Source organism: Phoca vitulina, unplaced genomic scaffold, assembly GCF_004348235.1.
Source record: "Phoca vitulina isolate PV1807 unplaced genomic scaffold, GSC_HSeal_1.0 scaffold56, whole genome shotgun sequence".
In the NCBI taxonomy this organism is placed as follows: domain Eukaryota; kingdom Metazoa; phylum Chordata; class Mammalia; order Carnivora; family Phocidae; genus Phoca; species Phoca vitulina.
This window is the reverse complement of record NW_022589759.1, coordinates 1,665,886-1,724,619: the sequence shown is the minus strand read 5'-3', so window position 1 is coordinate 1,724,619 and position 58,734 is coordinate 1,665,886. Positions and strand designations below refer to the sequence as shown.

General features: G+C 53.6%; 2 protein-coding genes across 8 annotated transcripts in view; one reads left to right on the top strand and one right to left on the bottom strand.

Annotated features, from left to right (window-relative positions):
• Positions 1-7,014: 7,014 nt before the first annotated feature.
• On the bottom strand, positions 7,015-38,499 carry CA5A (carbonic anhydrase 5A). Its single transcript, XM_032389801.1, has 9 exons — positions 38,271-38,499; positions 33,871-34,068; positions 21,175-21,293; positions 18,910-19,005; positions 18,723-18,785; positions 14,564-14,719; positions 12,030-12,173; positions 7,964-8,095; positions 7,015-7,092 (listed from the first exon to the last, which is right to left on the bottom strand). Exons 1-9 carry the CDS (start codon positions 38,425-38,427, stop codon positions 7,015-7,017), a joined length of 1,143 nt encoding a protein of 380 aa, XP_032245692.1. The 5' UTR covers positions 38,428-38,499.
• Positions 38,500-51,379: 12,880 nt separating this feature from the next.
• The window catches only part of BANP (BTG3 associated nuclear protein), a 110,400-nt gene continuing 103,045 nt past the window's right edge, over positions 51,380-58,734 (top strand). For 6 of the 7 annotated variants that reach the window (XM_032389788.1, XM_032389787.1, XM_032389785.1 and 3 more), the window contains exon 1: positions 51,386-51,453. The gene's annotated coding sequence lies outside the window, so the exon portion shown is untranslated. Of the gene's footprint in view, positions 51,454-58,734 lie in introns of all 7 variants that reach the window. The other variant, XM_032389784.1, reaches the window with a different exon arrangement.

The window sequence follows — 58,734 nt, the reverse complement described above, 5'->3', positions numbered from 1 at the left end:
TACGAACCACGAGTCCTTACGCGTGGTGCGCCTGAAACTAATACAATGTACTCATCGATCCTATCTCCGTAAACCTGGGGGGGACACGGCGGGGGGGATTTCACGCAGCAGTGTAATCCTCAGGCTTCGACTCAGGCTCCTGCGCCTGCCCCTGGCCCCACGTCCTTGGGGCCACCAGCTCAAGGACCTGGGCAAATCCAGCCCCTCTCTGGGCCTGGGTTTCCCGGGCTCCAAGTGGGGATCATCGCTCCCAGTACAAACGAGTACGGAGAACAGTGTCGTCCCGGAACCACTCCGTCAGTAGTGATCACCAGCAGGGGTGATGGTGTCTATAAAATGGCAAATTTGATGAATTGAACCCCGACGTGCTGAGAGCAGCCACCACCTTGTGTGCGTGCGAGCGTGTGTGCGTGTTACATGCGACGTTTTCTTCTTTCTATTTCCCTGTTGTTTCTAAACTTTCCACAGCGAGCATACACTTCTTCCTTGTTCTCAGTCTCTCTAAAGGTCCCATGTCCCAGAGCCCCAAGGTTGAAAGGAAACTCCCCAGGGCACACGCATGTGTGAGCGAGCTCTGAGTTCTGGCCCCCTTCCCACACGGAGCTGCCCTGAGTCTGGCTTGCGACTCCTCCCTAGGGAAGCCAGGAGTCTACGGGAAGTTGCCCTCCTGCTCCCCTGGCTTCGTGTCCGACTGCCGTTGGGGGCACACTCTGATGTTTTTGGTCTTGGGGAAGAAAAGTGTGGGCCCCTCGCCCGGGGAGAGTTGGATGGCCTGACAAACCCTCGATCACCAGAAGTGGGTTCGGTGTCTTTTACAAATATTCCAGCAAAGTCATCACCCGGCGAGCTTCACTTAAAGCAAGCCTCCTGTCCCTGAAGGTAAAGAGAACCTGCAAACCATGCACGCAGGCTGATTTTCTGCCTCGCTGACAGACCCTTGGCTCCCAAAGTGAGGAGGGGCTCACTTTGTCTCCAGGGTTTAAAAGGCTTCCTTCCCACCCCGGGGGGTATTCCTGGGCGCCCACGCTTTGAGCTGCCCCAGGCAACACCTGCCACAATGTTTGCAGCCCGGCCAGTGGCCTGCCTTGGAAAGGAACCTCCAACCGTGTGTCTGGGCGTCACCCTGGGCCTCAGCTTCCACATGGGTAAAAGAGGGGCAGTAATTTGGGGTAGAACGGAGATAAGGCAGCCGCCCGCCCCCACGGGGTAACCTGCATTACGGCAGAGCCCTGCAAGGGGTGGGAATGAGGTGACCCTTTGTTGGCTCGGCCGGTGAGTCTGTTTGCCGCTCCAGGGCTGTGCTTTGAATCGCCCCGCCAGCCGGCGAGGGCCTGTGCCTTTACAAAGCTATATCAGACCCTTGCTCTCCTTTTGAACTCCTTCTTTTTCCCAGGAAAGGGCAGACCCGAAAATCCCTCACTGATGTGGAAATTTGCCCCCTGTCTGCCTCTTCCCAGTCCCACGAGAAATATTTGTGTCCTTTTCACAAAGGAAGCTTCCTTTCTTTTCCTGGAAATTTGTTTGTAAAAGCCATGCTTTTGTTGCGCTCAGCTGCTTGTTTTTCCTGTCCGCACACTTGAAAAGGCAGGACGGCCCTCAGCAGTATCTGAAATGAAGTTCCGTTCAGGAGCAGACCGCACGTGGAGTGGTTCGCCCGGCCAGGACTTGGAGATGCTGTATGTTTTCTAAGTCCTACAGCAACATCGTGAGGCCCTGTTCGTGGCTGGAGAAATAAGGCCCAGCGCGTTCAGGAGGGGGCCGAGCCCAGCCTCAGCCGCAGGGTGGGCCTCCTACACGGGCAGCCGTGCCAGCCACCCTCTAGCGCCAGACAGACCAGGCTCACGGATCCTTCTAGTTCGTGGAGAGCGTCATTCCCGCTGCTCCTGGAGGCTCCCTGCAGGTCCGTTGCCCTTCGGCAGAATCCTTGCCCACTCTCGAGGAGGAAAGAGCTCCCGACTTCCCTTCACAGAATCCTTTTGGCTCCATTCACATGCTCAGCAAGCCCACCCAACTTTCTCAAGTTCGTAGGCACGGAGATGGTCACAGTCTTCGTGGCTCCGGGTGGGATCCACAGCCCCAGGGAATTTCTGAGTAACAGCAGGGAGGTTAGAGAGATCCTGGGGCTAGGTTTGCATTAAGGGCTCAGCCACGGGAAAAACAGAAAGCGGTCCTACCACCGGCCACTGGGCTCGGGCCTCCTTGCTCAGCGTGGTTCCCAAGCTTGGCCCTGTGGACGCGCTCAGGAAGAGTGCCCGCTCTTGAGGATTACGCAGGAGGCAAGAGCAGGGAACGGGGAGGGAGAGTTCAGGCCCGCCCATCAGCGGAGAGATGGGGAAGAAAAGCGGGGCAGAACCACACGCTGGAATATTAGTCAGCCGCCAACATGTGAACTGTGAGAGCATCACGCTCCGTGATAGAAGCCAGGCACGCGGGATTGCACGGTTCCCCGTACGCGGATGTCCAGGGAAGGCAGCATCTAGAGACAGAAGGTACACTCGCAGTTGCAGGGGGAGAGAGCCGGCGGGAGGGGGGAGGCAGTGACTGCTGATCGCGGGTTCTCTTTGGGGAGACGAAACGTCGTGGAACCAGATAGGGGTGCTGGTTGCACCACAGTGTGAACGTGCTAAACGGCACTGAACTGTCTACTTTGAAAGGGCTAACGGTCACTTTTATGTTACGTGAATTTTAACCTCAAGAAAAGAGAAAAGGGCGCCGGCCTGGACTTGGTGGCCCTAGGTTCAAGTGTGGTTTCTACCACTGTGGTTAATGGTGCTCCAGGCAGGGCCCCGCTCAGCTTTGGAGACTCAGTTTCTCTTTTATGAAGCAGGGCAGGTGGGAGGAGCCGAGGGTGAAGCACCTCACCAGAAAGGCGATCTTCCAGGGCCCACGGGGGACTGGCTCGCGGGGTGCGGGCCTCCAGCCCTGGCTTACTTTCCCAGCGTGGGCTGAGCTGGGATGTGCATCCGAGGAAACATGGGCAGAAGTGGTTCTAGCGCTACCCTCACTGCGTCTTCTGCTGTGGTCTCTCGTCCGGGCGTGGTCTCAGTGGCAGGAATGTCTGTGTCGGGCAGCTGATGAGCCTCTGAAAGTGCATCTGTCTTGCTGCCGCCATGTGTCTCCCCTCCTGCAATCACTGACCATTCCAGAAGACCCTTTGGACCGGCCAGCGACCGGAGAGCCTTGCAGCCAGGTGGTGTCAACGGCCCCACCCATCTCTGGCACAGTCGATCATCAAACCATTGACCATCCAAGCCAATCGGGTCTTCCCCCCAAGAGGTCTGGGTTTGGGACTCAGGGCTTCTCCTGGGGGTTTATGCCAAAGGCCTGAGGAACAAGTCAGAACACTGGTTGGACATTTTGGTCCTCGTCTGATTTCTTCACGTGGATAATATGCAACCAGTGCTGGGCTCTGTCCTGCACCTCCTTGCACAGGCTTGTTTGGGAGGTGGCCCCCACCTTATTTAACGGATATTAGTTGAATTGTGTCCCCCTAAAACAACAGATAGAAGTCCTACCCCCCAGGACCTCAGAATGTGGCCTCATTTGGAAATAGGTGATTGCAGAGGTAACTAGGGAGGATGAGGTCATCCTGCAGCCTGGTGTCCCCAGCCCAGTGTGACTGGTGTCCCTACAAGAAGATAGCACGTGAAGACCAGACACAGTGACAGTGGAGAATGGCCAAGGACCATGGGTGACACCAGAGGCAGGAAGAGGCAGAACAGGTCCTCTCCAACCGGCTTCGGAGGACACACGGCTCTGATTTTGGACTCCGGGCTCCAGAACGCTGCGAGAATAAACTTCTGGTGTGGAGAGCCCCCAGCGTGTTGTGCTTTGTTGTAATAAGCCCTGAGCCGGTCCTGAGACATTATAGAAAGGGTGGACACCCGTGCCCGGGCCCCTTCTCGGACCTGGCCAGTCGTGTCGGCCTGTCAAGGGCGCAGCTAGAGCTCGCTAACCTGTCTGCGTGACATTCCCCCAGAGTGCCCATCTCGCTGAGCACCCGCGGGCCCCTGTGCGCCCAGCTCCGTGGGGGGCCTGGCTCTCCCTGTGGGCACGTCTGAGCCGAGGGGGCCAAAGACTCCAGCAGCTGGGAGAGCATGTCCGTGCAGAATCATCTTCTGGTGGAAGGAGGGACAGATGGACAGAGACAGTGCTGTGCCAGGCAGCCTCCATGAGGGGGACCTGCACACACAGACGTGAGCTTGCAGGGTCTCCTCCCGCCTCAGACTGGCCACCTCCAGGCCATCTCACACCCTGAATTTGCCTCACCCGTGCAATACAGCGGGGAAGGAGGTAGTTCCCAGTGGCCAGCCTGCCTCCCGCGGCCAGCTCAGGCCCACAAGAAGGAAGTGCAGGGAGAGCCTGTTCCCATCGCTACTCCCATCCCGAGTGGACACGGGCAGTGGCAGGAGGGTCTGGGCTGCCTCTGGCCCCCACCCCGGGCAGCTAGGATGAGTGAGGCAGCCTCAGGATGAGGCCCTGCCCGCTGGGCCCCAACACCACCCCGGCTCCCCGAGGCCCCGGGGGTGGCACCTGCCTGCTGGGGGTCTGACCCCAGACATTTCCACCCTGTCCATGTAGCAGTGTGGCCCACACACGCATCTGTGTCACCGTACTTGGCCCTTTGGAGGTTCTAGAAGTGAGTGGGGCGTGGAAAAAGGAAAACGCCAATCGAAAGTGTAGCTTTCACACCTTGAGGCCACGGAGGAACAGTCGGAGCTGCAAGGGGTTGGGGGGGTCCCTCCACCTTCTCCCCCCAACCTCCGCCCCAGACTTCTAGGCCAGCAGAGCGAACCCTGTCCTCTGAGCCGTGCATCAATGCCTTGACCTTACCCTTGACCCCCCACGTTCTCTGGCTCCCACAGCCAGGGGGGCAGAAATCACAGTGCAAATGTCTCCAGCATCCAATGCTTCCAGCCCCTGCTGCCGGCGTGGTTCACCACTGGGTCTGCGCCTGGAACATGAGCGACACGGAGCCCTGGTCACCTCTAGCATAGTCCACACTTGCTTATTACATCCCGTCTCTGCACCGCCTTCCCCGCCGATGCACGTCCCGCCAGGGCCGGACCCCGTGTGCTTTGCTGTTTTGTTCACGGACATATCCCGACTGTCTTGCACACTAACTGGTACACACTGGCTGGAGGTGTTTGATAAATGGTTGTCGGACGTTAATTGCAGGGAAGCTGTGTGTTTCCTTATGGAATCGCGGATACGGATGTAAAGCCTGAGCTATACACCTGCTGTCTGATGTCTGTATCTTTGATTTGTGTTTGTATGTTCAGGGACCTGGAACACCTGGAGGGCGGCCCCCTCGGAATTTCCAGAATCTAGTAAAAGGATCAGAAGATTTCACTTTACTTTAAAATAGTTTCCCTATTTCAATGCTACTAAGAAAAAAAATTCCCAAACTGACACAGGAAATTCTGATACAGTATAATCTTGACATTGAAAAAATACACAGCCTTAATCTTCAGTGCAACAGTTGGGGAACGTATCTTAAGTATGGCGGAAACAGAAGAGCTTTTTTCCTGTTGACATCCATTCTAACATTTCCATGGACTTGGGGCCAGGCATCTCACTGCTTAGCGGCCGACGTGTGAGCCCAGCCTGCGTATTAGACAAAGCACGGACAAGCTGACTCTCACACTGAACTTGCTCCCACCTTGCCCTGGATTGTTGGGGGAACTCATCCTACATCCTATAACCTGGCACTAAGCAGTGTCAGAGCTGAGGTGTGCCCCTTTCGAGTAGTTCTTAAAACCCTGCAGAGTCTGGAGACACCTATGCTCTTGGCAGCCAGGGCTTTCAGAGCTGCTCACGCAGACCCCACGGGCGCAGTGGCCGCTGAGCCAAGGCCACACACACCAGGTCAGGTACAGGACTCAGAGCGGAAAGGTAGATTTGGGGAGGTGAGAATTTAGTTCCATACTTCAGAAATCTCCAGGAGGATACTGTTCACACCCTACACAACGCTTTCTATGGTGAGGGCCAAACACCTAGGCTACTTCATGCTGTCCATGCTGTTCCATGATGCTCCATGGTCCTCCTAGCTGCTCTGTGGTGCTCCATGCTGTTCCATGTCTGTTCCATGCTGTTCCATGCTGCTCCATGATGCTCCTAGCTGCTCTGTGGTGCTCCATGCTGTTTATGCTGTTCTACGCTGTTCCATGTCTATTCCATGCTGCTCCATGTCTGCTCCATGTCTGTTCCATGCTATTCCATGTCTGCTCCATGCTGTTCCGTGGTGCTTCTATCTGCTCCGAGGTGCTCCATGCTGTTTATGCTGTTCTGTACTGCCCCATGTCTATTCCATGCTGCTCCATGTCTGTTCCATGCTGCTCCATGTCTGCCCTATGCTGTTCCATGCTGCTCCGTGTCTATTCTATGCTGCTCCTAGCTGCTCCATGGTGCTCCATGCTGGTTATGCTGTTTCATGCTGCTCCGTATCTGTTCCATGCTACTCCATGCTGTTCCATGTCTGCTCCATGTCTATTCCATGCTGCTCCTAGCTGCTCCATGGTGCTCCATGCTGGTTATGCTGTTCCATGCTGTTTCACATCTTCTCCATGCTGTTCCATGCTGCTTCACGCTCTCCCTCACTTGCTTTCACACACATCAATAGGACATGCAGTAGCACAGAGAGGGTCAGTTCTCTGGGGAGGTGCCGAGGAAAGAATCACTGCGGAGGAGGCACTTGGGCTGAGCCTTGCATGGTAGAAGTTTATGAGCAGAACCAGAAGGGGAAGGGCATTCCCAGGAGAGGGAACAGCATGACCCGCGGCCCAAGGCAAGAGCACGCCTGGCTGACTTGGAGAGGGCAGGTAGTACCTGAGCGTTATGGGTCGGAGTACCTCACTCAGTTTCCACAGACGAGTGTTTATTCTGGGCTGCAAGTCAGGAGGTAGATGAGGACACCACCCTTGCAGGGAAGCAAGCCGTGGACCAGGGACAGGATGAGTGCCCTGTCCAAGCGCAGGGCTGGAGGGCTGCAGGGAGGAGGACGAAGAAGGGGACTCACTCAAACAGCTGTGGGGCAGCAATGCCGGCAGAGAGGACCCCGCACTCAGAGGCCAACACGGAAGGGAGCTTGACCTGCAGGCGTGGTAGGAGAAGAGTGGGTTAGGCGGGGACAGGGAGAGCTGGAAAGAAGGGGGGGCCTCAAGAGGCTAGCGGCGCAATCCAGCTGGGGTGCGGCACAGACCACGGAGGACAGTGAACAGATCTAGAGCACGTGACGGACTAGGGCTGCCACCAACAGGATCCGCGGCTGTCCGGGATGCGGGGGGCGAGGGCAGGGGCTCTGAGGGGCTCCTCGAGGCTGGCCTTAGCACTGGGGGTAGAGGTGCCGTTCACTGAGATGGAGTGGGTGGGTGCCTTCTGGCAGGAGGCCGAGCGCACAGGACGAGGAACCCCGGTGAAGGCCGAGGGCTCTGGGGGCCTCGTGTTCCCAGTGTTTCTGCGGAGAGGTGGGGGAGCAGAGGGCAGCGGGCGGGAGAGCGGGATGTCCAGGCCGAGGAGACACGGGGTGAGAGGGGCCCAGACTCCTGGCTGGTGCAGACTGGGTGGGGGGTGGGGAGGTGGGCAGGGGTGGTCCACGTAAGGATTCGCAGTGGGTCTTGTCCCCAGGGGCAGCGCGGAGGGGATTCAGTCAGCCCTGCGGCCCACCAGGAGAGAGCATCTCTGGTTCTCCGGTTAGGAAGGGAAGGGGAGGGAGGGAGGGACAGCAATTTGCCAGGAACCGGGCACTTCTTACACATTTGTATTTTTAAAAATGAGAAAATAACATAAAAGCACAGGGAGGAGTCTTTGAGCTTTCAAGTTTGGGCCAGAGTTTCCACAATAGGGCCCTCAGCCACGATTGCACCACACTGAGAGCCGGTCCCACAAACCTGCGGACCTTGACCTCCGCATCTGGCGGCCGCTCAGGACAGGGAGTGGGAGCGCCTGTGTTTGTTTTTTGTACCATTGCTTTGAGGGCTGAGAGCCACGTCTTTCCTCTTGGGGTGTTTGTGGTTTCAGTGCAATGCATCCAGGCTCGGTGTGGCTCCCGGGAGGGTCTCAGTGTCCCAGGGTTAACACCGGCTTTTAAAAATAACTGACAAAAGAAAACACCTACCAGGAGACTTTCAAAGGCGTCCGTGCCCTCAGAGGAAAGGCTTACATCAGCATGAAACACAAGGATGAAAGTTCTCCCACCTGCTCCTGGAATTCTGGTTGGGACGCGGTGTTACCGCGTGGCGGGTAGAACCAAGCCCAGGCTCTGCTCTTCCTCTTGCAAGGCCCCCTGCACCCTTGGGCCTTTCTCTGCTCCCAAAGTCCCCGTGGAAAGGGACGGCCCAGAGAGCCCGTTCTCCAAGTCCCCACATGCCTTCATAATCTGCAAGTGTGGTTCTCAGAAATTGCGGGACGTCTGAGTGGGCGCCTCTTTGGATGGAAGCGTCCATCCAAATGTGACTGCGGGGTCTGATAGCACGAGATTTTTCACTGAACGGTACAGTTCAGGACTTGATCTTTCCGATGTGAGGCGGCCCTTTTTCTTGTCTTTAACTGCACACATCAGAGGAGGCAAGAACCGAGCACTGCCCGGGCCCTGGCGGACCACCTCCCGTTAGAGAGCGGCTCTCTCTCCCATCTCCGCCTCTTCCTGGGCGAGTCGCCATCTCTCAAGTGAGCCTCAATTTCCCCATTAAAACCTGGAGGCTGTTTCCCAGAATGCCCATAGAGCTTGTTACAACAGCTAAGTGGGATGGCCGGGGTCTTGTCCCTAGCCACCCAAGCCAGTCACTTGGGGAGCTTTCTCAAACACCGTTCCCCAGAGCAAGGGAACCGCAAGCTTTGGGGGTCAGGGCTGGGCCCATGCAATCGGACATGTGCTCTGCTGTTCAGTAAACTCCTCTTAATTATGAATGAAGTGACCGGGGACATGAGCTTAGACGTGGAACAGAAACATGTCCATTTTGGTGAGTTCCTCCTTCGATATCTCTTCTGATGGCCTCAAGCCAATCCTCTCACCTAGCGTCACCACCGAACTCAGCCCTCTTAAGAGTCAAAACATGTTTATTTTAAGCCATTTCTGTTGCAAACGAATGACCTGTGTCCTGATCAGTACAGAGCCGCCTTCCCTTGGAGGCGCCAGTCACCTGCTGGTAGCAATTTTGTGATGCCCACAGACGTGATGGACTTGACATCCCAGGTGGCCTCACGTCCTGTCGGCAGGGCCTCAGAAACCTCAGCTCTCAAGTGGGCGGTCAAGTCATATACCTGCCCAGGTCCCATTAGAGAGCTGTGCTGTCCAGCATGGCAGCCACTGGCCGGTCATGAGAGGCATTTGAATTCAAGTAATTAAAATTACGTACAGTTACAGTTCCGTTCCTCAGTTGCACTTAACCCAGTTTAAGTGCTCAATGGCCATGTGTATCCAAGAGCTGCCATATCGGACAATGCTATTCTGGAACATCCCAGAAAGTGCTATCGGACAGCACAGTTCTGGAACATTCCATCATCCCAGAAAGTGCTATCGGACAGCACAGTTCTAGAACATTCCGCCATTACAGGAAAGGCTATTGGACAGCGCAGCTCTGGAGCATTTTTAACATCCCTCCCTCCCACCCCTGCATTTCCCTGGCACCTTTCCCAATCTATCCCCTCCCCCCCACCTCCAGAGGAGACCAGTCTCAGTGCAGTTTTGTGCATACAGCGTGGACGGCTAAATAATGGCCCAAGGCGTCCTCGTCCTAATCCCCGGACCTGTGGCTGTGTGACCTCATATGGCAAAGGGACTTTGCAGATGGGATTAAGGATCTGGAGGTGAGGAGATGAGCCTGGACGATGCGGGTGGGCCCCGTGGACTCACAAGGTCCTTGTAAGAGGGAGGTGGAGGGTCCAAGTCAGAGGGACGCTGTGGTGATGGAGGCAGAGGCCGGTGGCAGTGACATGCTTTGAAGGTGGTCTTAGGAGGGGCCCTGAGCCAAGGGACGGGGCACCTCTAGCTGTTGGGGAAGCCTGGAAACAACCAGAAGCCTTCAGCGGGAACCAGCCTGCCTGCACCTTGACTGTTGCTCCCTGAGACCCGTGTCTGCCCTCTGCCCTCCAGACTGTAAGGCAACAAATGCATATTGTTGGAAGCCACTGAGTTTGGGGCAACTTGTACGGCCACCACAGGACACTCTCCCTGTGCACGAAAGCCCACCTCACTCAAGACTCAGGCATCGTGACGTTTCCTCAGAAGACAAGAAGTCTTTTTGGTCTGAACCAGACTTTACACTATCCTCTTCTCCTCGACCGTCCTCCCCCAGCTCCGCACCCAGGCTAACAGCCAGGCCCCCCACCCATCACCGGCGCACCCATGCTTGCTGGGACGGAGGGGCCTCCGCGGGCTCTGTGGGCGCCTGGAGGGCCCGTGGGGCTGCATCTGGACGAGGCATTGTAACGGGACAGGCACCGTGAGGGTGAGCTTTCCCAGCGAAGATGGTGTGCAAGGAAGTCGGGCTGCTTTCTCTGCAGTGGAGGCCAGAGCCTCGAATCGCCCAAAGCCAGGCTGCAAATTGTGGAAACACCATGGGAGGCTCTGAGATTGGGGAAAAATAAAAATCTCTGCCAAGACAAGCCACATCCATATCATACGTTCTCTTTGATTCGAGATGCTATTTGTGGACTGTAAGGAGTCTATTTATTCTTTAGCTCCCTGAAATGAAATGGAGGTTTTTTTGCTGCATCTTGGTGGATTCTGTATTTTCTGCGCAGGGATGGGGCCGTGGTGTGTCTGTCCGGACCTGGACTCTGAATGCCCAACACAGGCAGGCCGTCTCCGCATTCTTGACATTTCCAGAGAAAAAGATACTCTAAGTTTTTAAAAATGTAAACAAGTAATACCTACTTACTTTAGGGGGGAAAAGACTATTTAGGAAAGGAAGAGGAAGAAAACATGCAATGCTTATGTGCATGTCTCACTGTGCACCGGGCAGAAAGGTAATGTTGGGAGACAACACGATGGGTTGTTCGTAGCTTTGCATCGCTACCAGAGAGGAATATTTGTGATGCTGTGAGAGTAAAGATGCCATTATCAATCAGGATGTTCCTCAGCCTCACAAAGGAAGAAAGCTCTAACACAAGCTTTAGGACGGGTGAACGTTGGGGATGTTTCACGCTAAGTGAAAGAGGCCAGTCACAAAAGCACAAATATTATAACGGTTCCACTTATGTTTTATTGTAGCGCAGTCAGAATCGCAGAGACAGACCCTCGAATCGGGGCTGCCGGGGGCTGGGGGCGGGCGTGGGCAGGGAGCGCGAACTGGGGGGTGGGGGGGGCAGAGTTCCAGTTCTGCAAGATGCAGAGAGCTCTGGGGCAGGGCGGTGGGGACGGCTGCACACCATTTTGAACGCAATAAACGCCACGGACCCGTTCACTTGGAAATGGGTAAGATGGTAATTTATGCGGTGTGTGTTTCAATACAATTAAAAAAAAAAAAAAGGCAGAATGACCACAACTAAACGGCACCGGGTCCTGAGCGGCCACATTGGAAACCCCCTCGGCCGTGAAGCCGGAGCGGGGGCTCGAGCCGGGGAACGCAGGCGGCCTCAGGGGCCGGGACGGGCCAGGAAGCCAAGGTTTCCCGCCAGTCCCCCGACACCTTCAAACTGGGCTTCTAGAACTGTGAAGGAACACGTCGCTGTTGGGTTAGCCCCTCCAGTCTGTGGTCATCTGTCACAACAGCCCCAGGACACTGAGATGCCCAGGAGTCTGGAGGCGGGGAAGACTCATGTGGGTCCCCGTCCCTCGGGAAGCACGCGGGGGCCATGAGTGTGGAGAGACAGAGGGCGCCTGTCTGAGACAAGGAAGCATGGGCGGGTGGCCCGGGTCAGCTGGGGCTCGTTCGGGCATTGCCATAGGCACCGAGATACCCCATGTCCCCACATTTCCGTTCCCTACCCTACTGAGGCTTCTTTGAGGTGGTTTCTTTTCCCCGCAACTGAAACGCACAGTGACTGAAACAATGATCTCTTTCTCTCTTTTTAGTGTCAGAGGTGACATCCGCTCGGATGCCCCCTTCCGCAGCCTGGAAGGATGAACGGACCTTCCGGTTCATCAGGGGTTGAAGCGGACGGTAGTTGTCCACCATTGAATGCTCTTCTTCACCGAGCGCAGAAGACAGGAGCGTGCGAAAGGCAGCCAGCTGCAATGGAGAGCAACCAGAGTGGGCCGGGTGCAGGTACGGAGTGAACCAGCTCCCAGACGGCCCTCCTGCCGTGCGCACTCGCGCTCCGTCCCACCCCGGCCCACACACTGAATCGGGGATGGCCGCGCACGGCCAGCACGAGGCGGCGGAGGGGACGCCCAAGCGTGGTCAGAAGAGGTGTCGAAGCTTCCGCCTTGGTTTCCTGCATCCTTGCTGGAGAAGCCAGCCATCGTGTAGTGAGGACGGCCAAGCAGCACCCGCGAGGGGAGCCAAGGCCCACGGCCAAGAGCCAGCACCGGCTTGCCGGCCACCAAGTGAGCCTCCAGCCCGGCTCAAGCTTCCAGAGCCCACAGGACATCTGACTGCAACACCGCGAGCGATCCCAAGCCGGAACCACCCCATACTCTGACCCCCACCAACTCCGGGGGATTCTAACGGTGATCGTTTCCTTAAGCCTCTAACGTTGGGAGTCGCCATGCGGAACAGTCAACGAACACCTATAACATAAAAACTAAGCGAGTACATACAACAGGAAGTAACATTTGACTCGCTTCTCACTGAAGGAGCTCAAAGTCCATTTTTTATCACCTCATTTGTTCTCCGAATATACTGAGGAGCTCTGCGAGGATCACTCGCATGTTCGATGACCTATGGAGCTGGGTTGTGTCTACACAGTGACCACGTGTGGAGCAAGCTGGCGGCTGCCCCCAGAGTCACGGAGGGCACGGAGGACCCAGGCTCCCAGGGCTCAGGCACAGGATGCCCTGCACCTGCTGTTGGCTCGCTCAGGAAGGCAGCTTCTCTCCCCCCCCACCCCCCCACCACCTCCCCAGTTCCTCTGCTTGGGGTAAGGGGCTTCTGCTCTGCATTGCTGTTTAATACTCACCCCCGTCTTAAAATAATTAGCTCGTGTTTCTATTTCCTCCCAAACAGCAGCGTGCAGAGACTGTTCTCGATGGACCTCATCACTGCATCTGCTGCTACCCATCTCCCACCCTCTTCAGCTGCAATACCCGGCATGCACGGGTGCTCATTACGTGTGTGCTGAGTGACAGAAGGGGTCTTGGTGACCAGGGGCCATTCGTCGACCAGGGTCCTCCTTGTGTCACTAATAGTTCTGGTTTGGGAGAAGAGTGGATCTCTCTGCCTTCCAAAGCAAACAGCGTCATTCCATGACTTTTGCACGAGAGGATGTTTGCAGAATCACGAGGCTGGAGCCTCAGAAAGAGACTGGCAGGGAAGGCCCACCCTGCGTGGGGACAGGGGCTGCGGCCACGAGCTTGCTGCGTGTCTGTCATCCCCAGACTCTGAATGCCTGACACGGACACGATGTCTCCGCATTCTTGAGATTTCCAGAGAAAAAGATACTCTACGTTTTTTAAGTGTTAACAAGTAATATCTACTTACTTTGGGTGGTGGTGGGGGGAGACTATTTAGAAAAGGAAGAGGAAGGAAATTAGAACCAGTGCAGAAATCCTGGGACATCCAGGATTAAATTTCTGGTGTAAGTCTGCGTGCCAGATTAGGGCATTACTCTGTGAGCGCTCGCTCACCTCCTCCCCGCCCCGGACCTCAGCCACTGGGACCTGCTGTGGCCAGCAACATGAGAGCACGTGGGGTCTGCTGGTCTTTTGCATTTCTGTCATGCACCATGGACCCAGCTCTGGGTAGCCACTGGTCCAAGGAGCACGAGACAACCTGGGCCTGACCCAAACCCCAGCCCCCTGCCATCCACAGACAACGCACAGACCCAAAGCAGGAAAAATAGATGCTTGTTAGGAGCCATTGAGTTTTGGGGTGGTTTGTTAACCAGCATTGTTGTAGCAATAGCTGACTGACCTAATCCTTCTGGAATTTTCTCTCAATGTGTCTAACTTAATACAGCCCGTGAGAGAAACCTCAGCAAACTCAATTATTTACTGTTCTATCATCCAAAGAAGGGGGAAAAAAACTCTAAAATCTCCTCCTCTCCTTCAATGATCCTACTTCTTTCACGGCTTTGCAAAATTCATCAATGATACTCCTTTCTTGGTTAATTTGCTCACCTACAAATACCTACAGAGGTCCCATCATGGGGACCCATGTCCCAATTCTAACGTCACTTCTGTTCTTGCTAAAGTAACTTTAGACCGACACACACGACAGAGCAAAGCCCTGACCTCGTTCAGCCATTTGTCATCAGGGAGACTTGCTGTGCCTGAATTCAAAACCGCTGAAGATTAAGACAGAGCCAGAGTGTAACTGTCCGCCTAGCTCCTGTTTAGCTGGAAAATCCAAACCACAGCGGACAATGAAACCCGTGACACACGCACACAGTGTCTCGGTGGCCCCAAACAGGACTTGAGCCCTCAGTCCCTTCCCCCCACGCCGGTTCCGGTGCAGCTCACCTGGCTCTGAGCCACTTCGACAGGCTGCTTCTGGATGATCCAGGTGACGGACTCGCTGAGCGGAGGCGTGGTGAGGGAGCCGGGGTAGGTCCAGTAGTCCCGACAGGCGGGCAGGAGACGGGAGGGCTGGAAGGGGCCCACGGCAGCCCGTGCACCCTGAGAGACCAAGACCGCAGGCGGCGTCGGGTCTCAGGCAGAGACGGTGGTGGCGGGGGGGGGGGGGGGCTGGCAGGAAGGGGATGGTGCCCCATCTTTATCCCAGCGACCAGGCCTTCACGGGACAGGTTTGCTCCCGGGATAAAGACTGTGAGGCCGCGGTCGTCACATTTGGAAGCAGTAAAGAAAATGTGACCCTCCTGTGCAGAGCAGGGATGCCCACCAAATGCTTACATGTTTCCTTTCTAAGTTATTCTTGTTTGCATACCTCCGCTGTGAAAACATGACATTTTTGAAAACAATGGTAAAATAACACACATAACATGAAATTGACCATCCTAACCATGTTTAAGCATACAGTTCTGTGGCCCTAAGTACGTTCAGGTGGTGTGACCACCGCCACCATCCATCTCCAGGACATTCCCATCTTCCTAAGCAAACTCTGTCCCCATAAGGCACCTCCCCGTCCCACCCCCCGTGCCAGCGCCGCCCCCCATCTACTTCCCGTCCCTGCGGATCTGAGTCCTCCAGGGGCCTCGTGTGAGCAGAACCGCACAGCATTGGTCCCGTTGTGACGGGCCGACCTCACTCCGCACAGTCCCCTCCAAGTCCATCCACACTGTGGCAGGTGTCAGAAAAGCCTTCCTAATAATTCCACTGCATGGATCGACTGCATTTTGCTAATGCATTCATCCCAAAACAGACGCTCGCACCTCTGGCCTATCGTGAGGGATGCTCTTGTGAACATGATGCACCCATGTCTCTTCAAGACCTTGCTTTCAGTTACTTGGGGGACGTATCCAGAAGGGCACATACTGGTTCCCACGGTAATTCTGTGTTTAAGTTTTGAGGAACCACCGGACTGTTTCCCACAAGGGCTGCCCCAGAAAATATTACTCTTTCTAGACAGTTGGTGTTCTCTTTGAAGCAGGCCGCCCTGACCATTATGCCAGGATTCTCCTTCTCTGGACGCTGTTCTTGACCACCAAGCACCAAGCTCCCCGTGCTGCAGCCGAGGGGGCTCAGGTCAGCGCCTCCCCCACGTGGGGGCCTCTGGTCAGAATCCGTGCCTACTGGCTTTCCAGCCTTCATCAAAGGATCGGGGACAGCTGCCTCTCTGCGTTCCGGGGGTCATGGAGGGGGCACCTCCCTCATTCATTCCCCCACGGCTACGTGGTGCGCACCTGACTCTATGTTGGGCAGGGGAGGGGGGGCAGGAGGGGACAGAGAGGACAAACTACCCACGTCCACGGGACTCACCTTTTACCAGAGAAAAGCAGAGCACACACAAAATAAGTAAGTGAAATATCAAGTCGCTCCCACCACAGTAAGCATGATGGAGGACACTTAAGTAGGGCAGTGGGATCAGAAATGCTGGGGGGGGGGTTAGCGATTGGCATGTTAAGAAGGGATGGTCCTCAAGGCCTCATAGAGAAGGACACGTTTGAGTGAAGACTTGGAAGGGGTGAAGGAAGAGGGCTGCAGGTTTCTGGAGGAAGAGCCTTCCAGAGAGTGGGCAGAGCCAGTGCAAAGGCCCTGAGGCAGGGTGTGGCCTGAAGGGCTTGAGGAATAGCACAGAGGCCACCTGGCTGGAAGGAGGGAGTGAGAAACCAAAGCAGTAAAGCGGTGGAGGGCAGGGAGCCTGCAGAAGGGGACCCCCTGCTTCTGCCCAGGACTAGGGAACCCCTGAAGAAATCCACCAGCAGGGGCAGGAGTCCCGGGCCTGCAATCTGGTTGCCACTCAGCACAGTGCGGGTGAGGGAAGGGTGCAGACAAAGGAGGACCTATTGGTTCTCCAGCCGGGGGCCCTCCAGCAGGCTTTTGCTCAGTGACAGAAGGATCTCTTGGGGTCCCTCGGGTTGGCGCTCAGGACCGTGGTCCCTGCTGCTCTGGAAAGCCAGGGAGACCAAGGCCGCGGGCGCAGGCCTGGGAGCAACGCCGCACTAGCCAGCGCCGAGGTACCGGAGCTGTAGGCCCCGGGCGGCACTGCGGGAGGGCGTCCAGGCACGGGGCGGACACGCTCGTCCCCAGGCCCTGCGTCTGAAGGCACGGTTCCTCCGTGGGGGGGCGTGTCGGAACTCCCAGGCCCTCTCGAGGCTGATGACATCACCCTGTGTGCTCTGGTGACGTCGTGAAGGAAGCAGGTCACAGGTGCACTTGGGACGAAATGCAAGAAGTGTGGGGGGCGGGGGGGAGCACCGTGGCAAATCCACGTGCCTCCCCCTCCCCCGAACAGGCTTCCGAGGCTGTGACTGCGAAGTTTCAGATCCACCCGCGAGAGGTGTTTCTACTTTATTAAAGAGGAACGTCGGGGTACGTAGACGTGACTTTCTCAAAGCCACGTAATCGGCGGCAGAGCCCAGACGCTGCGGGAGTCTGTCCCACCCCAAAGCTGGCTGTCCCTCGCTCCCTGGGGCTGCAGGGGTGGGGGTAAAGGCGGCGGCCTGTGTGGAGGGCCGGCTGGATGCCCCCACCACCGCTTTCCCGCCAATTAAAGTTTTGGGAGGATCCATGACGACACATTTGTCAGAACCACAGAACGGCAGGCCACAGAGATGGCATCTAACGTTGCCAATGTAAAGAATGGCTCCGGACGTTGGGGGCACCCAGCACGGGGCGCAGAGGGGGGCCACTGAGTCTAACGGGACCCCATCCCCCGACCCGGGAGGCACAGACGCCCACCCTGCAGGCTGGACCTTTTGTGTCCTAGGAGCTCACTCTTATTTCTCAGGTTAGGAAGCTGAGGCCAAAGACGAGCGTCAGGCCCAGGAGCGAGGCCCAGGCACCTTCCCTGTCACCCTCGCTGACACCCAGATGGCCCTGGGGAGCCAGACGCGCTCCAGAGCTTCCGTGGAAGGAAAGCAGCCCCCAGAGTAAACAGCCCATCGCGGCCAGGTCCTTCCCTTCCCACCAAGAGGTGGAGGCCACGCCGTGTGGGAGGTGGACACCCGGGGAAAACATCCTCGGTTTACTCTGGCTGCAGACCAGCGGGGAAGAGGATGCTCCCAGCACCTTGACCTTGGGAAGTTCCTGAGCCTGTGGACGGGGCAGCAGGGGGTGATCTGGTCTTGGTCCCACGGGGCCAGCCCCGAGGTCAACATCAAGGGGAACACACCGCCCACATCAAACAGACCCCGTGAAGCTGCTGAGGAAGGGCTGGCCCCCTGCTTTCATCTGGAGCCGCTCGGGCCATTGTTGCGACAGGTCCGGGCCCATCCGTCCTCGTCCAGGGACCACCAGGACTGCTTGCGTCCCGGAATTCTTTTGTCTGGTACTGAACAAATAAACTGCATTTCTTGGGAATTTCCATGTGTCCATCAAAGTCCTTTCTCAGCTGATGTTGGAGAAAAGCTGCACTGTTGTCCTTGTCTGTTTGAGCTGAGCTTAGTGCAGCGAGGTGCACCAGGGGGGCCGAGCGAAGACGCGCTCGCGGAGGGCGAGCGGCGGGCTGGACTTCCTCCCCTCCCCCGGCCTCCCTGCTCTCCCGGGACGGGGTGACCCTGAGATCCCGCACCGGGAGTGTGGCAGGTGGCATGCATGTGAGCACTCCTAAATGACACTTAGATATTTACTGCAGTCGGTTTTAAAACAAACATCATCCCCAGGAGATGTTGTTGCCTGGGAGAAGTCTGAAGAGTCTTTCAAGGCTGATCGGTGTAAGGAAAAATACGACGTAACGAACAGTACCAGTGACAGGTGGACATGGCAAACACCTTAAGATGCTGCCTGAGCGGCTGAATTTTGGGAAAGTCGGAGGGAGTCCAGCACCCCCGCTGTCCTGAGGAGGGAGGGGTCCTCGGGGAGCAGGGACCCGCGGACGTCCGGGAGTGAGCCCGCTGGGGACGCGCTGGAATCAGCCCCAGGGAGTCCCAGCCCTGGACCGGGGACTCAGACCCCCTCAGCCAGACCCTTCCACCCATTAGATCTTTTGTTGTGGCCCGTGAGTCATTAATCTAAGCAGACGTGCTTCTCGGCTGTGCTGAGCACAAACCACGCAGCTTACCTTATGCTTGATTTCGGGCAAGACTTCCACCAGCTTCTGCAGGGCCTCGTGCCGGGCCCCCAGCTGCACGGCACAGACGGGAAAGGCCGGGGTGTGAAGGCAGCAGGCGGGAGGCCGAGCCCACCCCACGCTCCACGGACGGTGGTTCACCCGCTTCGCTGGGGGAGCCGCGCCCCAGCAAGCTTACCTTTAGAAACACGCCTATCACGGCCACGCCGTTCTCCCCCGTTACGGCTTCTTTGTAATTTCGGTATCTCACCGAATTCCAGTGAACTAAATGCAGCTGAAAGAGAGAAGAAAGGAATCACGTTGATCACGGTGCGGCAAGACGTACGGCATCTGCTCCGGCTTCCGGGCCGGACCCAGCGCCCATTGCCCGGTTTTACCGGATTCAGGTGTGTCGCCTGCTTGGGGCTCCCAAACTCGGAGAGAAGCCCAGACGGTAAGGGCCTGGGCACTTCCGGTGGGAGGGAAAGGAGGCTCGGCTTCGTGGTGTGAAATAGGACTTGGCGGCGGGATGGTACGCTCTCGCTCAGCGATCCTTGAGCCAGCTTGCCAGATCGGCACCCGGACGCTCAGTTACATTTGAATTTCAGATAAACGACACACAGTTTTTAATGTGAGTATGCCGTCCAAATTGCATTTTCCCCCCACGTCTGTCATTCTCCTTTGAACCTCATCTATGTCCCTATTTCGCGTTCTTCCTTGGGTTTTCCCGAGCCCAAACTCGGCATCAGGATTGGCCAGCTGACAAGGATTTAACTAAGGGGCAGAGGACGAGCCGGGGAAACAGGGGAGGCCAGGTGCCGGGGTCTGGCTTGGGTTCTGTGTGATGGGGGCTCGTGGTCCTGATGAGGCTGAGCTTGGCCCAGACTCAGGAAGGGGCCTGGGTGTCCGCACATCGGTCCTTTTACAGGATGAGCTGTGCTACAGCCTTTCTGAGCGGTGACCCCAGCCTCAAGTCCACACCGACAGTCCAGAAAGCCCTCCAGCCTGTCGTGGTCAACGAGACCCTCCCCGTGCAGCTGCTGGGCTGCAGGGCTGGGGGGCCTCTGCCAAGGGTGCGGGGTCCAGGGGACACCTCACTCCCAACGAGCCCCAGTGCTCCCAGCCACGGGCACTGGGGCCAGCGAGGGTGGCCTGGCCTCTCCCAGCCCGTGCATGACTCACCTGGAACCCCCCCCCCCCCACCGTCCCAGTGCAGTCGTCCAGAAATCAAGACAGCTGGGCCCAATGCCCCAACTGCGGGCTGCTTCCTTCAGGGACCCCACCTTCAAACTGGATTTGCCTTCCAAACCCCCACAGGAAATGGAGGCTCCCGCATGGGCCAGAGGCACGGCCAGAATGGGCCCGGCAGCCCCTGCTCGGCTGACCCAAGGAGAGCCACTGCGGGGCCAAGCTCCAGTCTTGTTTCTATGCAGCCGCCTCTTCTGTTAAAGCATCTGCTCATGGAAGACCACGTGCAGACATACAGTTACCAAGACAGAAGGCATGTTGCCGGATGAGAAAGAGCATATCACAAGCCCCACTCCTTCGCTTTTGTGTTATTTGTAAACATGTCCGCACTTATAACAACAGGTGTAACTTCCTGTTTATACACTGTCCCCAGAGGTCACCTCTGGGTGTGAGATTGCAGGTGGTGTTCATGTTTTAGTTTGACTGGATCCCAGCTCTATTTTAACTGTAGCCCTGCTCCCTAACAATGGCAGCGAAAAGTTAAGACAAAAATCGTCCATAACTTGAAATGCATCAGGAGGTCAGGTGTTCGGGGGGTGGACGGAGGGACGGGTGGATGGACAGAGGAGGTGAATGTGGCAAACTGTTAACCATTGCATCTGGGTGGCAGCCTCACGGGGTCTCACGGAACAGTTCTTCCAGGGTTTTGGTTTTTTTTGTATGTTGGAAAAATTTCATAATAAAATATTGGGGGGAAGTCTATAAACACCACTTACTGCACCCCCCCACAGCTGCAAACACCATCTCCTAACATTTATCCCTACCGATTTCCTCTACAGAATCCCATTTTGGAATGATGCAAACGTCTCGTCGCTTCAAGAAGATGATCTCTGTTGTAAGGATTTTCAGATCTCCGTCGAAGGCCCCGAGTGCCTCGAAGGACCGGAAGCTTCTAAGTCCATAATCGACCAGCAGCGGGCACGTGGCTGAGGGAGCGGCTCTTGAATCCCAGCTGCGGACCTTGGCAAGTCCCAGAGCCACTTAGAACCTTGGTCTCTCCTTCTGTTGGACGGAAGCATGAACGGTACCCTGGTCTTAGGACAGCTGTGTGATTGGATGGGTAGGGCGGCCCACTGCTCCGGTTTGAGCCCCGAGAGTCCAGTGTCCCGGGAATGCTCCCTTCCTGGGTACCCAGGCTGGCCGGTCACCCTCCACGCCAGCCTGGGGCGTAGAAAGCCCCCACGACGTAGCTGCTGCGAGGATGGTGTCTACCAACCTCTGCCGGGTACACGTGGTCGTCCACCGTGTGCTCTGAGCCCCGCTCGTCCGCCGCCCCCCAGTGGAAATGGAACTGCTTTAGTCTGTAGAGGTTTTCCAAGGGGCCACCGCTGATCCCTGGAAAATGAAACCAGAGGAACCCGTGCGTTAGTTTGTCTGTCGGACTGCCCTTTGCTGGGACAGCGTCTACCTACACGGAGGTCACGCAAGTTCCCTCCTGAGAGATCGACGTCCTGCACAGAGGACAAAGTGAAAGGCCGGCTCTTGTCTGTTCACCTCTGTCCCCGTGGCCCTCTGGCCCCAGCTGACCCCAGCTGACCAGAGCGGGTGCAGAACTCAGCGCTGCCACCAGGTGGCGGCAGGGACCTCATCCCCTTTGGTGCCCCCGGAAGGCAGAGAAAACCTTTCTGAGATGCATGCCCGTCCTAGAAGGTTTCCAGGCTTTTCTTTAATTAAAAAAAAAAAAAAAAAAAAAAAGATGTCTTTTGAATGAAAAAGTGGCAGCTTAAATTCCACCACCAAAGAATTCCACAAACTAATATGTAACGAGCAAGATGTTCACGTAAAGAAATTCCGAGAAACAGCACGCTGCCTTCTCCGTCAGCGCCAACCTGAATGCAGTCCCTGTTCCAGGTAGTCTCACTATACGACCGGGCTTTATTGGTGGACTCTTTTCTAAGTCACCCTCAGTCCCCGGGGCGGCCTCCCCGAGAGCTGTTAGCAGACAGGAGCGTCCATGATGGGGCACTAAAGGGCCCCGTCCCGAGTCCAGGGCGAGGGCTGAGAATCCCATGCACAAGGCTGGCTGAGCTCCGGCTGCACTTTGCTAACAGATTTCCATCAGTGTTGCTACGGATAGAATGGTAACTGTGGTGCATCTTGCTTTTAACTGAAGTGAGCACATGGCTACTGGGCTGGGGGGCAGGTCAGGAGGCCCCCCTGCAGATGCCAGGGGTCGCCCAGCCCGCATCAGCTCCTCTGGGTGACCGATGCTATTGACAACGTCAGAGGCCCCTGGCTGGTGGTGTTCTCAGTTCTGCTTTCGCCATGAAAAGTACAAGGAGCAGGAGGAGCTGAACGGTAAAGTTGAAAACAGATTGAGTTCACGATTCTGCCCTCGACCAGCTCATAGAGCTCCTCGCTGCCTTTCTTCACTCGTAAATGAGGGTTGTTGGTCTAGAACCTCGTTAAGTTCTCGTCTAGTTGTGGAGTTCTATGGTTTTATGAGGTATTCGACTCTCCTGAGCACACACATGTGAATTATACTTCAATTTTTAAAAATACACAGAGAGAAGCATATAAAAACGTCCTAAGTCCCAAAGCCCGAATCTACCGGTGGCCACAGCACAGGACCGTGGAGGAGTCGCTCTGCAGATGGGAAAGCCTCCCGGTGGGTTCAAATCACAAGGTTTTAATGGACATTTTCTGTGGCTGAAATGACAAAGGGGGTTGGTTTTTTTCCCTGGGGGGGAGGTGAACTTGTAGGTGAACTACAACTGGCCTTTGTAGTTTTGGGTTGCCTTGAAGCTTACCAGCAGAGGGTGGGCAGTTTGCTGGTAATCCCAGCAACAGGAGCTAGGATTTGAGCCCAGGTCTGACACGAAAACCCACGCCTTTTCCACTTGATCCTTCCAAGCAGAAAACACAATTTCGGGACATTACAGAACCACGAACCCGGGCAGTGGAAATATCTGTGCTTGCTCCTGCCTGGCAGCCTCTATCCACGGGGCAGAGGGGCTTCGTGGCGCGGGCCAACCAGTGGCCTCGCGTGCCAAAACGCACCCGTTCGTGACCAAGAGGCAAGCCTGAGGGGGGCGTGTGGCACTTAGAGTCTGAGCAACTTCCCTGCAGGAGGCGGCCTGGGCACCGCGGCGGAGACAGTAGCATGCTCACCCACGCAGGCCGACGCCATCCTTTCTAGAAGCAGAGCGCCAGAAGGCAGGAACGGCGGGTAGGCCTGGACTTGCAGCTTACCTCTGCTTCACACTTGCTGCGTGACCCTGAGCGAGCCGCTCGGCCCCTCCGAGCCTCAGCCTCCCCACCCGCGCAGTGAGTGTTGGTGGGATAAACGGAGGTGGTGACGGGGAGAGTGCCTGGTGGAGGGTTGTCATGACGATAGTCATGCTGGTGACTCTACGGCATGTAAACTTTCAAGGACTTGACTCCATCTGTTGGAAAACAATTACCAGCTAGAAGGTTCTTGCGGTCCCTTCCCGCTCAGGCGGGAATTAGAATTAGAATTCTATGTAGGCACATACATAAGGTCTCCGAAAGAGCGATAGCAACGGTATGCAGCATAAATCCACCCCTAGCTGGATGTCTGCTAGAAGCCCGCCAAAAATGCCCTTGTAGAAAAATCTCCCATGGTGGCAGGGACGGGCAGCCGCGGGGACGGGAGGGGCTTGTGGGCGCAAGGTCAGAAGCCTTTTCCAAGGTCACCCTCCGCACAGGACTGGAGCCCACGGACGCGGCCCCACGCTCTCCCCGACGTGAAGCTGCCCCTGAAGCTGCCTCCCACCAGCCAGACTCCAGCCCGTCTGCTTCCGCAGGAGAAGGAAGCATGGAAGGCCATCCTTTGGAAGCCTGGGGCCCTGGCCCACCTCAGAAAAGAATGTTCCTGTTCAGCAGGGCCTCCAAGACATGTGTCTCTTTCAGGGTGACGTCTGGGCAGCTGTAAAGGAAGGACTCGATCCTGGGCAAGCTCCAGACACCGCCTCCCACCGCCCCGGGCCCCCAAGGCTGCAGCACCTCCCTAGCCTTATCACATGCAAACACAAACAAGGAGATAAGCAAAACCTGAGCTTTCTAGGAGGACAGGTGAGGAGGAGGGAGGCTGGTTTATAGCCTGGGCTGGGCTGGAACGGTGCCCTGGGGCGGGTCGGTGGAGACACCGCAAACCTGGACCTTTGGCAGATGCAGGCCTGTGCCCCTTTCAGCCTGAGTGCACCCAGGAAGAGGGAAAAGGCAGGTCAGAAAGCACAGCTTCTACGTTCAAGGATGCCCTCAGTCACCCGGCGGCCCCATCCCAGGCGGGCTTGAAGGTCCAGCCCCTCGGCCGGTGCAGCGGGGTTCCAGCCCATGAGCCTTTCCTGCTGGGAAACTTAGGAACTCAACTTAAGGCTGCAGCCCTGGATCAAATAACCTCAAGGTGACTTTTCATAACGACAGTGCAGTGCCAGGGTATTTCTCTTTCATAAAACTATTTAAAAAGGCAAGCCTGATTCGGGAGAAGGGGGCCTTCCGCTCGCCAGGCCCCAGCCCCCAGACTCGGGCGCCAGGAGGGTGGGTGTGTCACCCAGCAGTCTCCCTGAGCAGGTGCATTGAAACGTAATTGTGGAATTGCCGGAGCCACGGCCAGACCCTGCAAACACCCGGAGGAATCGGACTCCACGGGGAAGTTTGCTGTCCCCAGAAACTGTTGTGTCTGTGCTTGCAACAGTTGCGTTAATAGCCGTCCATTTGTCAGCTCAGAGCTTTCAGCAAGAGAAGCAGGCTTTGGGCGGGCACGGTTGTTTTAAGGCTTAAACACAAGAGAAGTTTAAGATGCTCTAATCAGTTAAAACTGCAAATAACGCAACGTCGCCAAGTGTTATCAGCCCATCCTTGGGGCCACCCCAGGAGCTCGCTAAAGTCCCGGAGCCGTGACGGGCAAGGACGAGGGGCCCGCGTGTGTCTCCTGCACCAGCAAGGCCTCCGTCATTGTCCCAGCAAGCCGGAGCCACAGCTGGGGGCCGGCACACGTCGGGGCTGGAGCGGCGCGAGCCACCCCCCAGCACCCCCGCTCCCTGGGTAGTTTCGCTCCAAGATCATCACGTAGTGGCTCCAGTTTGGGAGCCAGGCTGACTTGGGCTCACTGGTACCGCGTCGCTCAGCTTTGCGCGGGCTGTTCTTACCTCTCTGAGTCTCTCCCTGGCGCGGCCCCTGGGACGCAGAAGGGGCTCCGTTAGTGACCGCGCCTTCTGTTATTATTCCTGGTAGTATTGTGCTTCCCCAAACTGTCACCGTCATCACCATCAAAGCAGAGGCCCGCGGAGACCCGAAGCCGCGCGATGACTGCCGGGCCCGGACCTGCGCGTGCAGACCCCGAGGGGCAAACCTTCTGCAGGAAGTGTCCGTGAGGAGGGGCGCGGCCGGCCACAGAGGCGCCAAAGAAGGAAAGTCATTCATTCACTCGGCCAATATTCGGGGAGCTCCTATGATGTGCCGCACTGTCTACCGAGCATCGAGATGGAGAGAGAAGGGGACCGATGCAGTCCTGTCCTCTTGGAGCTTGGGCTCCGAGGGACAGGCAGACGGTGCGCTGGGGGTGAGCGCGAGCAGTGACGGCGGGCGCGGTGGGGTGCGCTCTGCGGGACCTACGCTAAGCAGCACAGAGGGCCTCCCTGGGGACGAAGAGAAAGAGGGTGTTAGGCCGAAAGTGACAGGAGGTGGCGAGGGCAGGAGGGAGAGAGAGCAGGCCACCATGGCGGCACAGACCGGAGGTCCGCGGGGTTCCTGCAGGGCGCTAAGGGGCAGCTGCTGCCGCGGCCCAGGCCGGAGCCTTTGCCGACAGACGGAATGTTCCGGTCTTTAAAAATGCCTGCATTACCAAGGTTCAGCCAAGGCCCTCAGCTGTGTGATTGCTCAGCTGCCCTGGCCTGACCCCAGAGTCTGCTCCTGGGTCGGCGTGCAGGGAGGAAACGTGCCGTGTGGGGACGGAGGCCCTCTGCACGCGGAACCCGGGGACGGCTGGGATCGGGGAGGCCCAGGAAGTCGCTGCCCACGGAGGCTTTCCCCTTGCAAGGCCCGATGATTAACCGTGTGTGTGGCGGCTCTCCTGAAGGCGTTCGTGCATCTGTTCAGCATCTCCTTCAGAAGGTCCCAAAATTCATCTTCCCAAGGCCTTGCTGTGGCTCCTGACAGTCTCTCCTCTTCTTCCTCGCTCCCCATGGGTCTCTCCCCCCGTCCCCACCCCAGACAGCCTCCCCTTGTTGTGCTCTACGCGCCATGGTTAGTGGACCCCACTCCCGAGGGCCGCGCGGGGTCACGGGCAGGGGTGCCAGCCGGGCTCCGGGTTGGGAACCGCAGGCACCCCCGCCCTGATGTCAGTTACCTTTCAATTTCGTTCTTTGTGTGAGTCGCCACCCGAGATCCGCTGGTGAGCAGGGAGTGCGTCTTGGGACTAAGGCTTCCCTACACACAGGGTGCTTACTAAGACTTTGCCGAGAAAGCGGCAGGAGGGGCTGTCCTGCAGATTCACAATTGTAGCTTCTGGTGTGGAGCAGGAATGATGAATTCCAGGGTGGCCCTCGGAAGGAACTCGAGCAGCCGGTCAGTGACCAGGAGAGGGGGGACAGCTTCCACACTGGGCAGCACTTTCTGAGGGCCCCAAGGGGACCCACCTCCCATTTCTAAGTTGATTCCCGTTAACTGGAGCGTTTCGTCAGACAGCTGCCCACGATCCACAGGGCGAGGCCATGACGGACGCACGGGGGTGGTGGGGGAGTGTTGGACCAGACGGGGCTCAGACTGGCCCCCGGCATGCGGCCTGTTCCCAAGCCTGAGGAACTGGCCATCTGGAGAGATGCAGGAGGGAGCAGGAGCAGAGGAGGGGAGGAAGGAAGCCTGCCTCAGCCTGGTGCAGATGACTCTGGGTCTCTAAGTGGGCAGCATCGTGGGCGGAGGGGGTGCACAATACAGACACTGGCCGGTGGGGACGGCGCGATCCCAGGGTCACCGGCCGGCAGGTGGAAGGGTCCCGGGGGACGTGGGTCCTGAGTGCGATGGTGCAGGGAATGGAAAGATGGCACAGCATTCCTGCTGCTGTGTCCATGACCCGTCCCCTGCACCATCTCCAGCCTGACTTTCCAGGAGGGAGCCCGTAGATTCGTCCGGGCAGCTCCGTTTGGGCTCCAGTGGCTCAAGTCAGCTTCTCTGGCGGGCACCTACAGGCCCCCCGCTGATGGAAGTGACCTCGGCAGACTTTCCCATCACGGTGATCTGCCGGTCTGTCCCTGCTGCAGGAGAAAAATCGACAGAGGCCCCATGGTGTGCGCTGGGCGCTGATCTCCGTGTCGAGGGCTTGCGAACCTCTCTGCTCGCAGGAACCGGCCCAGGTGGGATCTCTTGGCCCCGGGGGTGGTGAGGAACCGTCATTTAGGCGGTAAAAGGCTGTCACTGGCCCCACCTTACAAGTGACTTAAAATCCACTTCGATGTGGCTTTGGTGCCTGATGCCTCATTTGCCCATTACTGTCCCTGCAAGGGAGTGACCCTCCGGGGGCTGCCCACAGGCCAGGAGGGGGCCTTTCTCCCGCAGCCAGTTGAGTGGGGGTCACACAAACAACACTGGAGTCCTGGCCGTCAGCCGGGCCGCAGCTGCTTCTCTGCCCTCTCCGTGCTCCCTCCAGTGGAAGCCGTCGGAAGAGCACGTGGCCAAGCCTCCTTGGGATCCTGTCATGGCCCGTGAGGGCAAAAGCGATCATCCGGTCATCCGAGTGTTAATTCAGCTCACAGGGTGCTGGGCGCTTCCCAGGACCCTCTTTCAATCCTCCCGAGCCAGGGTCCGATCTTCCCCTCACAGAGGAGGAGGCTGAGGGTCAGAGAGTTTAGGTGACTTGCTAGAGGACATGCGTCACACGTGTCTCCTCAAGGGGACCTCCCTGCGGCCTCGAGCGCTACGTGCCCATCTGGTGGACCGGGTGGGTGCGGCCACCGCTTACAGGAGGGTCGACCTGCCGGGCTGGGGCGAGGGGGCTTCCCGGGTGAGGCGCTGTGTGCGTGGGGAGGGGCGTCTGACGGTGGGGGCGGCCTTTCCCTGGTTTCCTCCTTGCTCCCTCCCCTCCTAGGAAGCTCTCTCCCTCCCACCGCCCCTGCGTCATGCCCCCTCCCTGGCCTTCAGCGCCACTCTCTCGAATTCCTTGGAATGCCCCGCGGTCTCCACTTCTGTTACTCATCATTGCTGGCTGGCTGGCGCTCCAATCTCCAAGCACTCGTATCCCTCACCCGCTGGAAAAACTGCTGGAACCTTCCACGCTGACGGAAAATGTCTTGGCCTCCTGGTTGTGTTTTGCTCTGAGTTCCTGGCAGTCACCTGTTGGAGTAACCTGACCTGAGCGATCCTAGATTCCGCGCCATTACTTCTCCACGATGTACCTTCCCCGATCACTTCCTCTTTTGCTCAGGAGGCACTTCCTTGCCGTCCATCCAGGGGTTTTTTGGGGTTATGGGCGCGTCTCCTGATTCTCAGTTTCTTACTGCAAACGTGTTTTAGCTCACGCCATCGTTCAGCTGCGTTTTAAATTTCCTTTGCTCCTGGCAGTCCCCAATTTCCAGTGGAGGTGAGCGAAGACAGAAGATGTAGAAACGGGGTGGGGGGGAGAGGCTGGGAATCGAGCTGGGGATGGGGGCGTGGGGCCTGTGAAGTCGGGCAGGAGAGACGGAGAGAGGAAACTGGGTTTTTGGGAGAATGACAAGTAAAGTAAAACCAGATTGGCCTGTGTGGATGCGAGCCACAGGGGGAATTATCTAGTAATTTATATGGCCAGGGAGAGACACCCAGATAATTCTTTCGGTCTGTGGCCGGGCGGGCGGGGCGGCGGGGGGGGGGGGGGGTTGGATCCCTTTGAACCAGATTAAGAAGGTGGTGGAGAAGCCAAAAAGTGGGGGTCAGGACCAGGTCAACACACGGGCCTGGCTGCATCGGGGCACAAAAGTCTTGAACTCTGAAAGCCACCTGAGTCCGGGGTGGGCCTCGGTCAGCTTGGGGTCAACAGCAAGCTCGTCAGGCCCAGCGGCGAGGGCACGGAGTGTGCCTCCCCGCCCCGACCACCCTCACTTCTGGGCACGGCGCCTGGCTCCAGGGCGGGCTCGTCCTCACTCGCCGTGATGGGGTTCAGCAGCCACACTGGGCTCTGAGGGTGAGCTCTGGGGCCCGAGCCGCAATCGTGGGGGACAGAGGCACTGTCTCTCTCTCAGCCATTCAGTCAGGATGGGGAACCAGAGCACCAAGCGCCATTTTGCTCCCCTTTGGGAATCCCCTGCCTGGAATGACTCCACCAGGAAAAGCAGAGCCCACGGGGAGGATTCGGATTCCTCCCACCTTCAGTTCCGTTCCTTCCATTCCTCCAGGGGTCTTCCTGCCACCTGGCCCAGCCACACCCTGGACTTCTCAGGATCTGAGCCAGTGAGTTTCCCTCCTCTTTGCTTCCGCCAGCCTGAGTTGAGTTTCTGCCACATGCAACCCAAGAAGAAGTCTTGCCCAGTACAGAGAATGCCTCACTTGGGATCAGTGACTGTGTCGGGAGCTTGAAGCTGGCTGAGTGGGAGTATTTACACCAGGGAAGGTCGCAAACACTAAAGTGGTTTCCTGTCACTCCCCCAAGTCCTGGAAGGCCAGGGGCCAAACATTTACCAGCCTTCCCCGAGCCAGTCTCCGAAGGGCCAGGCCCACGTGGGAGGACAGACCTGGCGTCTTCAAGCCCCGAGCTCTGACTGCCCGCCTCTGGGGATCAGGCACGGGGTCCCTCCACCCCGGGCCTCGCAGATCTGCCACTGCATATGGCATTTGGGCAGAAAGCACAAGGACGAGGCTGCCGATCCTCTACGTGTGCATCCCTTCGATTTCTTCTCTCTCAACTCAGCCACTTCTTTTGGTTTTCTGGATTAGGGTTCTTGGAAACAAGGGACAGAATCATCCATCAAACTGACCTAAGCAAAAAAGAGAGATTTATTGGTCCAGGGGCTGGTTTGGCCTCAGGCACAGCTGCATTTAGAAGTTCCAATGATGGCCTCGGGCCTCAGTTTTTCTCCAGCTCTTGGCTTGGCTCTTCCCTGAAGGCCAGGGGCCCCGGCTGGCTGCTGACCGCAGCACAGCGCAGGCAGAAGGGGTTCTTTTCCAACGTCTCCCAGGAGAATTCCGGCGCTCAGTGGTCTGACTTGACTCGCACGCCCACCCCTGGACGGATCCCCGAAGCAGAGGGAGCTGCTTGGACTGGCCATGCCGAATTCTGTGTTATGCTCTGGGTAAAAATTCAAGAGGTGGAAATTCTTAACCCAAAGGAGGCTTTGATTTGTGATTCTCAGGGTAATTATGATCTATAATAGCCTTGTTTGCCAGCCTCAAATCTGACCCCGATCTCCCGCTGGACACAGGATCATCCAGAGTCCAAGACACACATGCTGTAAGCCATCCAGCATACAAACATAACAGCAACAGCTTCACCCTTGACGCACCACAGGTGCGTCCCCGCTCCACCTGTCCGGAGAGTCGGGCATGGGCTTCTTGCTGCGGGGTGAGGGATGGGTGTCCCAGGCCGACCCCACTGCCCGCCGGCCCTCCCGCTGGGGTGCACTCACTGGACATGGGCCTGGCTAGGACCCTGAGCAGGCTGCTGGCTCTCTGGGGACCTGACCACGAGCCCAGAACATTCTCCCCGTGTGCTAACGTTTTCCTCCGTTCACATGGGGTCAGCGTCTGTGGCTTCACGCCTGATCTCTGTGGATGTTGGGTGCAGATTTTCTTCCACAGAGGTTCAGGCTCCTAAAATTCCCTTCTTTGGAGGGTGGAGCATCCTGCTGTGAGGGCTCTGTGGCCTCTGGCCATGAATCTCTGAGACTCATTTTTCTTTAATCTGTGAAAGGGGAGCTAACACCCATCTCACACAGTCATGGCAAGGAGTGCTCAAGCGTAGGCTCGGAGAAGGGGCCGGTAAAGGGCAGATGTGGGGGCGGGATGTGAGCTTTCCACTCGCAGGAACCCGGCTTGAACCTGACTCTTCACATGCCGCCCTTCCCTCAGCCTCTGTCTCTCCTTGAGGAGAGTGAGGACGCTGAGCCTCTCCACTGTGGTGTCTGTTTGGGGCCATGCTGTTATTCATGGGATGGACGTGCTTCTTGAAGAGGGTGTCCACTTGTCTGTCCCGCAAACCTTCCACCTTCTAGCAACGGCATCTCCATGTCCCTGGGGACCACCACTTCCCAGAGCATCCTGGCGCTCTGGGTCTCGGTCATGGTGAGGATGTCAGTCAGAGTGCCATGCTCAAGCCACCAGACCCTTTCCCCTGGGGATGTCAATGATTCCGTCAAATGTCTCTTAACAATGCACATACAGAAGTCCAACGTGACCCTCACAGCTTTTTGTATTTTACGACTTAAAGGAAAATAAACCTGTTATATAGATATTAGTAAGACCCATAACTATGCATAATAATCATATGGGAGGAGGTGAACTCTATGGTAACTCATCCCCAACCACATCTGTTTTTCTCAAAATTATTATTCCCGTAACTGTTAACCAAGTAATTAAAAGTTCAGGAGCTATTATTATTCCTTTTTTTTTTTTCTTTTTGAGAGAGAGCAGTGGGGGAGAGGCAGAGGGAGAGAGAATCCCCAGCAGACTCGCCACTGAGCACGGAACCAGAGCGCCTGGAACGCTGAAATCAAGAGTTGGATGCTCAACCGACTGAGCCGCCCAGGCGCCCCAGGAGCTATTATTCTTTATTCAATCTTTTAAAGTTGCTGCATAAAATTTTTAAAAATGCTACAAATGTGCACATTAAACCTGAAAATCCAATTTTAGTTTGCTCCTTGGGAATTTGAACTTGGAACAGACCGACAAGGGCAGAAGAAAAGTTGGCACACTGAGTAAATAGGTTCGTGCATCCCTGCCCCGGGCTGGCTCCCGTGCTTTCCAGGATCTGGGCATGCAGCTCGCCCTCCTCTCTGTTGTTAGCCCAGCTCATCCTTCCAGGAAGTTCGTCTGTGCTAATGTCGGCCAGAGTTGGCATTCTGGTCCCTGGCGCTCAGCGAGCCCTGTGCTGTGAGAAGCATTGCTAAGGGTCACTGTGAGCAGCTCTGGGCACACAGGCAGCTACTCAGGGAAGGCAGGCTCCTTCTTACCTGTGGGACGGGGAGAGAGTCACCTGGAAAGGTGAGCCCCGCTGTCTGAGAAGCGCCTCGCAGGGCCTGGCCCAGGGAGAAGCTGGCACCCCGCTGCTGGCCGGTCCATCGGAGGAGGGCCATTGCAGCTGGGCGTCCGCTCACCATCCGGCCCCTCCCCTGGGAAGGCTGGCCGGTGGCCTGCACGTGGTTCAGGGTGCCCGGAGTGGGCGCTGTACCAGCTCAGATGTCTCCCAGGCGGGGTGACCCAGAATCTCGAGGACACTTTGACGGGTGGGAGTCCAAGCCCAGGGCTCGTGACAAAGGTAGGACGCAGGGCGCGGGGCAGACCTTCCCCTCACGGTGGAAGCAGACTGACGGCCCTGGGGCCTGTGTTCGGAAGATTCCGCATCGGCCTGAAGGCAAGTCCCCACTCCACTGTCCTGCCACTGACCACGTAGGAAGCAGCCAGAGCCGGTGACCACAGCCCATCTTGTGTGAGGCTGAGCGCTTCCCCGCGGTGGTCTCACTTTCCCCCACTGGCCGTTGAGGTGGGCGCCCTGTTCTCCACCCCTGGGGGGAGAAATGGAGGCTCATTTGCTCCTCTAACTTTCCATTCATCGTTCATCCATCAGTCGACTGAGCGCCCATGATGCTCCGTAGGAAGCAGTCATCCTGCCCTTGTGGGGCTTGCATCCTCACGGGGCAGCAGGTGCGAGAGTCCGATAACTGGGTTGCGGAAGGGATGGGCTGAGGGCTGGCCCAGAAAGGACCTGGGACTGGGGGCTGGGCCGGGGATCCCCAGGTTCGAAGACTCCCTGGGAGGACTCCCAACACTCCGCACACAGCCGTACGCGTGGCTAAGATTATCACCGTGAAACGACACAAGTGAATCTGCAAAGAGAAATGGGGCAGACAGCGCTGTCCCGAGGACGCCAGCCTCCGGAGCCCGCTCTGTGGAGTCACATGGGACACGAGGAGCGCCCCTCCCCCCGGGCAACAAGTTGTGATGACATGGGTGAAGTGATGTTCCCCAGGGATGCCCAGAAGACCCTCGGTGCCTAAGGTTTTCATCGGGGGCTGGTCACAGAGGCACCCTCTGCCGCTGTGGACGGCGATCCCCACTCCCGGAAGGAAGACAGAGGCTCGGCATAAACAGGACTCACGGGGATACCAACAGGTGCCGAAGGAACACCAGACAGAATCCAGCAGCAGCCCGGATGTGAACGCCTTCCCAGACCCGACGGAGCCTCCATCCCAAACCTGGTGAGCGTCCCGGTGAGCCTCTGAGGGCAGGGTCCACACGAAGCTCTTGGGAAGGTGCTGAGACCCAGTCAGGGATGGAGGCTCCAGGGCCGACCTCACAGCCTCGCCACCTGCCCGCCCCAGCCCTCCCCTGCTGTACTCTGTGCTCCTCCCCTCCTCCCCTCCCAGCAGCTGGGTGTCTGTGGGGCAAGAACCAGCGAAGATACCAGGCTCTGGATGCCCTGCCCCGTCGTCAGCACAATTTCCTTCTTCCTCTGCCTTCAGGCCGCACCGCCACCTCCCCTCTCTCCCCCCACCTGCTCTGCTCTTCTCTGTGACGCACCATCTACATATATTGCCACGGGCCTCTCGTTTCTTCCTGACCAGCCCCTGGAATGTCCAGTGAAGCTGTGCATTATAATCCTGAAGATGACCACCACCTCCCCACCCTGCAACACTGAGACGCCTCTGTTCCTTGCCCCGCAAACACCACGCATAAGCAAAGCCCTGGGCCCCTTCCCTGCCCAGTGTGGCCCTGCTCTCGGGCTGTGATGGGAGAAGAGAAAGCCCCCCCATCCCCGGCCCGGGCTCACCTGATCCCTCGGCCGAGTCGTCGAATTCCACCTGGAAGAAGTAGCCAGTGTTCCAGACGTGCAGGCAGCTGGCCGCGGCGTAGGAAACCCTGAGAGGCTTCAGCTGCGGGTCGTAGACACTGTCCTTCCAGCGGATGTTGATGGGCGACTGTCGGGTGCCCCCCGGCATGGAGGCCGGGCCCTTCCAGAGGGGGTGCACTGGGGTGGAGAGAAGGAAGAGGAGGCCTTCACTGAGATGTCAGAATTATTAGTGCCTCGGGGGGAGGGAGCAACCCTCACAGACGAGCCCCCAGAGGAGACAGCCCTCGGGAAACTGGCCCAACACGGAGCCCGGGGGCCACCAGGCTGCCCAGCAGGTCTGCCCGTGTGTGCGGGGCCCTCGCTCCGTCTCCTCTCCGGACCATCCGCCAACCGACACTCCGGCGCTGCATCGATCAGGTTTTGATCTGTGGTCATGGTCACGGTGTGGTCACAGGAAGTCCGTGCCCACCCACCGGGGAGAGACGTGGCCACCTGTCCTGCAGGCCGCCCTCAGGGCCTGGAAACAATGCCTCACGATGCTCTGAGCTGTCGCCGGCCTTCTCACCATGGACGGATGGGTGACAACGGCCTCGGGGGCCGGCGTAACTGCCTGGACTTTTGTCCCAGCTTCCTCCCGCTCTAATTCGCTGTTGTACCAGCAGCCTGGGGCCTTCCATGGTCGGCTCTCTCCCCAAAGCCCCCCTGAGCTGGCACAGGTCATGACTGTGTCTGATGCGAAGTGACCTTTAACACACAGAACAGCCTCCTGAACCACGCCTGCCCCCGTCCCTCCTTCGGGGAGGCCAGCACGGAGTGGGGCTGCACGCGGAACTCGCCAGTGGCTGGATGTCACGGAGGTTGTCCTTGTCCCACCAGAGACTGAACTTGCCCGACACAGAGGTGCATGGTGGGGAGGAGGGCGTATTCTTAGGTTACATTTGTGGAGTGGCGCGAAGGGGCTGCCAACCCCATGGAACATAGTCTCTGCCCCCAAGTAAAAGGGCGCGGCTCAAGATGTCCATCGACAGGTGAATGGATAAAGAAGATGTGATGTATATATATACAATGGAATATTATGCAGCCATCAAAAGGAATGAGATCTTGCCATTTGCAACGACGTGGATGGAACTGGAGGGTGTTATGCTGAGCGAAATAAGTCAATCAGAGAAAGACATGTATCATATGACCTCACTGATACGAGGAATTCTTAATCTCAGGAAACAAACTGAGGGTTGCTGGAGTGGGGGGTGGGGTGGGAGGGATGGCGTGACTGGGTGATGGACACTGGGGAGGGTATGTGCTCTGGTAAGCGCTGTGAATTGTGCAAGACTGTTGAATCTCAGATCTGTACCTCTGAAACAAATAATGCAATATATGTTAAGAAAGAAAAAAAGAAGAAGAAGAATGTAGCAGGAGGGGAAGAATGAAGGGGGGGAAATCGGAGGGGGAGAAGAACCATGAGAGACGATGGACTCTGAAAAACAAACTGAGGGTTCTAGAGGGGAGGGGGTGGGAGGATGGGTTAGCCCGTGATGGGTATTGAGGAGGGCACGTTCTGCATGGAGCACTGGGTGTTATGCACAAACAATGAATCATGGAACACTATATCTAAAACTAATGATGTAATGTATGGGGATTAACATAACAATAAAAAAATTTAAAAAAAAAGAAGGTAAGGGGAGAGGCAAAAAAAAAAAGGGGGGGGCAGCTCATCCTTGAGAGCGCCCGGGCGAGGCGGCTGGACCTGAGGAGGCCTCCGCGCTTTCTCGCCGTGGCCGTGTACCCCCAGGGCCACGCTGCTGTGCCCAAGGTCAGTCTTGCCTTAACCGACGCTGGTCTCTGCCAGGAAGTAATAAAAGTAAAATGTTACCCCTTTTGATCTCAACCAGTATTCATGGTGCTCCTTCTGTGGGTCACGCACTGGCCCACAGGCAGGGAAGGACGGGGGCCGCGTGGGACAGATCTGGACAGAGCAAAGCCTCCTGGCAGACGCAGGAGCCAGAAACGCCCGCGGGAACGTCGGCCACACGCCGCGCGGTAGGAAGCAGCTCTCCCGAGGAGTGGGATGCCCTCACGTGCGGCGTCTGCCCTTTCCGTGGCCGAAAGGTTCCCGCCGTGGCCGGGTGTCAGCTGCCAGTGTGGATGCCGCCAATCCCAGGCTTAGGAAGAGCCGCACGCACGGAAGCAGGGCTGGAGAACGCCCGCCTGGAATGATTCCGGAACCTTCTGTAGCGCTGTCTTTTCTCGCCAGGCCAAGCCACCAGTGATTTTCAGTCATACAGAAGGCCCCCCTCACCCGCAGTGTCGCTCTCCGCCGTTTCGGTGACCCTCCAGCGATCCGCCACGGACCCGAAGCAGAGGACCCTCCTTCTGCTGCGGGGTCAGGTCCTTGTTGGGTCCCTGAGAGCCTAACGCCCGGTCACAATGCCTACGTCATTCACCCTGCTTCCTCTCGCCATGAGGGCGTTTTATCATCTCATGTCCTTGCCAGAAGGTGAGTGCGGTAGATTCGGCTGTTTTGAGAGAGAGGCCAGCGTTCCATACTTTACTACAAGTCTACGTTAGAGTTGTTCTATTTTGTTATAGGTTGTGTTGTTTATCTCGTATTGTGCCTAATTAGTATATTAAACTTGCTGTAGATGTGTGCATATAGGAGAGAACAGTCCTATAAAGTCCCGCGCCTGCTGGGGGTCCCGGAGCAGATGCCCCGCGGAGAATGGGGGAACAATGTGTTAGGAACAAACTTTCTTTTTTTCCCCAAGGGAAATGTGCTGCCGAATACCAATACACAAAACACTAGACTGGAGGCATAAATGTCTCAGGAAGCCCTAGTCTCCCCGGTTTGGCAGAATATATTCTGTGCGTTGTGGAACTCGGGAGTAACCACCGAGCCCTCGGTTCTCCTGAACGTAGCTGGGAGACCAGGGCGTGAGCGGATTTAGGCGCTCGGCACAAAATGTCACTCAGTCCTACATACGTGTGTGCAGATATGTGAGAATGTGGTTGGTAATCGTTAAAGACTGGGTACCACCTAATGTCCCCCAACAGGGTAATGGTTAAATACAGGGACATCCACACAACATAGCACTTGGCAAGCGTCGGCAAGGTGCCCGGCGCGGTTCTGAGCCTTTCCATTCCTGACCTCATTTCTGCTTCCAACAGCTCTGTAAGGGAAGTACTGTGATTACCCACCTCTTACAGGCGATGCAACTGGGGCTCAGAGAGGTTAAGAGACTTGCCCAGGGGCACACAGCCAGGATTCCAGTCTAGGTGGTCTGATGCTCTTCACAGTCGTACCAAGTATGAAAGAGGGGACAGGTGCTGAGGGACAATCGTGAAGATGTCTCCAGTGGACACTGGAGAAAGCCATGGTGCCGACCAACATGCACAGTGGGGTCACTTTTTATTTTTTTGAGAAGTCTTGTGAATGTGTAGACACATTCTATGAGCATGGAGGAAAGCGCCAGAAGGCTGAGCTCTCAAGTAGACATAGCAGTGACCTCCAGGAATTGGGGTTGGAGGAGGCACAAGTGGGAGGGCCTTTGTGTATGGTTTGAAATTTACAGGTGGGTCTAGGGTGGGCACAGGTTTTGCATTCCTAGAAAGCTCCCGGGGGGATGCTGCTGTCAGTCTGGGACCCACTCTGAGTAAGGGTCCGTAATGTTCACTGAGAGCCCGGGCTGTGGCAGGCTTTCTACGCCTGTTGTTCCATCTTTATGTGACCCCGTGTGACACGTAGTCCTCCCCTCTTACAGGTGTGGAGACTGGGGCTCAGCGAAGCCGCTGGCCCCACTCTCACCTCTGACAACAGTCACTTGTCCCGAGTGCCCACACTCAGGAGCCACTGGTTGTGAAGCCCACGCTCTTTCAACTGTCCAAACCTGGCAAGTGCAGATACTTCAGAAAAGTGACCTTCAGAAGTGACCTTACTGCCAGCCTTTTTTTTTTTTTGACAGAGGGGAAATCTGAGACCCAGAAAGAGAGAGGCATGAGTCCAAGGTCACAGGGCGTTAAGGACGGGCGCCTCCAGGGTGCAGCGGACCGGGGGCAGTCTTTGGACAGAGCTGGTTGCATGATCTGTTTATGGCAGGTTTGCTGAAAACGTTCTCTGCCAGACGGGTTTTGGAGCGGGGCTGGATGTTCCTAATAACAGCTCATCTTGGGGAGCACTTGCTACGAGTCTTCTTCTGAGGATCTCACCCTCCTGATGGCCCCATGGAGCTGAGGTTAAGGGAATTGCCCAAGGTCACCCAGAGGAAAAGAGACAGAGTGGGAACCTGAACCCAAGCAGTCCGGTCTGACTGCCTCCCATTTTGGAACACACTACAGAATTAGCCAAATGTCAGACCGCATCTGGGGAAATTCAAGGATCTACTTACAAGTGTCATTCCGATTTCTTTGTGCACAGGGACCCTGCGAGCACCATCGCTCTGGCCTTCGCAGATGACTGCAGAGAGCCCCCCACATCTGCTTGACCAAGACGGAGAAACCAGAGGACTTCTGAAGGCTCCTGCCCAACACTGGGGTCCTTAGCATCTTGGGTCTGTTCCCCGCAGACCCCAACGAAAAGAGGGTGATTTTCCTACTATCTGCTCTCGCTTTGATCGGGACGACCATGAGATGGGGTTGGCCCACCTCTTTTTGTAGAAACTCACCCAACCCCCTGATCCGGATGGTTAAATTTCAACCCATGCCTGCCCCAGCATTCTGGATGATGTTCAGTGTGGCTTAGGGGTGGGTGCTCTGGGACAAGTGGCCTTCGCTGTGGCCAGCCCCTGGGCTCACTGAGCTTTGATCTGGTAAACAGCAGAGCGTGCCAGGGGGTTAAGAGAACATTATGGAGAGCCCAGTGCCAGTACTGGAGAGAAGGTGAGAAGCAAACAGGAGAGAGAAAAGTGCCGTTCTTGGGTGTTGACCCCTCGGCTCTTCGGCCTCAGGCCACCCAAGGCCGGCCCGGCACCAGGCTACACTGTGTGTATGCATAGGGAATGAACAGCAGGTTCAAAAGTGCAGGGACGGGAGTTAGCCAAAGCGCTGCTGGGACGGAGGGGCAGGCAAGCAGGTGACCCCTTTCTGCCCGGGGCTCCTGGAAAAGCAGCCGGTGCCCGCTTGCCACAAATGGACATGATCTGATCCAGGTTCGTTCTGCCTGCAGTAAGATGTCCTGGCTGGCGCGCTTGTCTCAGCATAAATATGGATGGTGCCCCTTTCACGCACAAAGTGTCCACACTGGGACAGAGAATCTGGTGGTCACCCTGACCGAACAACTGGTAATATTCTCGGATGCCAGATAACAAAAACACCCTACTCTGCACTAAACTGTAGTTTATTCCTCTGGACACTTTTGCCGTGAAATGGATACTTGAGGGTTCATACGGAATGATTTTAATTTCTGTGTGTGTGTGTGGGGGGAGGTTTAAGCTTATAAACGTCAAAGGGTCAGGGACGTCATGACTTATCATAGAATCCTGGAATCTTAGATCTGGAAAGCCCCCTGCCCCCCAGAACAGGGGCTGTGAACCTTGGGTCCACGTGTGGGCTCCCGAGGACCCTGGGGGCCCCACGCTCAGCCTGCTCTGCTGCCGAAGCCAGTTCTCTGCTGGCTCGTGAGTTTGACCGCCTCGCTGGCAAGCTTCAAAACCCAGCTCCGGAGTCTATGTGCGTTTCTTGCACGGGGTCATGTTAGACAGGTGCCCACCCTGGGGTGGCTTCATCCACTTATTCGTTCGTTCGTTCATTCATTGACTCCTGGCTCAGTCTCCTCATCTGTATGGTAGGGGACAGCAGCGCTGGTTCTGTTGTGATGTCGTCAGGGTTCCACACGCTGATGCCCGCGAAGCACTTAGGATACAGGCATTTCCATCACCGCGCTGAGCTCAGCGCTCCAAGCCTGGCTGAGCCCTGGCCGAACGCGGCTCCCCGGCGTCGGTGAGCCCGTCTGCGGCACCCCACAGGCCCCCGCACTCTCAGCGGCATGTCCCTGGCCGTCCTCAGCTGCTCTGCCTTCTTCCTGCCCTACTGGAGGTAGACTGCCCCGCTGGCTGTCCCCGTGGTTCTGGGGTCTCCCTGTCCCCCCTGCAGCCGCACGGCAGGGCTCTGCTTTATTGAGAGGATGTTGCGGGCCCCGGCGGTCCTGCACGTGCCCCACAGCGGACCCAAACATCATTTCAATCACTATTACAGCACAAACTGAAATCTCTGCCACTGAAAGACATACAAAAGCCCTTTATATGCATGTGGTGGAAAATATTTGAAGCAGGTCCAAGGTGAAAAAGTGAGTCTCTGTCTTTCTCGGAGTGAACTGCTGATAGCAGTTTCTTGTGGCTCTTTCTGGAAATTTCCACGACAAAAAAAATCCTACATATATCTCACTATTTTTAATACAGGAGCTAATCATATCCTATATAAAGGGTATATATCTATAAATGTATAGTGTCACTTAATAATTATCATGAATAAGTTTTTGCACCTGTGTTTTTAAAATTTTTTTATTTTTTAAAAGATTTTATTTATTTATTTGACAGAGAGATACAGTGAGAGACGGAACACAAGCGGGGGGAGTGGGAGAAGGAGAAGCAGGCTCCCCGCGGAGCAGGGAGCCCGATGCGGGGCTCGATCCCAGGACCCTGGGATCATGACCTGAACCAAAGGCAGATGCTTAATGAGTGAGCCACCCAGGCGCCCCAGTACTTTTTTTTTTTTTAAAGATTTTATTTATTTATTAGAGAGAGAGAGAAAGCACAAGCAGGGGGAGCGGCACGCAGAGGGAGAGGGAGAAGCAGGCTCCCCGCTGAGCAAGGAGCCCACCTAGGGGGCTTGATCCCAGGACCCTGGGACCATGACCTGAGCCAAAGGCATATGCTTAACCAACTGGGCCACCCAGGAGCCTCTACATCAGCATTTTTTGCTCTGTTTTTGAACTATAGAATATTTCATTACAGGATATACCATAATTTATCAAATCACACCCCTTACAGATAGCCTATTTTTTTTTAATCTCATAAATAGCACTGCACTGAGCATCACTGAATGGAATTCCCAGGTCTGACATCTATGGGTCAATGGATAAATGTATTGGAACGGATGATACATGTGCCAACTTACTCTCTTGAGAGAGTGTACCATGTTCCATTCTTGCCCACTCTCCTTGTATTTCGAGCCAAAGAGCCTCATGTTTATTGAGCCCAGCACCTTCTAATTCCTAGGTATAGCCTTTGCACATGAAACACCAGTCAGGGGGCTCCCTATGATCTGTAATTATCTGCCTGTACTGAAGATTTCTCACATGGAGTCATGATGGTTAATTTTGTGTCAATTTGGCTGAGCCACAGTGCCAAGGTATTTGGTTGAACATTATTCTGGATGTTTCAATGTAGGTTTTTTTTGGACGTGATTAACGCTTAAATCAGTGTACTGTCAGTAGAATAGCCTCCCTGTGTGGGTGGGCCTCACCAAATCAGTTGAAGGGCCAGGCTAGAACAAAGACTGACTTCCCCTGAGCAGGAGGGAGTTCTGACAGCACTCTGCCTTTGGGCTCTGCAGGTCTCCCCCAGTTTCCAGCCTGCTGACGCCCCCTACCCTGCCCCATTGGATTTTGGACTTGCTAAGCCTCCCAGGCCATGAGCCAATTCCAGACTGTCCCTCAAGGTAGAGGAAGAGAAGATAGGGATTTCTATATTTATTTCCTCTCACCGGTTATAGTGTCTATTTTGCATGTTTCATAGAGCACACAGTGTCATACCTAATACAAAGGTATGATTTATTTGTGAATACACTTGAGTTCAAGGGCATGCCAAAAGCTTTTTACTGAACTGAGTGTGTAATCAAAGTGCCGAGCTCGCTGTTCTGTGAGACCGCTCAGGTTTCTTGACATCACTCTTGCCAAATAGGGCTTTATTCTCACATGATAGAAATTCAAACCCATCCTTAAATGCACCCGCATACTCTCCAAAGTACTTTAAGATCCCCAAATGGTACAGACACTGTCCATAAAGAAATTCTATTGCAGTTGAAAAAAAGAGGAAATAGGAGAAACCCTGATTGGACAAAATCTTGAAAATATGTGCAAGTTTCTATGTGCATTTTGTTCACAGCAATTTCTTTTGTTCCCCATGGATTTTTTATAGTAGAATTTCGGGCACACACTTTTATTGATTTTATGGATTTATAAACCTGTTTCCCTGATCTGAAGAGCTCAAGGGGATGCTTTGTAGTGGAAACCTCTTTTTCATAAGGATGTTAAGACCCAGCAGTGCTTTTGTGATATTCATCACCTGCCCGGCATAATTACACTATGTTCTGAGTCAGATGAAAACCAATGAATCATGGCTGCCTGGGAGCCCAAGAGAAACATTTTCTTCTCCTTTGCTGAAACATACTCAGCCTCTCCTTCCGGAAAGCGTGAATCAAGAGCTTCCAGGAACAAAGAAGCACCACTGGACCGACATCAATGTTGACATCACTGCTCACGTGTTCGGGTGTCTCCTTTGGGTCTCGTGGGGGCAAGTCTGTGTGTGCCTGCAGGACACCTGGCTGCTTTCCTCTGATAACACCTTCTGACAATCAGTTTTCCCTGGGACACTAGCCCTCCCCAAATGGCCATCCGAGGTCAAGCTGACCGCTGTCCCTGATGCATCTCAGGTTTGACCAATCAGAGAGAAAGTAATTTACAAGTAAGCCTAGCTGACCAATGAGTGTTAGCCCTGAGAGTTTTGCTGCAATCATAGGGAAAGAGGCACCATCGGTGATGACTGTTAAACTGGTAAGATATGCACTGTGTGCAGTTGCTGGGAACCCTTCTTCAGCTCTTGCCCAAGAATGGAGAGAAAACTGAACCCAGGGATGGAAAGGCTGGAGAAGGAGAGAGGGAGAGAGAGAGAGAGAGAGAGAGAGAGAGAGAGAGAGAGAGAGAATGACATTGTTTTGGCCAAGCGATTCCTATTCCTCTATCCTGAAGTTCTCTTCCAAACTTTTCAGTTACGTGAATCAATGAATTCCTTTAATTTTATTCAGCTAGTGTACACATCCCCTGTATTCCAAAGGGCCCTAACTTAGTAGGCACTTTGGTCTCCATCTTACAGATGAAGGAACCGAAGTTCAGGGCAGTGATGCATATTGTCTAAGTTCTCCCTTGCTGGAAAGTGGCAGAGGCAGGGCTCATGTATGTGGCTGTGAGCTCATTATCTCATTGAGCCTCGCCTCCTGGCTCTTTGCTTCCATAGGCCCACCCATAAGGTGCATAATCAGTGCATGCTGCACTGCAGAGAAATGGCCATTCACCTATTCCAGATGCTTACCTGGTGCAAGGAGATTTTTGGTTTAGAATAAAAAGTGTGCACGGAAGCCTATGCCCCAATTATCTACTGCTGCCTGACACATCACTCCAAGGGGTGGTGGCTGAAGACATTTACTGAGCTTACACATCTGCAATCTGGGCAGGGCTCAGTGGAAAGAGCTCCTCTCTGCCCCTGGAGGCATCTGCTGAGACAGCCCAGCTGGGGCTGGAGGACCCACTTCCCAGGCGGTACACCCACAAGGCTGGCAAGGTGAAGCTGGGGTCCTTCTCTCTATGGGCCTCTCTGAGTCAGGAAGTCAGCATTTGCTCACCCAGAACAATTAGGAGTGTCATTTAGGAAGTCAGGCAGGTTCTTCAATAAAGTCAAATGTGGAGTGAATATGAGACCCAGGAATTCTGTCCCTAGGTACACACCCAAGAGAAATGAAATCTTATGTCCACAAAAACACTTGTACGCAAATGTTCACAGCAGCATTATTCACAATAAGCAAAAAGTAGAAATTACCCAAATGTTCACCAATGGAAGAATGGATTAAAAAAAAAAAACAATATCACAAAATGCAATTATTCAGTCATAAAAAGGAACGTGGCGACAGTGATCAAGGCCATGTGGTACTGGCCGAAGAATACCCAAATCCATCCGTGGGACAGAATAGAGAGCCCAGAAACAGACCCCCATAAATACAGTCAACTCATCAATGACAGAAGAGCAAAGGAGTACGATGAACAAAACCAGTCTTTTCAACAAACGGCACTGGACAACTGGACATCCCTATGCCAAAAAAGGAATCTTTAACAGACCTCATGCCCATCACAAAAATTATCTCAAAATGGATCACAGACCTACATGTAAAATACAAAACTAAGAACTCCTTGAAGATGACGCGGGGAAAATCTAGGCGACCTTGGGTGTGATGACGATGACTTTTCAGACATGGCACCGAAGGCGCGGTCCAGGAAAGAGATCACGGGTCAGCAGACTTCACTCTAGAGAGAAACGTCTGCTCTATGAAAGACAAGGTCAGGAGGAGAAGACAAGCCATGGACTGGGACAGAATATATGCCAAAGACACAAAGAAGGTACCCCAGCGCAAGTGAACTCTGGGTGAACTCTGGACTCCAGGTAACCACGATGCGTCACGGGAGGTTCACGAGTTGTCACAAATATCCCAGTCCGCTGGGGGATGCGTGTGTGTGGAGGCACAGGGAGTGTACGCCCTGTCTCTGTACTTATTTTGATCAACTTTGGTGTGAACGGAAAACTGCTCTCAAAACTACAGTTTATTATTATTATTATTAATAATAATAATAGTTTATTATTATTATTAATAATAATAATAATAAAGACGTGCAGCCCTGACCCGTGCTACACCAGGGATCGATGAGCCCTGAGAGCATTACACTGAGTGAAGGGGCTGGGCTCAAGGGGCCACATGTTGTAGAAGGCCATGTGTATGAAATGTCCGGAACAGGCAAATCTGTAGACACGGAAAGTAGACGAGGGGTTGCTGAGGCTGGGGCCTGAGGAGTGACTGATAATGGGGATGCGCTGCCTTTGGGGAGGCTGAGAAGGTTCTGGAATGAGTTAGTGGTGGTGGTTGCAGAACATTGGGAACGTACTTAAAGCCACTGAATTGTACATTTAAATGGTTAAAACGGTAAAGTTGATATGATGTGTATTTAAATACAAAAAGGGGGGGCAGTCAAGCAGGTTTGGCGAAGCGTAGACGGACCAGTGGGTTATTTCGTGACTTAGGCACAGCATTGACACCTACAGGCAGGCAATAGTGGTGGCCGCTCATGCTTCATTCACAGTAGTAGAGGTGCCCAAGTCCTTGGCATAGATACAGAGTTTAAAAAAAAAACAACCCTCGGGGTAAGCATCCCCTTTGTGCCAAATGCTGTGGTGAGCACTGTCCATGGTCAGTTTCAAAATTTAGACACAATCTGCAAAGTAGGTCCTATTGTCCCACTTTACGGATGAGGACACTGAGGCCAGGAAGGTCATGTTACTGGTCTGGAGCCGCACTGAGAAACATGAGCTGGGAGTGGAATGCACGTCAGGCTGACTTCAAAAGCACGTGATCTCACAGGTGACTTCTGTGCGGTCTTACCCGCCCCATTTTCCAGGGGTGGTGAGAGTACCTGAGGTCTTAGAAACTTTCAAATACACAATGCGGCACCATTGGCTGTGGTCCCCATGCTGTACATTAGATCCCCAAATGCATTCAACTTAAAACTGGAAGTCTGCACACTGTGACCAAAAGATCCCAATTCCCCCACCCACCGGGCCCAGCTAACCACAGTTCTACTCTCTGCTTCTGTAAGTTTGACTTTTTTAGATTCTACATATAAGTGAGACCATGCAGTATCTATCTATCTGTGTCTGCCTGGCTTACTTCACTCAGCATGGTGCCCTCCAGGTTTGTCCCATTGTCCCAAATGGCAAGATGTCCTTCTTTCTCGTGGCTGAACAATATTCCATGTTTTTATCTATGCCACAACGTCATCCGTCGATGGACACTTAGCTCATTTCCATGTCTTCCTATTGAGAAGAATGCTGCAGCGTTCAGACATCTGTTTTCATTTCCTTTGGATATTTACCCAGAAGTGGCTGCTAGGTCAGATAGTGGTTCTGTCTTAATTTTTCGAGGACCCTTCCATACTATTTTCCATAATGACTGTACCAGTTTGCATTCCCACCAACAATGCATGAGGCTTCCTTTTCTTCCATCCTCACTGACACTGGTTATCAATTGTGCTTTTGATAACAGCCATTTAAAGAGGTGGGATGTGATACCTCCTTGTGGGTTCGATTTGCATTTTCCTGATGACCAGTGATGTATCACGCACCTGTATGTCTTCTTTGGAAAAATGTCTACTCAGGTCCTCTGCCCATTTTGAAACCTCTCTCTCTCTCTCTTTTTTTGCTTTGAGTTGTATGAATTCCTTATATATTTTGAATATTAACTTCTTATCAGATGTATGGTTTGTAAATATTTTCTCCCATTCTTTAGGATGTCTTTTCAGTGTGCCATACAGAACCTTTTTAGTTGGTTGTAGTCCCACATTTGTCTGGTCATTTTGTTTTGCCTGTGATTTTGGTGTCGTATCCAAAAAATCAACACCAAGATCCATATCAAGGAGCTTTTTTCCTATGGTTTCTTCTAGGAGTTTTATGGTTTCAGGTCTTACATTTAAGTTTTTAATTCATTTCGAGTTGATTTTATGTATGGTGTAAAATGGGTGTCAAATTTCATTCTTTTGCATGCGAATGTTCATTTTCCCCAACACCATTTATTGAAGAGACTGTTCTTTCTTCATTGTGTTTTCTTGATGTTCTCATTCAAGATTAGTTGACCGAATGTGCATGGGTTTACTTCTGGGCTCTCTATTCTGTTCCATTGATCTATCTGTCTGTTTTTATGCCAGTAACATACTGTTTTGGTTACGATAGCTTTGTGATAGACAGTAGTTTGAAATCAGAAAGTGTGATGCCTCCAGTTTTGCTCTTTTCTCTTAGGATTGTTCCATCTACTTGGGGTCTTTTGAGGTTCCATACAAATTTTAGAATTGTTTCTTCTATTTTTGTGGAAAATATCATTGGAATTTTGTTAAAGATTGCATGGAATCTGTAGATTGTTTTGGGCAGTATGGACATTTTAACAATATTAATTCTTCTGACCCATAAACATGGGATATCTTTCCATTTTTTTGTGTGCGTCTTCTGTAGTTTCTTTCATCAATGTCTTACAGTTTTCAGTGTACAGATCTTTCACCTCCTTGGTTAAACTTATTCTTTTTTTTTTTTTTTTTTTGAGATTTTATTTATTTGACAGAGATAGTGAGAGCAGGAACACAAGCAGGGGGAGTGGGAGAGGGAGAAGCAGGCTTCCCGCTGAGCAGGGAGCCGGATGCGGGGCTCGATCCCAGGACCCTGGGACCATGACCTGAACCAAAGGCAGACGCTTAACGACTGAGCCACCCAGGCGCCCGGTTAAACTTATTCTTAACTATTTTATTATTTTGATGCTATTGTAAATGGGATTGTTTTCTTCATTTCTTTGTCAGATCATTCTTTGTTAGCATATAGATTTTTACATGTTGTTTGTAAGTTCTGACAGTTTTTTTGGTGGAGTCTTCAGGGTTTTCTATGTGTAAGATCATGTTATTTGCAAACTGAGACAATTTACTTCTTCCTTTCTGATTTCTGATTTGGAGGACTTTTGCTTCATTTTCTTGCCTAATTTCCCTGGCTAGGACTTCCGGGACTCTGTGGAATGGGCACCCTTGTCTTGTTTTTGGTCTCAGAGTTAAAGCTTTCAACCTGTCACCATGGAGTGTGATGTCAGCTGTGAGCTTGTCATACATGGCCTTTATTATGTTGAGAGTTTTTATCAAAAAGGATGTTGAATTTTGTCAAATGATTTTTCTGCCTCTATTGAGATGATCATATGGTTTTCATCTTATCAATGTAGTGTATCACATTATGGGTGGGTACGTTTCCCTCTGTGTTCCTGGGTGGGTGGGACTGTTCCTGTACCAGTTACAAGTGGCTAGAGCTGGGTCTCAGGGCTGCTCCAGGAGGGCTTCAGCCATAGATGGCTCTTAAATTATTGTTGCTGAGGGGGGATGGGATGGGAAACCTCCCATTCTACTACATTGCTGACAGACTCCCTGGTCCTCAGATCTCTTGATGGACCAGAACGTGTGGCTGTGGTGGGATCCATGCCCGTGGGAGATGAGGCTACAGTGGAAGCTGAGGGCTACTTCTTTCCATTTCCCCTGAATTATCCTATGGGCTCTATTTCCCAGGACTGCAGTTCATCCCCAAACTTGATCTCTTGCCAGCAGGTGCTTTTGTGTGTCCTGGAGTAGGAGAGGAATTACAGAATGTCTCCCTTAGGTGGACAATTACAAAGAGCACTGTTCAGGGTAGTCTCCAAAGTCATGGGTGGTGGCCAGGGGCTGGTAGTGCCTAGAGTTCCCCATTTCAGGGAATGGTACTTCCATCTGGTTTTCCATATTTGCAGGCCCAGGTGGCATCCCAGATGCCCCTCTCCCTTACCTCTGCCCCCAGTATCGGGTTTATGGTCAAGTCCTGTTGATTTTATCCCATGATATCTCTTGATACTCTCCACTTCTCTGCATCTCAGTCTCCACTGTGCCCACCCTAGTTCAGGCCTTTATCATCTCTTGCCAGGACCCTGCCACAGCCTCCTCAAGTGCTCTCCCCAAATCCACCTAGGAACCTTCCTCCCCACCCCCAATTCATTTTTCAACATTCTAGCTAGAGTGACTTTTGAAAATGCAAATTTGATCATATCTACCCTTGTCACAAACCTTATAAAGGTTTTCCATTATTTTAGGATCAAAACAAAACTCGTCCCTTGGCCAACAAGAACCTGCACGGCCCACATCCTAACTACCTTTCCCGCCATACCTCACAACATTTCTCTTCAAGGCTCTAGCACTGCTTTGGCTGTGTGACCCTGGATGTGTTGCGTAACCTTTCTGAACTTCATGTTCTTCACCAAGACCAGGGATTATAATATGTGCCTAGCTCAAGGCATGGCAACATAACACATGGTAATATGATTATTTCTTGAGTCAGACCTTCTGCTAAACCCTTTACAAAGTCTACTTCATTGAATCCTCCCAATATCCCCATGAGCTGTGAGTTTGAAATGCCAGTTTCCAGAGGAGACGGTCGAGGCTCACAAGGCCTCACCAGTGTAGTTTGCCACAGGAGAGCTTGGATTCCAAGCCCGGGTCAGGCCAACTCAATGTCCCTGCTCTTGTAGACAACAGTACTGTTTTCTAAGCTTTTCTTGGGCAACTGGGAATTTCATGAATAACTGACTTCTCTCTATCCTAGGGACATCTTCAGGAACAGGACCTTTCTGCAGAATTCCAGGATTTGCTTGAAGTGGGCAACACACAGTTTTGAAGAAGGGGCCTTTGAGATCTTTGCAAATGCCCAGTGCACACACATGGAAGGGGTCCCCCATTTCTGGTGCCATTCAGGCCAGAGTGCACCTCCCTCTCTTCTCATAAAGCCTAACATGGCACTAGCCTCATTAACTCCAGAACCTGAACTGGATTATTATTATTATTATTATTATTATTATTTTGAGAGAGAGAGACAGACAGAGAGAGAGAAAGAGAGAGAAGGGGCAGAGGGAGTGGGAGAGGAAGAATCCTAAGCAGGCTCCACTCCCTCCATGAAGCCTGATGTGGGACTCAATTGCATGCCCTGAGATCATGATCTGAGCTGAACTCAAGAGTCAGATGCTTAACTGACTGAGCCACCCAGACTCCCCTGGACTGGATTCTTGTATGAATTGACTGGCAAGGAGGATGGCCCTCTGCAATGAAGAAGCAACCCTTCATTGGTAGACAGTTGTCTTTGCCAATTTCCAGCTATTTAATTATTTTTAAAACCATGGTTCATCAGCTAGATATCGATACTGAGTAACACTTTCCTCTATTTGGACTTCCTGGGCAGCAAAATAAAAAATAAATAAATCTGAATCATCAAAAACAAAAAAGAGAAATCCATGACTCTGGCATAAGCACAATTATAATTTTGATTGGCTTAATTTCTGATGATGACTTAGCAGCGGCTTGGAGCCCAGCAGTGTGCAAGTCCTGGCCAGAAAGGAGCCAGCAACCCACACCGGCAACGGAGCTGCAAACAAGGACTTTGCGGTATTTTGAAATAATATGAAAAATATCAGTCTACATTTATCTGCTTTGTACTCAGATATTCAGGTGTCCACGGTAAGAATTCTTAGTTAAGTGTTTAGATTGGCTATGGTTGAGGCAGAGGTGGGAATAGAAGACATGGCTCTCTGAAACTGTTTTGCCCCTACTCAGCTCTCAGGATTTGTGTGGTTAGCCTCTGACGCCCCTTTCCCCACTATGAGCAGACTCTAAACCAGAGTGTTTTGGATTCCAAACCCCGCTTTTGTCTTTTTCTAGCAGTGTGACCTTGTTGAGCAATTTTCCCTCATCTCTACGCAGGACAATTCTCATTTCAATGCGAATTATCTTTTCTTTAAGACACCCTTCCTGCAAACCCAATGAATGACCTGCCTCAGTGGATCCCCCAAGTGTTAATTCTGAAAGAAACTCTAACTAGCAAGGTTGCCCAAGGTCACACAGCTCCTTACTGCCCTGAATCAGGTTTTTATCATTGGCAAAAAGGGAAGTGGGCAGGAAACTTACACAAACAGTAAAGCATTTTCTTTTCCAAATGAAAATAGCTCCATAGTCTTGTTTTTGGATGATCGAAGGAATTCTTGCTCGTTGTAAACAATTCAGAAAAACAGAGGCTAGTATAAAGAAGAAAACTAAAAAGCTGGGGAATTACGTGAAGAACAACAGCGATACCAGTAAACAGGAGTAACATTTCCGGGAACTGTCCACAGCCGCTGATTTTCTTCCTACGAGTACCAACAAACACGCACCTACGCCACATGCGTGTAACACATCCATACTGTATGTTGGTGCAGAACACAGCCTACACGTTACGTATGCCCGTACCACATTCGTTCCACATGGAACACGCCACACCACTAATACACATTTGTTCCCACGCGTGAGCGCTGGGAAGTGTGGACAGACGCCGGGGACCCGAGCACCAGCTACTACTCGGGGGGAACCCCTCTGGAGCCCCAGCGGCGGCCCCTGCCTCCCAACTACAAGTCCCAGCAGCTGCGGGCGCGGGCGCCTACGGGAGACCAGAGTACGGAGAGACTACAAGTACCGGCAGGCCTGGAGCACACGCAAGGACTACGATTCCCGGAAAGCACCGCTCGCAGCTCGCGCAGGGCCCTCCGGGATATGTAGTCGTCGCGGGGAGCTAATTCCTATTCATTCAGCCTCGGAAGAAATGTGCCTTCCTCTCACGGTCCACCGACGCGACTTCTCACTGGGCTAACGAGGAGACGGAGCTCACGCCGGGGAAATAAGGATCCTGAGAGGCCCCAACGGCGGCGCTGCAGGAAGACGCGTGCGCATGCTCGGCGCTCGCCGGCGCGGGCGAAGGCGCGCGCGGGAGGCCTGGAGCGGCAGGCCCCGCCCCCTCGCTCCGTCCCCGCGCCTGGCGCGCCCCACTTGGGGAGCCTGCGCAGACGATGCAGGGCGGCGGGCCGCGGGGAGGGACTCGCGGCGCCTGCGCAGAGCGGCGGCTTCTCTCGCGAGGACGGACGCCATTATCGCATCTCCCCGACAAACACCACGAGAATTCCGCAGCCCACACGGTAATTGCAGCTCCCGCAGCCGGTCGCGTCTCCACCTCCCCCTTCCCGCGGGGCGAGAGCGAGAGCGAGAGCGAGATCTCCCCTCCTCCCTCCTCCCTGCGCCCTCCTCCGGCCGCCGCGCCCGCGCCCGCCGCCCCCGCCCGGGACGCCCTGCGCGGCCGGCCAACGGCCCGCCGCTCTCGGCCCTGACGCCCCTCGGCGCCCTGCGCGCCGCCCTCGGCCCGGGCGGCGCGCTCAGCTCCCCGGGCCCCCCTTCCCGCTTCCTGCGGCTCCTCCGCCCCGGGCCCGCCGCCCCGTCAGCCTCCCCGCCTTCTCCCCGCGGCCCGTCCCCCCCCCGCCCCCCGGCGGCCCCCCGGGTGGCGGGCCGCGCGCCAGCTTCGCTCCCCCCGAGGGGCCGCGCGCCGCGCCGGTGGGACAGGCGGGGGGGACGGGCCGGGCGCCCGCGGCTGCGCGCGGTGGCGGGCCGCCCCTGTCACTTGTCGGGAACACGGGGAGACGACACTGCGAGCAAGGCCCGCGCCGGGGGTCGCTGTCAGGCAGACCTCCGCTCCGGCGTGTGCCCTGGGGCACCTGCAGGCAAGAGTGCACACCCCGACTTGGCCGAGGGCTCACGGAGGAAAGGAGGGGGTCGGTGCGGTCTTAGGGAGAGTCCCGGGCCGCGAGGGAGAGTTCGCGGTCTTGTCCCCCCACCTCTTTGGTTTAGGCCTTCTTAAGTGCGGCCTCAGGGTTCTGCTTTGAGCACCCCCTCGGCCCCCCCCAAGTGGATGCCCGTTTCACCTCCACCGTGTGAGCGCACTGGAGATGCTGCCTTAATGGAGGCGGAGTGTTCCCTGAAGACCTGAATGCTCCCTGAAAAGCTGCTCCCACGTGTGGGCGTCCAAGGATCGAGACCGTGCCTGGCCCGTCCGGGCATGGCCCAGCTTAGGGTCTGTTCAAGTGCAACAGCTAATTGCTCTCTCTTTGGACCTACCTGTTCTGCCCCCGAGCGCACCCCAAGGCCTGGTGGCGTTGGTAACACTAGCGCTAAGGGAAGGCGTTGATGGGAGGAGCCTGCCCTTTCTGAGGGTGCACTTGGAACTGAAGTTGGGGAGACAGAAAAATAACTTGGGGGTAGTCGAGTGGTCCTCCGTAAGTGAGGGAAACAGGCAGTCAGGAAGTAGATGGTCCGACCCTTCAGTGTTAAGCTTTTAGGGCCACTCTGGCCACAAATATCTAGGGGTAGAAAAACACCAAAATAGCCCACAAGATTGGTTTCCTATGTTTGGCTTCATTTTCCCTTTGTTTTGCAGTTAAACAATATGTGCTTATGATGTTGGATTCTGTCAACATCAGTTGGCTTTAATTTTTAAAAATGGCTGCCATTTATGGGTTTTGTGCTGTGGCTGGGACTGCTAATCATTTCCAGTGTTTCTCATCACAGGGACCCAGTGAGGTGGAGACGGTCACCTTTTATAGATGAGTTGACCGATACCCACAGAGGTTGAGAGGCTTGCCCAAGACACTGAGCCAAGGGTTTGAACCCAATCTGTCTGAGGTCCGTGTTCTAAAAAAAACCCCATATATGTAATATTTTAATCAAAGTAATCTGCACCATAAAGCATCAGTGAAAAACTTAGGTTGAGGAGCAGCACTCCCCTGTCTTACTCCTCAAAGACTTAACATCTTTTTGTTGTTTGCTCAGGGAGGTCTCCATAGCCCTGAAGAGTAAGGTCATATTTTATTAGTTTTACACATTGTTGACTTTGTTATTATAGGATGATTTAATTCTTTGTATCATATCCCACTTTTTCTGTTTCCTTAATTCATTATGTTCAGTTAACTCAAATTGTTGAAGACTGAGCAAGTATTGTTTGCTTCATGACTAATACTGTTTTTTCTCTTCTACAGCTTTTTGTTTTTTTCTGTTGTTTGTATTGGCCTGTCTTTTTCTTTGCATTTTCTGTTCCCATTGACTCTTCACATTGTTTTAAATTCTCAAGGATAATGTCAGATCTCTCTAACTTCCCCTCTTCTCCCTAGTCCTCTTTTTTCTAATCTGGATTGATTACTCCTTAGGCCAGTACAAGTATTCTTATATTTTCCTTTTTTATACATCCGAGTTTGTTCAGGATTCCGTATTTTAATCTTGGCTTTCTTCTTCATTTCAATTTCATTTCTGCCAAGTAGTCTTATTCCTTTTGGGTAACTCTTTAGGATCCTCTTTAATGTTAAGACATTTTCATTTTCAAAGTGCCCTAGGATGTGGAGTCCCACTGCAGATGCTCTGTGCTTCTGGGGGCTTGCCCTGAAGCTCTGGGAAATTCTCTTGTATCAGTTGAGAATTTCTTCTGCATTTATTCTTTCTGTTATTTTGATGATGGACATCTTGTATTGACCCACTGAATCTTGTCTTTATCCTCTTCCTCTGTCACTTTATTCTCATTTTTGGGAGAGGGCTTCAATTTATCTCCCAGTCTGGTTTTAAATTTTTTATTTCCACAATTGAAAATTATCAAGAGCTTATTCTGTTTTTGTTTTCCATGGTAGCTACTTGTATTATGAATGTATTATTTTCTTGATTTTGAGGATACCAATAAGGATTTTTTCAATTCTTTTCTTCCTTGAATTCTTACTTCCTCTAGTGTCATTGTTGTCATCATCTTTTTAAAAATATTGGCATCATACTTCATATGGTAAATACTCCTTAAATATTGGTAATTATTGTTTAAGGCAAGAGGAAATGGGCAGAGAGCGCTGAGTCTGTGGGGCTGGTTTTGAAAACGTGTGGGTCTCCCCTCAAGTGATTGGAAACTTGTTACTGTGTGGGACTTCGAGTGCCAGATTGCAGAGAATTTTCCTCTGGGTCTTACAGCTTAAGAAAGACTCCTTTGATTTGGGGCTAGTCTACTTGGTCTAGGGAGGGTTCTTGTATAGCTTTCCTGTGCAGGGATCCAACTTCTGTGAGCAGGCACAGCCCATGCTCTGCTGAGTGTCCTGGCCTGCCACAGGCTTAGAGCCCTCCTTTGGCTGTACCCACTCCTGTGTGCTCCACATTGTGGTTTCCTTTACCCTCATTAGATCCTTTGAGTCTCCCAGAAGTTTGCAAAGTATCTTGCCTGTGTGTGTCTTTCTTGTGGGTTTATTATATGCAATTAAAAATTATCTTAATGGGATGAACAGAGATCACCTTTGTGGCCAGTTACTCACTGTGAGCAGGAATTCCAGAGCCCGTTCTTGTCATTCTGGTTCTTGTCATTCTGCTCTCCTGCCGCCCTGTGGCCTTGGTAATGAATGCCTTCCGTTGATGGAATGGGTGGCCTGATCATTGTCCCCGTGGCCATCTCTGCGTTGCAGTGTGGGCGGATGTTATGTGTTCCTGCTGGAGGTTCTGGCTCCGCAGCCTTGGAGGAGTGCCAAGCTCAGCTGGAGAAGGCCAACCATAGACAAGTGTAGCAAAGGTTGTGATTTCAGACTCTTAAGGTCGCCTTGTCAACACCAGCTTCTCACACCATGTCATTATACTAGGAGCACTTCGTGTGCCGGATTTAAGGATTGCCTCTAGTTAAGCAGTGATAACTACTTAAAGTGTAGTCCTGATGCATTTTAGTCGATTGTCCTTTGAAAGTTGTGCATAGTGAAATATGTCAGCTGCATCTGTCAGGGCCTAGCAGGGCCCACATGAAGTGGTTCATGGGCCAGTGACCTCACCATCACTTGGTGTTTGAGAGGAAGGCAAACTCTCAGCTCCCCACCAGACATATGGAAGCAGAATCTGCAGCTTTGTAAACTTTTCATTTTGAAGTAATTTTAGATTTACAGAAAAATTGCAGAAATAGTTCAGACAACTTCCCTGTTTCTGTCACCCACTTCCGGTAGTGCTGACTTCTTACATAACCAGATATGCTTATAAAAATCAGAAAATTAACATCGGCACAGTACTACTAACTAAACTACAGACCTAAGTGAATTTCATAAGTTTTCCATTAATACCCTTTTTCTGTTTCAGGATTTAATCCAGGATCTCACTCTGCATTTAGTTGTCATGTCTCCTGAAGTCTCCTCCAATCTGTGATATTTACATAGCCCCAAAGTATCTCTCCCAAGATATTTATAAAGTACAAAGGGAAAAAATGGTCACTCCACAGTGGAAAAACCTGACAGATACCACCTTAACATTACCAGTAATAACACATATGATAATCACGTACCCCAGTGTGGTACACTGAGACAGAAATGCATACCCATGGTCCAGTCATGAGAAAACCCAAATTGAGGGTCATTCACCAAAATCTTAACTGGTGCTCCTCAAAAGTATCCAGGTCTTGAAAGAGAAAGAATTTGCATTTAAAAACATTGCCAAGTTTGGTGTATGCACTTTGATGCTGAAGAAATACTTCCTGTGCTAGATGGTCGCCAAGGAAATACGATAAAGAACCACAGTGTTGTTTTGTGGATTGGCAAATGGGTACTTCAGGCACAGGTTCTGGGTGAGCTTGTGGGAATGGTGTAGCTTAATAGCCGTCATCTCTCCTTAATGATCTTCGTCCACCCTGTATAAATCCTGACGACTTCAGCTGTTCAAGTAAATACATTACATGACCCACAAGATTAACTTGAAAATGTGCATGTAACTTTACCAGTTCAGCTATTTAAATCTGGGAAAAAGAAACGTTTTTCTCATTTTGAAGAAGCTCTTGGAGGAAAATACATGTTAAGGTTTTCAATGAGAATGTCTCAGATAAAAGCTTTAAAAAGTCCTCTGTATAACAGGTAAATAAATATCGTTATTGTGTTCTCTGACTTCATGGATGTGATGGTCATAAAAACAAAATCACATAATGGACTGTTCATTGGAAGTACTCTGAACCATTCCGAAGTGTTCACTTTTCTGGGGTGTGAGGAGGAGTTTTAGGGCATTTGAGAGCAAGTATTGAGTGGGATCACATAATTGCAGTTTGCTTTTAAAAAGCTACACTTGTTTTCTTGTCGGGGCCCAGTACCTAGAGCTCATTTTGCTCATCACCAAGAATTACAATCAGCAGTGACCGCTGCTTTCACTTTTGTCTTGTGTAGGCTGTGAAACCAGTTTAAAATTAGAGCTTTAGCTAATATCTCATGCTATCTTTGCCTTGCCTTTTGGCTCTGTTCATTGTCCAGGACTGTGCCTGGGCTGTCCCCCCCCCCCACCCCCCCCCCGCCCCCCCGGCCGCCCCGTGGGCCCCCCCCCCCCCCCCCCCGACCCCCCCCCCCAGGCAGTTCTTGACTCCTTACCCCCAGGGCAGCTGTGAGGTGTGGCATCCTCATAGTGCACCAAAGTATCTCTCTTTAAGAGGAAGCAGAGCTTGGGATCAGCCCCTGGAGCCTCCCGATGCTTGAAACGTGTGGATGTTCTTGATTTAAAATGTTATGGGAACATTAGCTTTTTAAGCCACAGATAGTATGCCCCAAATATTGTGGTATCACATGAAATTGATTCCTATTTTGAATTAATTTTCTGCACCTTTTATTTCTACCCATGGTCAAGAACTGTCCGATTTGATTAAATGTTTCGAAGCATCTACCTCCCTGGTGGGATGGACAGTGAGATTCACTTTATGACTGTAAGGAGCATTACCGTTGGAGGGGGGAGAGGTGGTGGTGGTGAATAGTGAATACCCCGTGAGGTCAGATTGATTACGGTGTAGAAGAGATGGAAGAATAATATCCAACAGAAAGGGCCAGAGAAGGCAGAGATGAGAACATGTTTTAATTCAGTCGCTGACAAAGTAGGTAGGTGGAATGGACGTACATGTGGAAATTGACTAGATGACTTTGTATTAGCATTTAAAAGAGTTGAGCACCCCTAGAGCCCTGAAAGTGAAGGTGGGTTGGACGGAAGGCCCCAGTAGGGATGGAGGCCTGGCCACGCGGGTGGGAGTGCTGTCCGGGAAGCGGGACTGCGTTGAGCCAATCAGGCTGGGGCCTCAGCACCTGTGGGCAGAACCCTGTACTGACAAACTGTTTAGTAATAAAGATTTATATTCTGTGCTTCAAAAAATGCTGCTTGTGGTCTGTAGTGATTTTTCTTTTTTTCACAAGGTAGAAATCATGAAATAACTTGAATTAAAGCTGAACCTTTCTGAACTGGATCGGGGTTTGAATGAAACTAGCAGTGAAAACTTGGTATGTGTACTGCCGGCTCTCCCTTGCTGAGGTCCGCTGTGTGTCCCTGGGTGTGGCCAGAGCCCCAGGCGTCTTAGCCTCACAGAGCAGGGACAGACAGACTCAGGCTGCGGTTCCTGCTGTCACCATGGTGCAGCCCTGTGATGCCGTCGGCAGGTAGATGGCCGGGATGCACCTGTCTGCCGCCACACCATCCTGTGAACTCTCGTCGGCAGGAGCTGGGGATTGGCCTCAGGAGCAATGTGCCGCATTAGGCCGCCTTGTATTCCAGAGGCTTCCCCGAAGATGCCATGCAGTTCACTCCCCACATGTTTTTAGACTGAATTGGTCAAAGAAGGCTGAGTGTCCTGTTTACCAGCTAAAAGTTGCTGCAGCTGTTTGCAGGGACTTGGCCTTCTAGTTTTATAATTAAACATTTTGTGGATTTTTAAGATTTGTGACATTCAACTAATTTTCACATTTTTTGCAAAATGAGGGTTTAATATGTTATTTTAGATTTGTGTAATTCAAACTGATGTAAAATGCAATCATGCTATGTTAGGGAAGAGAAAGGAAACGGAAGGGGCGACCTGTGTAAGATGATAGCAAGTACTACAGCTTGGGGTTCCCTTCAAGCACGGCTGCTAGTAAAAAGTGCTCTTAGACTTGCTTCTTGAGTTCTCCTGGGGATCGTTCAAGAACTCAGTAAGCGTGCTTTTACCTCTGGGATTTCTGTGGATCCGCTGTAATACGAATCAGAAGTCCTCCATCCCGTTAACGAGAGGTGGGGCAAGAAGAGCCAGCGGAGACCAGGAGGCAGTTGAACCATCCTGTGACAGTGCAGGCACGTCTTTTCAGGAACTTCAGATGAGTCTTCCACAGTAATGGGTCCGAGTTTCTTGACCCCTCAGCCTCGAGGCAGTTTCAAGATCTAAAGATGCCACAAATGTCACTAAACACTTGGGAGCTCTAGGGCAGATGTCAATAAGCCTTATCTGTAAAGGGCCAGATAAGGGACTCTCTTTGGCTTTGGGCTCTCTTGTCTGCCCTTGGAAGGTGGAAGCCAGAATGGGTGTAGCTGTTTTCCAGGAAAATTAGTCTACAAAAGTCAGCAGGATTTGGCCCCTCGGCTATCGTTTGTGAATCCGCAAGCTCTAGACC

Coding starts and splice junctions, on each gene's coding strand:
- CA5A (XM_032389801.1), bottom strand. CDS start 38,427: ATGCTAAGGACCCCAGTGTTGGGCAGGAGCCTTCAGAAGTCCTCTGGT. Junction 14,720..18,722: donor TGCCCGAAATCAAGCATAAG/GTAAGCTGCGTG, acceptor TTGGTCTCTCAG/GGTGCACGGGCTGCCGTGGG. Junction 12,174..14,563: donor TCGAAGTGGCTCAGAGCCAG/GTGAGCTGCACC, acceptor TCTCCATTGCAG/CTGGCTGCCTTTCGCACGCT.